This window comes from Sorex fumeus, unplaced genomic scaffold (assembly GCF_029834395.1).
Source record: "Sorex fumeus unplaced genomic scaffold, SorFum_2.1 ptg000098l, whole genome shotgun sequence".
In the NCBI taxonomy this organism is placed as follows: domain Eukaryota; kingdom Metazoa; phylum Chordata; class Mammalia; order Eulipotyphla; family Soricidae; genus Sorex; species Sorex fumeus.
In genome coordinates, this window is record NW_026606155.1 from 70,911,065 (window position 1) to 70,972,012 (window position 60,948).

At 43.5% G+C, this 60,948-nt stretch overlaps 1 protein-coding gene across 1 annotated transcript; it reads left to right on the forward strand.

The window, feature by feature from the left end:
* Positions 1-31,881: 31,881 nt before the first annotated feature.
* LOC130041643 (granzyme B(G,H)-like) lies at positions 31,882-48,928 on the forward strand. Its single transcript, XM_056133906.1, has 6 exons — positions 31,882-31,993; positions 43,759-43,912; positions 44,337-44,480; positions 44,618-44,781; positions 48,153-48,241; positions 48,785-48,928. The coding sequence occupies exons 1-6, from the start codon at positions 31,882-31,884 to the stop codon at positions 48,926-48,928; spliced, it is 807 nt and encodes a 268-aa protein (XP_055989881.1).
* Positions 48,929-60,948: the final 12,020 nt, after the last annotated feature.

The window sequence follows — 60,948 nt, forward strand, 5'->3', positions numbered from 1 at the left end:
TCACTTCTGTCCATCTCACTGCCACTATCCAGTACAAATTCCTCCTGCATTGCAATGACAGACAAAAGGAACACATACCTAATTCATATCATCTTAAAAAATATACCTTTCTTGCATTCTTTTACTTGAGCAGGTATTTCAGGTGCTAACCTACCAGTAAGACGAGACGGGGGAGTATATGTTGAAAGAACTGGGAAAAGGACTGAAGTAGTTCATTTTCATAGATGGCAAGATTGTCTACTTTTCCATAAAGAAGACTGAGGAAAATCTATAAATGAATTAACCTAATTAGACTCAATAAGGTAAATATGACAAAATAAATGAAAAAGTATTAATCAATGTTGTATGTATTTTAAAGATAATGCAATGGCAATAAGATTGTAGGAGCCCTAGTATCAAATCTGGTAAAGACATATAAAATACACTTACATGAAATAATAAAAATGTATGAGGAACATAAAGTTATAAGAACATAAATTATAAGAACATAAGTTACAAGAACATAAATTCAGGATATACACAATGTTGATGATCTATAATTTGTGTGTGGAACCCGTTCACCATTTGTTTATTGCCAATAAAAGCTCATGTTTGAAGTGATAATGATAGAAATGTGTATGATAAATTTTCTTGCAGATAGGCATCATTTTTTCTAGAGCTCTGGACAACAGAAGATAAGCAGATGCCTGGGAATGTTTCAGTTTTGTCTTTTGCTTCATTAGCTTTCACAAACCTAATCCTCTTGCTTCTTGTTTCTTTTCTGATAAAAATAAGACATGATACCTTGCATGGCTGCAACTATCTTCTGACAAAGAAACTCTAAGTGTAAGGATGAAAACTTAACATGCACAGACAAAAGTCAATGACACTGAAAACCAGTGTCTATGTCACATACCTATCAGTCCTGAGTGGCCACTTCCAGACTGCTTGTCAGAAGGGAAATAGGAACCTCTATTTTTTGCACTGTGATACTTGAGTTTTCTCTCATTACAAACACAAATACTGCTAAATTATTCCAACTGGAAACATACACACAATGGTTTAAAGATGACAGTTCTCCTCAAATTAAGTCACAAATTCAAAGGTTTAGCAGTTTTCATTAGTTATTTTCTGGAGAGGTGTGTGAAATGCTGAACAGGAAGTTATTACATCTGGTTCTAGACTGTGTGTGTGTGTGTGTGTGTGAGAGAGAGAGAGAGAGAGAGAGAGAGAGAGCAACTCAGACACCTGATACGATTTGCTATACCCACTGCACTTCCATCTACTTCCTTCAACCCTAAAAGTTCAAAAGTTCTTTAGCAATTACTGCCTCAACAATAGTTTGGGCCCCAGGTACCCTCCCCGTCACATTCACATCCTGTTTCACTTGAGGAGGATGTCGATAGCCTTCATGAGGTCTGATTCAAAACCAGGGCCAAGAATTCACTATCAGTGCTCTGAGGTTGGGTAGCAGGGGGAGTGGGGGTGGAGGGGGAACTCACTTCAAAATAAGAAACTCTCATTCTCTTCAATATAAGAAACCAAGCCATTTTCTTTGAAATAATTTCCAAAGTCTGGCCGGGGGCGGGGTGTGGGGGGCAGGTGGGGAGCTTCTGATAACCGATTCAGGGTGTCCTCTTTCCCACCCACTCCTGTGATCACACTCACCACAACTGAGGTGAGTCATCCTTTCCAGGCCCTTCCTACACTCCACCACCTGGGAGCTCTGTCCTCGCCTCTGGTCCATGAGTTCCCTGTGTCTTCATTCCTAACACTAAGTTCTGCAGTTCTAGGTACCTCACTCACCCCCTCACCACCTCACATCACCCTGCTGCCACATCATCCCTCACCCTCCTGCCTCATCATGCCCTAGAAGACCCCTAGAGAAAAAGTCTCACCAGTACTCACATACAGTCCTTTGCCAAGTCTTGGGTGTTTGTTCGGAAAATTGGAAATAATGGTGATGAGATTGTTTAATGGTGGTGGGAACTGGTGTTGGGATATTGAATGTAATAAATCATCATGAACAACTTTATAAAAATTATACAAAAATTTTTAAATCATATGGATCATAGTCTAATAGCCAAAAGATTAGCTGAATTTTGATTAATATCTTTACAATGCCCCACTCTAAAAGACTATATAAGAAAATTCCCTCAGAAGTAACTGGCGAGCACTACCTCCATGATTCTTCACCACATCAGCTTATAGCATGAGATTCAAATTCAGGTATTAGTAAAAAGTTGGAAAATTAAAATCAGTCAAGCATGTGAATAAATATTTACCTAGAGAAGATATACAAATGGCAAACAACCACCAGAAAAGATGTTTCATGTCATTTGCCATTAGGAAAATGTAAATCAAAACCACAATGAGACACCACCTCACACCCAGTGGGATGACTTTCCATTTCAAGGGAAAAAAGTGTTGGCAAGAGTATGGAGAAATAAGAACCTTTTTTTATGACTGTGGGAATGGAAAAAGCCTAAAGTCAGTGGAAAGTATATAATGAAAAATGGTGCTACAAAGAGCGTGGCAATTGCTTAACAGGGAATTACTATATGGCCCCAAAAATTCTATTTATATATCACACCAAAACTTGAAAATGAGCAGAACAAGTAATTGTACACATAATATTCATAACAGCACCAGAGACAAGTGTCAAAAAGTATAAACAGGGAAATATTCATCAACCAATGGATGGATAAACAAAATATAGTATATCCATACAATGGAACATTTTCAGTCATAAAAATTAAAGTACTGATGTTACAATATTTGATGACCTTGAAAACGTCACATAGAATTAAAAAAAGCAAAACACAAGATGTCACAGATTGCTTGAGTTCATTTACTTTGAAATTCAAAGTAGACAATTCTGTAGAGGTAGGAAGTTGACTACTATTTCCTGGAGGCTCGGAAGAGGGGGAATTGCCAGTGACTCCTTAATAGGTATGAGGTGTTTTATGAGGTGAAAACACACCTTGGAACTAATTGCATAATTAGAAATGACAATTGCATAACTGTGAATGTACTAAATACCATTGACTATGTAGTCTTAAATGGTTAATGTTTAATTTTTTCTTCTGAAAACTTTAATTCAATCAATATAAATCAAGGCAATAGAACTGCAGGGCAGGAGAATTATCCTTAGTACGAAGCTTGCCACTGTTGGGCATGGTAGAGTAGGACAGGGAAGGGATCACTATGACAAAGATAAGGGGAAATGATCACCTTGGAAAAGAACTTGGTTCTTTTCTGGAAAAGAAACTGGTACATTGGCAGAGGGAAGGAAACACTGGTGAAGGGATTGGTGCACAAACGTTATACACCAGAAACTCAGTCATGAATATCTTTGCAACTTTGTAGTTCATGGTGACTCAATTTAAAAAATTATTTTAAAAACTTTAAAACAGTTAGATTAGGGGCTTTCATCATCATTTAGGATTCTTTGGTGAAAGTTAAATTCACTAACTTGTGTTTTCAGGTAAAGAACAGGAAACAGTTCGTTTTTGGACCATTGAGTTTGATATGTTCTTGGGACATCCAGGAGAATGAACTAGAAGTCAAATTAAATTATTAGTCTAGTGTAGGGAGAAGTCTGGAAAGGAATATTTAAGTGACTGGACATGAAAGTTTAGCCACTAAGTGGGTTCTCTTAGAGCACCAAGTGGAGTGGAACCAAGAACAATCCAGCTGAAGAAAATTCACCTGGATTGTTCTTCTTGATGGGTTTCCTTGTGGGAATGGGTTTTATATTCATTCACTAGTGAAATGATTGTGGAGTAAGGTACTTAAATGCTTGTTGTTTCATAAAAACCTTTGTTCTTATTATCTGTTGGACTCCTTTGGGAGTTCAGAGTACTAAACAGTGTGGCTTGATGTTTTACACATCACCTGCAGCCACAGCCAAGTCCTTTGCAGTTTTCATGGCTCTATGCTATTGAGGGCAAATGGGGTACCTCTCTCTCTTTCATTTTACTTGATCCTAGGTGTTTGTGGTAGGCTGACTAGAAAACCCACCATTGTATCATAAGAAGAGCTGTGATTTGTCACTGACAAGGATGCTTCTTTTTTTTTAATTTTATTGAGTCACCATGAGATAGTTATAAGCTTTCATGTTTGGGTTACAATCACACAATGATCAAACACCCATCCCTCCACCAGTGCATGTTTCCCACCACCAAAATCCCCAGTATAACCCCCTTTCCCACCTTCCCTCTGACTCCATGGCAGACATGATTCCCCATAATCTGTGTCTACTTTGGGGCATTATGATTTGCAATACAGACCCTGAGAGGTTATCATGTTTGGTCCTTTATCTTGTTTCTGCATACATCTCCCATCCCAACCGATTCCTCCAGCCAACTTTTTCTTAGTGATTCCTTCTCTATTCCAGCTGCCTTCTCCCCTTTGCTCATTAAGTAAGCTTCCAGCTATGGAGCAATCTATCTGTCCCGTGTATCTACTATCTTTAGGTGACAAGGATGTTTCTGCAAATCTCTGTTGGTCTAATTACAACAAATTTCAGGGCCTGAATAATATGTATAGTTGCGTATTTTAAAGAAAAGATTTAAGTAAACCTCGATATCTGTTGCATCTGGATGAGGCTTGTATAGACATTTATTATGAGGTATTTATTATAAATTATTCAATTTACTAAAAACTATGAAGGGATTGGTGCACAAACATTATACACGAGAAACTCAGTCATGAATATCTTTGCAACTTTGTAGTTCATGGTGACTCAATTTAAAAAATTATTTTAAAAACTTATATTTAAAAAATTATATTTAAAAACTATGTAGTAATTTCTAAAGAATCTTTAATATTTGAGCGATTTAGATTTAATACAAGTTTGCAACATATGATTTGTCCCAGGTACTACTAAGTTAGGCAGCTTCGCACAGGATCAGTATGAAGAGGATCAGTAGGACCTCAGTGGGATGTAGCTCTGGGGCAGATACTGCTAGCAGTGCTGTGTATACTGCCATGGAAGCAGTGGAAGAAAACACGACTGCTGTATATGTGGTGGCCACAGGCCTGCCAGGTTTATTCTCCATCTGTATCAGCCTGTAGGTTTGGAAAACATTCCCCAAAAAAGGTGATAAAAAAAGTTTCACTAATCTCTTGCCTAGATTTGAACAGAAGAACAAGCATTTGAACACTTGAAGTCATTATTCTGAACTGCACCACATCAAAGGTTTAGTTTCTCCTTATGAGTAATTATGACCATCAAGCCAGGGGAAAGGAGGCTGAGAAGAGCTTAATGTCTATGTTTAAGGTTGTGCTATAATAGGACTCTAACCCCAGGACTGGACAGACAAGTAACACACTTGTCCTGTGTGTGGCTGCAGAAGCCTTGATCCTGATTCAAATCCCCAGCACCACAAATAGTCCTCTGAGCATGACCATAGGTTACTCCTAGAGCTAGAGCAAGAAATAGGCCCTGAGCACTGCCAGGTATGACCCCAAGCCCCTCAACCTACAAAACAAAAGACTCTAGCCCCAATTTCTCCTTAGAGATCAATCTTGGTATTATAAAAGGGAAATTTTGTTTACCTTCCTATTTTGTTTCTTTGAGATATTACCAACATTATTATTTTCAAATAAATAATGATGATATACTATATATAATGATTCAACATACGTATATATTGTAAAATAATCACCACAGTAAGTCTAGTTAGCATCCAACACAAGGAATTATAATTCTTTTTCTTGTGATGAGAACTTTTAAGATCTTTTTTCTTAGCAACATTCAAATACATAACACAGTATTATTAACCATAGTCACCATACTGAACATTATATTGCCAGAATTTAAGTTTGCACCTTTTGACCACCTTCATCCAAGTTTTACCCACTTCCACATTCCTCCCTTCTCTGGCAATTACAATCAGTTGTCTGTATCTAAGAGTTTGATTTTGTTTTGTTTTGTTTCTGTATTTCATATACAACTGAGATGATAGCATATAAATCTTTCTCAAACTGATTTGCATCATTTAATGTAAGTCCTTGAACACCATCCATGTTTGTCCAAATGACAAGATTTTCTTCTTTAAGATGAAGAGCATTCCACTGTATATATAAGTCACATCTCCTGTCATTGATCCCTCAATGGACACTTAGGTTGATTCCCTGCTCTATTGTAAATGATGCTGCAATAAACATGGAAGTTGTAGATGGAATTTTGAAATTGGTATTTTCTTTTCTTTCAATAAGTGCTTGAAGAGGAATGGATGGATCATCTGATAGCCGTCTAATTTTTGAGAAATTTCCATACTGTTTTCCATAGTGAGAGAACTAATTTATAGTCCCCAAACAGTTCTCAAAGGTTTTCTTTCCTCTACAGCCTCATCATCATAGTTCTCCTTTGTGTTTTTCTAAGTCATTCTAACAAGTGTGAGGTGCAATTTCATTGCCGTTTGGATCTTGTTTTTCCTGATTTTAAGCATCAAGATAAATATTACAATATATGCCCTGAAGGGGGAAAGATTAAGGAGAAATGAAAGTTGCCTAAAACTTTCTGAAGGACTGATATATGGAGGGAAAATGAAAGGATTCACATCAGCAAAATAAGCTAACTCTATTTATTCAGTTCACAATAAATATACCACCAACATCTATCTGCCAGGTGGGACCATTTCATTAAATTAGTCCACAATATCATTAAGTTAGTCCATGGATGATACAATTAATTATCTTGGAAAAATCATAGATGTCACTATCATCTATGAAGTATAAATGATATAACATTTCTGAAACTTCTACTTCTTCCAGTGTCCTTTATTTTTAATTTATTATTTAATAGTCTTTTAATTTATCATTTATTAATAATCCTGTTTAAATGTTCAGTCTTCTTAATAAGGTTAACTTTTCTTTTTTATTAATTTTATTGAGTAACCATGAGATAGTTATAAGCTTTCATGTTTGGGTTATAATCGCACAGTGATCAAACACCCATCCCTCCACCAAGCGCATATTTCCCACCACCAATATCTCCAGTATAATCCCCCTTTCCCACCCTCCCTCTGCCTCCATGGCAGACATGATTCCCCATAATCTGTCTCTACTTTTGGGCATTATGGTTTGCAATGGGGTATTTTTATTCAGATTTCTTTCTAGCTGGTACCCTTCAGGCCTCCTAACATGATCGCATTTTTTCTTCAGCTCTGGGAACGTCGTAGCAATGATGTCTTTGACTATTTCTTCATCAGGGTTTTCTTCCTGCCCCTCTGGGACTCCAATAATTCTTATGTTACTCCTCTTGGCTTCATCATGGTCTTTTCTTGCCATCTGTTCCCGGATTGTGAGTCTCTTTTCCATTTTCTGCTCTTTTCTGGAGAGTCTCTGGACTTCATCTTCAAGCTCACTGATTCTGTCCTCAGTAGCTATTACTCTGCTGCTGAGGCCTTCCACTGAGTTTTTCAATTCGCCTACCAGGTTTTTCAGGTCTGACGTTTCCATTTGTAATTTTATTTGCATTTTCCTCATTTCTACCTTTAAATTCTCTTGTCTTTTATTGGCATTGCTTTCCATTGTTTCTTTTAGCTCCCTAAGCATCCTTAGTAGCTCCCTTCTAAATTCTTTGTCAGAGAGGTTGTCTAGCCCTTCAGTACTGTTGGTGTCTTCTGGGTTAGCCTCTTCAATTAGTAAGCTTGGTGAGCTTCTGTGTTGCTTTACCAATTGTGACCTGTGTGGTATAGACCTTCATGCTCACTGTTACTATTCTGCTTAAGATGCAGAATTAATTGAGATGGGCTTAATGAATTATTGGCTAATGTGTTTCTGGTGGTTAAGCTAACCTAGTGAAAGTTCCATCTAAGAGGCTAACTTATGGTTCCTATGGGATACATAGGGGGAGAATAACTCACATGCCGCTGGGCGAGTACCTGGATGAGTGAGCAGAGGGTGCTAGAACAGCTCAGCTTTGGGTTCGCATGGTGTGCCTCAATTTCCATCTCCCACAGACCAAGGATGAAAACCAGCTGTTTTCAGGGCATCTAGTAAGACGCGCAGCACCGGGAAGGGGCCCTGCCGTCTGGCAGGTACCTGGATGAGTGAGCCAAGTTCAACTTTTCAACATGCATTGATATTCAGAATAAGCCACCACCTTCTTTTTTTTAATAATGTAGGAGCACTGCTATTTATTCAGCCATTGATTAAGCTGATTGAATTGGGCATGAACTCCACATTATATTTTTTTAATTTTTTAATTTTATAAGTAAGTTTATAATGTTTGATTACATTCAATATTCAAACACCAGCCCCACCACCATTACACTTTCCCTCCACCAAATTCAGGATGTTTCCATCCCAAACCCCAATCCCTGTCACAAAACGCAACCAAAGTAATAAATTTCATATTATCTGTTATGAAAAAATGCTGAACATGCTCACAAAAAGTGTTCATATAGGAAACAGTATGAAGATTGTTTTATTTTGGCAGGAACCATTAAGACATTCTATAGGCATCACTAACATGTTGTTAAAGTTTGGGTGGTGTGAGCTTTGGTATACATATCTGAAAATATGTATATATGCATATATATATTTTCCCTCTATGATTTGTTGCCTACTATCTGATCCCCATCAAATGTGGTGTGCTAATTATGGAGAATGGGTAGGGAGTGTTCTATGATGTGTTGCACAGCCGCTTTTGCAACCACGCAGTCCAGGAATATGTTTACTCGTATGTGAGGCTCAGCCCGAGCATGTGGGGAGCAGCCTTGAGCATGGCGGTGGTTGGGTTGTGGAGGTTTTTGGCTGCCAGAGCTGGGTCCACTGGGGCGGTGAGGGCTCTCGCCTACCCCACCCCAGGAAGTCCCGTGTGAAACAACCTGGTGCGGAGCCCGGTGGCATGGTTATGGGGGCCTCATGTTATGCTCCATTTCAGGAGAAGCAGCCATGTGATCTGGACTACTGTAACCCATGACGAGATTATCTGGGCCGGCAGTAGGTGGCTAATGGGCATGACCCCTGGGTCACCAGAGACTGGGGAAAGCGGGCAGAGGATCTCTGCTCCTGGTTCCATTGAGCCCAAAGTCCAAGGTCACAAAGTTGTGGATTACCTGGGTTCCACAGGACTTCACTCATGCGTGAGATTCAGCCTGAGCATGTGGGGACCAACCTTGAGCATGGCAGCGGTGGGTGTCAGGTTTTCGGCTGCTGGAGCTGAGTCCATTGGGGCAGGGAGGGCTCTCACTCGCCCCCCTCTGAGGCACCCCATGTGAAACAGCCTGGCGCGGAGTCCAGAGCCACCACCTTCTTAAACTCCAGTGTATTCTTAGTTTATAGGCATTTCAATTTTTATACTTATAATTTTAAAAATAATGTTGTTATGTGAAAAACTCATTGTAAACTATTCATGAGAAGAGTATTGCATCTGTAAGTTGATTTTGGATGAAATTGATATCTTGAGAAATATTGAATTGTGTCATTTAAGAAAATGTGTGTTTTACCATAATTTTTTCTTTAAAAATACAACATTCCAGGCTGGAGCAATAGTGCAGTGGATAGGATGCTTGCCTTGCATGCAGCCTATATGGGTTCAATCCCTAGCACCTCATATGGTAGCCTGGAGTGATCCCTGAGTAAGCCCTAAGTACCATCAAGTGTGATCAAAAAAAAAAGTTAATTTAATTAAAAAATAAAATTCAAAAACATATTCCCCATAAAAAGCCTCATGCTTCATATTAGGTCCTTTATCACTTAGAGACAGATATTATTTTAATAAAATAATTTTAATTATATTTTGATTGTTTATAGGGATTTATAAACAAATTATTTATGTGTGATTGTAAGTATATTAAATCTAACTGATTTTTCTTTTTGTTTTTTGCTTTTTATCTTTACTGGAGAAAGATAAAAAAATAATAAAGAGTGGGGAGAAAGGGCTGCAAAGTTTAAGAAGAGAACTCCCAGAACGACCATCAACTGGGAGCTCTTTGGCACTATTGTTGCAACATGGGAAGATGCCATCATTGACAACATTGACGAGGAATACGGTCGACTGGTTCAGCACCTCCATGATTGCACGAGGAAGGCCAAGAGAGAGATAGCCACAAAAAAAAGCCTGTCTTCAAAAACTCTTGAGCTTATTCGCCAACGTGGATTGGCGCAAGCCTCAGGCAACTGCAAGCAAATGTCCAAGCTCACAAAACAATGCAGAGAAGTGATAAAGGAAGAACTCAAAGAGAGAAGAGCAACAGTGCTCGTAGATGCAGCAGAAGCTGGGGAAAGCATTCGTAATGCCTGCCTGTCCTTCGCCAACTACAAGACCAAGATGACTGCCCTTCGACGTCCTGATGGATCTATCACCTCTTCCAGAAGGGCAATGGAGAAGATTATCCATGACTTCTACTCAGATTTCTTTGATAGCCACATCCACCTGCCCACATACCAAATTCCGCAGGATGGATATGTCGTTCCCAAAATTCTCCCTTTCAAAATCTGACACACCATTTTGTCGGTAAAGAAATGAACAGCACCTGGCCAAGACAAGGTCAGACCTGAACACCTGAAGAAACTGCCATAAGTACTCATCAATACACTGGCTCGGGTCTTCACACACTACCTGTCTGAATACAAGGTTCTGTCCCAATGGAAAACAAGCAGAACTGTACTACTGTACAAGAAGGGAGATATCCACGACTCTGGCAACTATTGCCCGATCTGCTTGTCTGTTGTCTACAAGCTGTTCACTCGAGTCATCCTGAATAGGATTGCAGAACACTAGATGAAGGACAACCATGCGAGCAAGCTAGTTCAGCACGATCGACCATATCCACATGATAACCAAGCTCATTGAGGTTTCTCGGGAGTTCAAGATGCCACTTTGTCTAACGTTCATTGATTTAAATGAGACCTTTGATTCTGTTGAGATGGAAGTAGTCATCGAAGCCCTAGCCAATCAGGGCATTCAAACTCAATACATCAGCATCCTCCATGAGCTGTATTACAGATTCACTACCAGGATCTCACCATTCTACAGAGAAGTGATCATCCATGTCAAGAGAGGGATTCGGCAGGGTAATACCATTTCACCGAAACTCTTCAGTGCCACCCTCGAGAACATCATGCGACAACTGGAATGGGAAGGAATGGGAGTGAAGAGAGACAGTTGGCAACTACTCCATCTCCGCTTTGCTGATGACATTGTTCTAATAACACCAAACATTAGCCAAGCGGCACAAATGCTGGCCGACTTTGACCATGAGTGTGGAAAGGTCGGACTACAGCTGAATCTCATGAAGACAATGTTTATGAGAAACATTGTCATCCCTGATGTTCCATTTGCTCTCAATGGAATGAACATCTCTGAATGCAACAGTTATGTGTACCTAGGTTGAGAAGTCAACATGATGAATGACCTGGCACTTGAGTTGTGCAGGAGGAAGAGAGCAGCTTGGAATGACTTCAAGAGCATCAAAAATTAGCTAAGAGGACGAAGAAACTCCAACTCTGGGCACATCTCTCTGATTCCACTGTTCTTCCTGAATTAACAAACGACTCAGAGACCTGGACCCTACGAAAATAGGATGAAAATGTTATTCGGGTCTCCCAAAGAGGAATCAAAAGACCTATGCTTGGAGTATCAGGCTTCACTCAAATGAGACAAAGAATCTGGAGTTCCGACCTCCGTCAACAATCAAGAATCAGGAACGCTGTCTCATTTGCCAAGGCATCGAAAATCAGATGGGCTGGACACGTAATGAGATTTGGAGATGACCGCTGGACTAGAGCCGTTACCAACTGGATTCCACGGGATGTTAAAAGACCACATGGCCGCCCACCTACTAGATGGTCAGACTTCTTCGTCAAGACCCTGACCGATCAGTTTGAGGTGCTTTGTGTTCCTAGAATGAGCAGACGCCATTGGGCTACACTAGCATGCGACAGGGGATGAATGGAGACGTTACTGGCACCCACTCGAGCATATCTATGAATAACAGGATATCAAGTGATCAAGTTTTTTATCTTTAGGCCACACCTGGCAATACTCTGCACTACTCCTTGTTCTGCACTCAGGATTTACTCCTGGAAGTGCTCAGGGACAATATGGGATGCTGGATATTGAATCTGGGTCAGTCACATGCAAGGCAAACACCCTACACACTGTAGTATAACTCCAGCCACCTCCAACTGATTTTTCTATATCCAACTATAGCAACTTTGTTAAACTCACTTACTGAATAGTTTGCAGATCCTATTAGATTTCCCAGTGGTTGTATTTTTTTAATTTGTCACTAAAATTTGCTCGAGTGGGCCCAGTAACGTCTCCATTGGAGACTTTGTTGTTACTGTGTTTGGCATATCGAATACGTCACGGGGAGCTTCTATTGAAAGTATGTCCAGGCACTCAAAATTATTAATAAACAAATTCATCTCATCCCTTATTTTCTATACATTTATTTAATTTTACCTAAGTCTACCATACATCTGAGCTGTCAGAATATTTTACCTTAGTTGACCTTTCTTAAGCCTAACTTCAAGCAAGGGTCATGTCATAATTTCAGCATCTTAAGTATCACCAGGTTTAGAGGGATTGGGATATCTCTCTCTGTCTCTCTGTCTCTCTTTCTCTCTTTCTTTACCCCCGCCTCTCTTTATATGTCATGAATGCAGTGGGTTTTCAACAGATGATCTGCTCTGGGCACTTGGCTCCCATCCCAGGGCTTGCTGCACAGTTCTTGCTCTGGATATGACTTCCTCTGGGGAGTCACACTGAGAGGGTGAATCTAATAAAGACTTACCTCAAAACATTAGGAGAACATTTCATGGGCAGAAAATGTCACAACACATTTTGATGAAAAGGAGAGAGAAGGCTAGTAAAAGGAAAACAGAGCAAGGGAGAAGTCCACATTCTAATCCTCTCATGATTCTATGTCAGAAATTGCAGAACATCCAGGCATGATGATCAAGTTCCAAGAAAAATGAGAAAGAAGGGACAAAGCACTAAAGAAAAGTGCCTTTGAAAATTTCTCCTACACATTACCAATAGATATGGAAGCATTAATTTAAAAGAACATTTGTTCATAGCAGCATTATTAAGAATAACCAGAACATGGAATCAACCAAAATGCAAATTCACAGATAACTGGACAAAGAAGTTGTACATGTAAACAATTGGAATTCTGCTCCACTATTACGATAACGAAGTCATGCCATGCATATATTAATAATGTAACTTGAAGTTATTGTGCCAGAAGTCACAAGAAGTCCAGAAGAAGTGAACAACAATTACTAGATGGTTTCACTCATATGTGAAACGTAAATTAGCAGGATTGAATAGAGGGATTATTTTTGACAGTGTGACAGCACAGGAACTTTGGAAGTGTGTATGGTGAGTCTAAATTATGCAGCTGTCTTTGAAGCTATACTCACTAATTGTAATCATACTTAAACTAATGCAAGTCAGTGAAATTGTATATTTTTAAATATTTCCAAGAAACTCTTCTCAATAATGTTCATCAGTTAGAATTATATCATATATAAACATTTTTTAAAACATGTAACTGCTCGGAGGACCATATTGGATGCCTGAGATCAAACCCAGATTGACTGCATGCAAGGCAAGCGATAGTCCATTGTACTATCACTCTCAGAGTGTTCACTGGTCTCTGTCTTGACACTGTGCAGCTCAGATATTCTGCTATCTATAGTGGGACCATAAAAGAACTCTGAGCTTGAAGATACATATTGATGTGGTTGCTTTTGACCAGAGAGGACTCATTAGACTAGACTTGAGGTTGTTCACAGAAGGAAGTCTGCTCAACCCAACCCTCCAAGTTCTTGGATGGCAGCAACTGAAGAAATGGTGCACAAAGTCACAAGCCTGTGTTCTGCTTCTCCACAAGAGTGTCCTACACATCTTTTGTCTTATGGTCTCACCTTAGCATAGGAAACACAAGATAGGGAACATGCGTCCAGACTTGAGGGGGGCTATTTTTATTGGGTTTCAGGTAGGACACAGATCTTCAGATGACTTGCTAGGCAGTTTTGGCTCTTCTCACTTGGACTGGAGGAGGGACGTTCTCCCTCAAAATCTTGGGAAGTATCTTTAAGCTTTAAGTATCTTTAAGCAAGTTTCTCTGGCCCTCAGACCTCAGTGCTTTCTCTTCTTTCTGTGACCAGTTTTCCCTCCTTTCTGGAATGATCTGACCTGTCCTGGACTCATACTGGGATCCAAATGAACCATAAAATCCTTACTGAGAATCTCTCTTCCCACCTTAACTCAGAAAATTCTTCAGGGTTTGGATGCAAGAAAATGACAGGAGAGGAAAAATAAAATTACTGAAGGAGATTCCCCTCATCAGTACCTCTGGAAGGTGCCAGAGAGTCCACTTTTCCTGCAGACCAGATATCACTCAGGGACCCTCGACAGTTGTTATGAGGTGGTGCTGGGGAGATTCAGGCAGTGATCCTTGAAATTCACATATACACAAGTCATATATTAAGTTTTCCTGGGAGGAGCTCTGACTTGCATAAACTTTTATTTGTAGTGATAAGTTTGCACACCCTGCAGACAAACTGCTAAACTGTGAATCCTGACTCCACTATTGTCTAATTAGATAACCTCTGAAAAGTTGATTGATAACACTACCACACTGTGGATCATAGGATTAAATTTATCCACTTCAAGCATTCAAAGTAGAACCTGATATCAAATCAGTACTTGATCAACATTTTCTGCTTCATGATTCCACTCAACAAATCACAGATCTCACCAGTTTGTTAATCCAGTAAGTTGAAGCTCTCGACTTCTAGAAGCTTCATTCATTCCTGCCACAAGTAGCCCTCAATCTTCACACCAGCAGCAGTAGGTCAAATCCTTCTTATACTTAGGATTTGTATAATTTTGTCTGCTTTCACCTGCTGAATAATATGATTTAAAAGGACCTGTGTGATTAAGTTATGCACCCAGGTTCCTTTTATCACAAAGAAATATAATCTTAGAAGTGATGTGGCAACAAATTCATATACCTCAACTATACTCAAAGGTGAGGTCACCTCTGCGTTATTTTAAGTTTCTATCAATCTAAAGTACCATGAACTCCAAGAGTGATAATAACATAGTTTTTATATGGAATGAGGTGCAAGATATGAAGACTGGTGATGCGGAGAAGGTGAAACACCAAGAGGAGAAGGAAAAGAAGTAATATCTAAATTGAGTGAGAAGTGTGGAGCAGGATATTTCAGATTTTCCTTAAAGAGTTACTGTGTCTGGCATATCGAATACTCTCGGTAGCTTGCCGGGCTCTCCGAGAGGGGCGGAGGAATCGAACTCGGGTCGGCCATGTTGGCTGCGTGCAAGGCAGACGCCCTACCCGCTGTGCTAGGGCTGGAGCGATAGCACAGCGGGTAGGGCGTTCGCCTTACACACGGCCAACATGGCCGACCCGAGTTCGATTCCTCCGCCCCTCTCGGAGAGCCCGGCAAGCTACCGAGAGTATTCGATATGCCAGACACAGTAACAACAAAGTCTCCAATGGAGACGTTACTGGGCCCGCTCGAGCAAATCGACGATCAACGGGAGGGCCTTAAAGAGTTGAATTTATTATCTCTCTCCTGGGACATTAGACCTTCTTTGTATCAGTTTCAAGATCATCTCAAGAGTTCAGTTACTCAGGAGTTACTCATTAAGAAGTCTCAATAAAAATAAGAGTGGGAAGAACCAGAAATAGAACAAGGAGTACATCAGGCAATGAGGCAATGATAACCTGGTTCTGACCCAGAAGATAATGACAGAGCAATCTCAGGCTTTAAGGATAGCTGAATATCATCATAAGACAATGATATTCCATAAACATATAGTGGATTCAGAAAGGAAATATTTTCTTCTCTTGTGACTATCTATATGTCACTCTTCCTCAAGTGAAATCAGAGTGTGAATATAGAGGAAAGAGAACCTGGGGTCCAGGAAGTAATTGCTAAAGGAACTATTTGAGTTACGTTTAGGGATGAAGGAAGTGGATGGAAATGAAGCAGTTAAAGCAAACAACAAAACAGTATCATGTGTCTGAATTGCTCTCACTTCCTCTCTCCTCTCCCTCTCTCTCTCTCACACACACACACACTCACACAATCTGAGAGCATAAAACAATACGCAATAACTTCCTGTTCAATATTTCATGCACCTCTCCAGATAATAACTGTATTATCTAGATGAAAACTGCTACGCCTTTCAAATTTGTGACTTAATTTAAGAACTGTCATCTTCAAATCATCGTGTGTATGTTCCCAGCTGGAACATTTTAGCAATATTTGGATTTTTAATGAGAGAAAATTCAAGTATCACACTACAAACAATAGGGCTTTCTCTTTCCCATCTAACAAGCAATCTGGAGGTGGCAGCTACTCAGGGCTGATACAGTTGCAAAGACACTAGTTTTCTTTATATTCCTAGATGAGTGCAGTCTTTCTATGTCTGTCCCTCTCTTTCTGGCTCATTTCACTTAGCATGACACTTTCCATGGAAAACCACTTGTATGTAAATTTCATGACTTCATCTTTTCTAACAGTTGCGTAGTACTCTATTGTGTAGATGTACCAAAGTTTCTTTAACCAGTCATCTGTTCTCAAAATTTTTCCAAATTTTGACTATTGTGAACAGTGCAGCAATGAACACAGAAGTGCAGATGCATTCCCTTTTGCTCATCCTTTCCTTTAGGGTGTTGTAGTTTGCAATAGAGGTTTTGAGTAACCATCGTGTTCTGTCTATAGTCTACTTTCAGCACGCATCTCGTATCCCAAGCGAGTCCTTTGCTTGGTATTCCCTTCTCTGTCCGAGCTGCCTTTTCCCCCAGCATGTGAGGCCGGCTTCCAAGTCCTGGAGCAGATCTCCTGGAACACCCTAAAGGAAAGAGTGAGCAAAAGGGAATGCCCTGCCACAGAAGCGGGGTGGAGTGGGGGAGTGGGATGTGGGAGTGGGAGGGCTACTAGGATCATTGGTGGTGGAGAATGGGCATTGGTGGAGGGATGGGTACTCAATCATTGTATAACTGAAACCCAAGCACGAAAGTCTGTAAGTGTACTACTGTACCTCATGGTGTTTCAGTAATAAAAAAAAAGACACTAGTTTTCAGTGTCTTTGACTTTTGTCTGTGCATGTTAAATTTTCATTCTTACACATAGTTTCTTTTTCATAAGATGGTTGACTGCAGCCATGCACAGTATGACATCTTATTTTTTATCAGAAAAGAAATAAGCAAGAAGACTAAGACTGTGAAAGTTAATCAAGCAAAAACCAAAACTGAAACTATCCCAGACATCTGCTTATCTCTGTTATCTAGAATTTAAGAAAAAAATGATGCCTATATGCACGTTGAAGAGACATCTCCAGCCCCGCACCAGGCTGTCTTATCTGGGGCAACCCGGAGGGGTCAGGTGAGTTCTTCCACCAGCCGCAACAGAGCTCGGGCAGCCAAAAACTTCCAAAACTCAATTGCTGCCTTGCTTATGGCCGATTTCCACAGGCTTAGAAGAACCTCATCCATGAGTGAATCTGCTGAAAAACTCAGGTATGCAGGTTTTTTAAGAGAATTCTCCAGGCTTGCATGGAGTCAGGAATGGGCAACCTCCCATCATCTCCCTGTTCTTCAGGAAGACTATTAGTCATGCCTATGAATTGCCTTTAGCACCATATAAACTCATTAATGCCATGATCCAGAGATTCACAGATAAATCTCAAAAGAGAGCAACACACTACAGAGATGTCTCCGGACCCCAAAGTCACCATCCAGTTAAAAAAGTAACTCCAGGGGCTGGAGTGATAGCACAGCGGGCAGGGCAGGGTGTTTGCCTTTCATGCGGCTGACCCAGGGTTTGATTCCCAGCATCCCATATGGTCCCCCGAGCACCACCAGGAGTAATTCCTGAGTGAAGAGCCAGGAGTAACACCTGTGCATTGCCAGGTGTGACCCAAAAAGCAAAAAAAAAAAAAAAGTACCTTCAGCTGTATCACCCTATTTAAAATTTTAGAATTCCTGGAACAACAGAACATCTCATACTCTACACCACTGATGTACCAAGAGTATCACACCACATTTGATGAGGTGTAAAGTCACGATCACGATCACCATCATCCTGTTGTTCGTCGATTTCCTCGAGCAGGCACCAGTAACGTCTCCTTCTTCCTAGCCCTGAGATTTTAGAAGAAAGAGTCATTTCAATGCTCTTTCAGGATTAGGAGAATGAGACCCATCATTGTTACTGATATTTGGCATATTGAATACAACACGGGAAGTTTGCCAGACTCTGCCGTGTGGGCAGGATACTTTTGGTAGCCTGCCAGGTTCTCCAAAGGAAAATAAGATAATAAGATGTCTCATGGTCGCGAATGCAGCCACGCGCTTCCGGGAGCTGGGTTTTATAGTCTCTGCGTCTTGGCCGTTGATGGGACCAACCTGGCACTGGCAGCAGCTGCTGGGTGTGACACCTACCTACTGGAAGATGGAGGGTCTAGGTGGAGGTGTAAAGTAAAAGGGAATAAATCCCAAGACTCAACCTTTAACAACATGCTAGTAATCTCTTAAACATGGGTTTCATGGCTCCAGGGTGAGATACAACAATCTTCATACTCTTTCCACCAAGGAAACTTTTTTTGATCATTTTTAATAGATTATTCATAACATAATCTTAATCATAACATGGGCTGGAGCGATAGCACAGCGGGTAGGGCGTTCGCCTTACAAGCGGCCAACATGGCCGACCCGAGTTCGATTCCTCCGCCCCTCTCGGAGAGCCCGGCAAGCTACCGAGAGTATTGGATATGCCAGACACAGTAACAACAAAGTCTCCAATGGAGACGTTACTGGGCCCGCTCGAGCAAATCGACGATCAACGGGAGGGCCTTTACTTTACTATTCATAACAAGCAATATAAAATAAATTTTTTAGGTCCTTCTTTGGGGACAGGCTTTGGGGGTCAGGGTGGAAAAATTCAAAATCTGGTTGTGGGAATGTGTAATGGTAGTGGGATTGGTGTTGGAATATTGAATGTAATTAAATTATTGTGAACAACTTTATAAAAATAAAATAAAAATTTTTAAAAATTAATGATCCCTATCTGCAAGAAAAATTTTTTTAATTTTTATTAGTGAAACGCCATGAGGTACAGTTGTAGACTTACAAATTTTTGTGCTTGGGTTTCGATTATACAATGATCAAATATCCATCCCTCCACCAGTGCCCATTTTCCACCACCATGGATCCCAGTATCCCTCCCACACCCATCCCCCCATCCCACCCAACCTCTGTGGCAGGGCATTCCCTTTTGTTCTCTCTCTCCTTTTGGGTGTTGTGGTCTAAATAAGAGGCATTGAGTGGCAATCATGTTCAGTCCATAGTCTACTTTCAACATCTGCAAAAAAATTTATCATCCACATTCCTATCACTATCACTTCAAATGTGAGCTTTGATTGGCAAAAAAATATGGTGAACAGGTTCCTCACACATAAATTATAGATCCATCAACATTGTATATATTCTGAATTTCTGTTCTTATGACTTTTTGTGTTTCTCATAACATTTTATTATTTTACTGAATACATATTTTACAGGTCTTTACAAGATTTGATCCTAGGGATCCTGCAATCTTATTGCCATTACATTATCTTTAAAATACATACTAAATTAATTAAGCCGTCTGCATTTATTTAGCATATTGACCTTATTAAGTCTAGTTACCTTTATTCCTTTATAGATATCCCCCAGTCGTCTCTCTATAAAAGTAGACAATCATGTCATCTATGAAAATGAGTTATTTCAGTTCTTTTCGCAGTGTTTGCAACATATACTCCCCCTTCTTGTCCTACCGATAGGTTAGCACCTGAAATACCTGGTTGAGTAAAAGAATGCAGGAAAAGTGCATTTTCTAAGATGATTTGAATAAGGTATGTGTTCCTTCTGTTTGTCATTGCAATGCATGAAGAGTGGTTTGTACTGGGATAGTGGCAATGGGGTGGAAAGAAGTGACTAGAAAACAGGCTGAGTTATTTAGAAAATAGAATCCTAGGGACTTGGTGATTGCATTTGTTAGGTGAGGAAAAATGAAGAACCCAACTTTAAGGAGAAATATTTTATATTGACATAATTTTAGGATTATAGAAAATTTTCAAGAACAATGAGAATACTATCTTTCCCCAGATTTCATAAGTTAACATTTTAATTTTATTTGCTTTCTTTGTATTCTTCCTTTAAAAGCAGTTCAAAGGCATGTCGTGTTTTACCCGTAATTCCTTAGTTTTCCTCCCAAGCATGAAATTCTCTTTTAAAAACACACAAAAAAACACACAGCACTGCTAGCTATTTAAATAAGATATACCACTAAATACTTTTACATAATCAACAAAATTTATTTATATTTCTTTCTCTTTTTTTTTTGGTCGGAGGGTCTTTAGTTCTTCGTTGCTACCTTGCTGTGTATCTTTTGGTACCACATATGAATGAGACTATACCATATCTGTGCTTTTCCTTCATGCAGGATGATAACCTCAGTTCCAACCATGTTGTGGTAAATTGCATGATTTTATTCTTTCTTACAGCTACATAGTATTCCATTGTTTATATTTATATATATATATATATTCCATTGTTTATATATACCACAATTTCTTTGTGCTAAGATGCCAAGATACATTTCATTTATTTATTTATTGTCATTGATTCAACATGTTTTTATTTCCATATTAATTTTTTATTTTATTGAATCACCATGAGATAGAGCATTACAAAGCTGTTCATAATTGAGTTTCAGTATACAATGTTTCAACATCCATCCCTCCACCAGTTTAATTTCCAATGTTCCCAGTTTCCCTCCCACCACCCCAAACCACACCTCACCCTAGCCTGCCTCTATAGTAAGCACCTCTCTACCTCTCTTTTCTCTCTCTTATTTTAGGTATTATGTTTTGCAACACAGATGCTAAAAGGTTATAAAGTATATCCTTTTACCTACTTTCAACACAGTTCTTGTCTATTTCCAACTAATGTTGTCATAATGGACCCTCCTCTATCTTAACTACCCTCCACCGCCCACACGCTTGAGGTTATTTCCAACCATTGACCAGTCCTCTTGGCCCATTCTCCCTGGCCTTGGATATTAGTTTCATACTATTTTTATATCCCACAAATGAATGTACTTATTCTATATCTGACCTTCTCTTTCTGATTCATTTCACTCAACATAATACTCCCTAAGTCCGTCCATTTATAGTCAAATTTCATGACCTCATTTTCCTAAAAGCTGTAACATATTTTAAAATATGACAGCAACAGTGGGTTGTGGGTGTGACTGCCAGTGCTTCTCCTGTACTATCATCTCTCGGGCCTACAATTAATTTGTATAGAAAAAAATGTTTGCTTTCCTTTAATAGTTTCTGGCCAGTAGACAAAGTTCTCTTTCAGTTTTATACTCTCATAAATTCTTCTGATAACTTCTTTTATAAATAACATACTTTTATATTATCTTCAATATAAACAAACCAATTTGGCATTTTTATTTTGGGAGTTCTCTCTCATTCTTTATCAAATATGCTATGTCAATCCTGTCCCCTGGTGACTTTTTAAATTTGAATGACACTGTGCAGGTAACTTCAAAAATCCCAGGCAGACATTGGCTAATGCAGCAGTTACCTCTGCTGGCTCTCCTTGAATGAGAGTCCCCTTTTCTTGGATGCCTTGGTATTCAGATTATGTGCAGCTTGTTACTTTTTAAAAGGATTTTTATGTGTGTAGAGGGAAGGTTGGCAAAGAGCCTCAAGATTCTCAAGGTCTAGAATAAAGTTTCTTCCTTATGTCTGGTACACAGCTGCATTTTACCTTTTCTAAAAAAATAATAATAATAATGAATTATTTAGACACCTTGATTTAGAGCTGTTGTTAATAGAATTTAGAGCATACAATGTTTCTAACCTCCAATTCCACTGCATCCTTTTACTAATGAGACTAGATCATCTCCTGCCCCTTAACCATTCTCCTTGACAGACACAGTTTTTAATTTAGTAGTGTTGGTTCTAGTGGTTCATACATATACAGATACTTCACCTCTACACCACAAATGTATCAGTTTACCCTCTAAAGCACCTGAAATTCCCTGGCCATGGCCTGGGGGCCCACTGAAAACCTGATGTAAACTCAGAGAGGCTGCCCGGGGCCACAGCTTCTCAGAGCCCCATTTTTCCCTCTTTCCCTCTTTTTTTTCCCATTTTGTTCAGTCTCAAGTGTTTCTTCTCTCTACAGATAGATCTCCTTTGGCTTCCTCTTTATGTCAAGGGAGGAATTGGTGAGGATAGCCCAAATGGGAAAAGAATGTCTCCACTCTGCATTGGTCAAACCAGAATCTTGATTTTGATTCTCAGATCACTGATCACTGTCCTCCTGTTGTTCATCTATTTGCTCGAGCGGGCCCAGTAACGTCTCCATTGTGACCATTGTTACTGTGTTTGGCATATAGAATACGTCACGGGTAGCTTGCCAGGCTTTGTCGTGCGGGCGAGATACTCTCAGTAGCTTGCCGGGCTCTCTGAGAGGGGCGGAGGAATTGAACTCAGGTCGGCCATGTTGGCCACTTGCAAGGAAAACGCCCTACCGCTGTGCTATTGATTCTCAGAGAAATTCCAAATCAGAGTTGGACCGGGAGGATGAGGAGTTGGGAGAGGGGAGTTTTTTGAAGGGATTTCAGGGCTGAAGAACAGGTGAGGCCTGCAGTTGGATCCTGGCGTCCACCCTACAAATCCCTGTGGGATTCCACTGGTTTTACTTTTTGGGCTCCACAGCAGCACAGCCAAGTATGAGACTTCCATAATCACGTGGTTCCAGCACTGTGTAATCTCCAGGTGGCTAGGAAAAGCCCCAGTGGCTCTCCCTCTCAAAGCCCGCATTTAGAAGACTCAGGCCACTTGCCCACCCAAGACGGCCAATGCCATGGGCAGACAAAGGAGGAAACGAGGCCACCAGGCTGGTTGGTGATCAGTTGCCATTTATTCCATTCTCCCCACGTGCCTGTTCCAGTCCCACTAAGCTCCCCATTCTAGTCTCACACTAACCCTCATTCCCGTCTTCTCCTGTCTCTCCCTCTTTCCCCCTTGATAGTCTCTCTGCACTCCATCTTGCTGTCCTGGTCACTCCCTAGTCTCCCACCAAACCCTCCCCGCCACCCTGCCCCATTGCAGGTAGACACCACATGCCTTCCAGTAGCAAAATCAACATAACCAAAGCCATTCCTGATCAGACATCAGGCTCAAGGACAGAAATACCACCTAGGGGTGTTTCTCCTCTCCTTAGTACAATAACTTAATTAACATATTAATTAGCATCTTAATTATACTTCTTAATATTAGTTATTTTGGATGGACACAGTAAGAGATGTATTGAGCTTATAGGATGGCTCTCCTGGGCACATCTCGCCATAGATCTCAGACTAGAGTGCTCAGGCCAGATTAATCTTTCTTAACCCTAGCAAGGTCCAAATCTAATTATTTTTTGGATCATGACAGAATTTGTCCATGACCATGTTCTTAACTTATAGTTAATCATTATGGCACTTTGACCAGGCCCACTTTAATGCTAGAGTAGCTCGTCACTTGCCCTGGATCCATCCAGTCCCTCATTGAGAACCTGCTTTGGGGGATCTAGGAAGTAAGGGCAACTGAGGCTTAAGAGCAGATGTCCAGGAGGTAATATTATTCAGAGTCAATTAACTCCCAGGCTACAAAAGCATAGCATTAACTGTCTTCCTGTGTCTATACAAAAAGGACAATTGCTCTGAATTCACTATGCAAAGGACTTAAGGAGAAGAGAAAACAATATTTACAAGTTAACAGAGCACAAAGAAAGAGGTTACAAATAAGCACAGAGGAATGAGAACACTGTGTTTGGAGTAACCCAATAAAACTAAGCTCCCAATGGCAAGGCAGAAAGGACAAACCAATGTTATCCTACACAGCATCACTACTAAAGCACCACAACTAGAGCACACAACCATGTATGTAGCCCGGCATGCATGACTCGCCATCTGAGAATCACTAAACACAAAAGCCAAATTGCTTAGGCAGCAGATTTGTTCAGGATGGAAAAAAAAAATAATAATCTGGGGCTTATAGGATGTTTACATCCCGGGCTTCTATCTGCCAGATCCAGCTGCATCTGCCCAGCAATGACAGGCCCCTTGGTACCAGACATTGCCAAGAAAAAAAAAATGGAATCCACCCCATGCAGGGAGTGTGGGTATAGAGAGCCAAGCACATTTGCTTCCGCTTACTGAAGAAGGTATGGGAGCTCTCTGTGCCAATTGCTTCATTATTCGGTGATGATAGCTCTTACGTGGCAGAGCTGTGATGATTCAGTGACTTTATTACCAAATGGCAGATGCAGTGCAGCTCCTGGTCCCGAGGGGAACTCAACCAGAGTGGCATGCTGGAGTTGTCTGAACTTCTGCATTCATTCCTCTCTGGGTTTCAGAATTTAATACAAAGATTTACCCAACGATTTTCCCAACTGCCCTTTCAGTTCATTCATGATTTTAAAAGGTTTCCCCCTGATTTTTTAAATCCAAGTAATCTGGCCTACTATAACTTAAAAACCAAACCAAAAAATTTTATTTCTTTTACATTTATTCAATGTATCTTGATGTAATTCCTCTTGCAAGGGATATAATTAGAACCACCAAAACTATTTTCCCTAGTTCCTATAACTGTATTTAACCTTTACCTCGCAGAATCACAGAAAACTATTTTGTGATTGCATTTTGATGGACTCTTCTATGATTCCTATTTAAAAAAAAAAAAAGGTTAATTTGTCTTAATGACCAATCTTGAAGTTCATCACAATTTGCCTTTCTTTACAGGTGGAATCCTTTAAAAGAATTTAATCTGGTGTGTAAACTTCATACTTAAGGATTCTAACCTCTTTCTGAATTCTTTAATATTCACTACTCTATATTTAAAAGAATTTGTTTCAGCTAGAAAACTAGGGATGGGAGCAGAAGATGACAACATAGTTAAGCCACATGCTAGATATGTGCCCAATCCAGGTTTAGTTCCCTGCACCTCATGCGCCCCTAACATTCCCAGCTGCATCCCTGGAGTCTCCTAAGTATGTGAAGTGTGGTCTCCAGCACCACCAGGGTGACCTCAGTACCCTTGGCATCACCGAATGAACAGCACAACATCCTCAGGGCCCTTAATTGAACCATTGTCTGGTTGACCAAAAATTACTGGTGGGTTCCCAGATATCAGGTGCACTACTTTGAAGTCCTCCCCCAAAAAAGAAAAGAAATAAGTGAGATGGAAGCAGGCTATTTAGCTACAGATAGTCAGGTTGGGAGAAAGGGGAGGGAAACACTGGCAAAGGGAACAGGAAAGGCCTGAAGAACACCTTCTAAGGGAGGTGTTCAGCTCCATCAGAATTGATACCAAGGCTGCCACAGGAGAGGGACTGAAAATATTCCTGTTCCCCTTGATCTTGTGCAAGAGTTTAGCCTCTTGCTCCTGAGATTGCTTACCTCAGATGAGAACTCTAGGATAAAGGTATGATGACAAAATGGAACTGCTCTGTTACAAAGACCATGTCAGGAGAAGAATCAAACATGTGTGATGCACCAGGATCCCAGATAACTTATTTTCCAGCAGCAAAGAGAAATAGATCCCCAAATCTTCTAATCTTGTTTGAATGAAAATTATATGGCGCAACAGCTCTGTTACTAGAAAATATATCCTAAATACAAAACACAAAATGCATACTAGCATACACATACACACATGCACACACATACACATACACAGACTTTCTGTAGTAAACTTTGATTATAAAAATTTTCACCTGAAGGCCAGAAATATAGTACACCAGGTAAGGTGTACTTGAAGCCAACTGGAAGGCCAGAAATATAGTACACCAGGTAAGGTGTACTTGCAGCCAACTGGAATTCAATTTCTAGCATCCCATACGGCCCCCTGAGCACTGCCATACTCCTGAATGTAGAGCCAGGAGTGAACATTAAGCACTACCCGTTGTAGCCTGAAAAAAAATTCAACTGAATGTTATTTAAAATTAACAAAATTGGTTACAAAATAAGCATCAATGATAATTCTGGATAATAAAAAGTGATGTTAACATAAAATACGATTTTAGGAACCTTATTAAAAAACAGGTTAAGATGGATCCCTAACCTCAGAGATCACTCCTGGATGGAATTTAGGGGATTACATGGGGTTCTGAGGATCAAATCCGGGTTGGCCTATGCAAAATAAAGGGCCTACCCTCTGCATTAATTGCCTCCGCCCTAAACTCTCATTTTCATCTTCTCAATCACTCAAAAGCAAATCCTTGAAATATTAAGATGATATTTAGCTTATTTGACAGTCGATGATTTTTTAATGACCATATTCAGTATGCACTTAGGTGTGGAGAAACTACCGTACATCTGTTTTAATACAAACCTAAGTTGATATCATCTTTTTGGATAACAACAATAATAACCTTAATTGACCAAGTTGAATTTTCCTGGTGAGTTCTAAAGATTAAAAACAACTGGTGTCAGGGGGTATGGTGCTGCCAGCAGGTCAATCTGTACCTGTGAGGCAAGTGCATCAGCAGCCTCATGGCGCCTTCAGACTTCCAGATACCCGAAAATTGCTGCTGTGCCTTTGGCCAGACCCCAAAAACTTGGGGCAAAGTTTACCAAGAAAGTAAACGGCCAAAAGTTAGGTATGTGGGAAACACACCCACAAACCACCTCCGGCTCAGCTATATAATAGGAGGCAAGGCCTCTTTGGTTCCTGATTGAACTGCTTAATGGACATGATCCCAGAGACTCAGAAACGAATCTCAGAACCCAGTGGCTTTAGGTAGAAATGCGTCTGGTCTCTGCAGTAGGCTACCAGTGCTGGGCCAACCCAGGTGGGAATAGGTTTCGTGCCTTGGCCTACTCCCCCTGGCGGCCCAGTGGCCGCCATCCGTCTGAGGCCACTGTATAGTCACATTTGGGCCCCCAGTGACGAGACACACAGAGCCTCACGGGATGAGGGTGGAGCCGGGCTTGTCCTCCCCACCCCAACGAGACCCCAAGTTATCGCCCACAAACAGCCTCTCTGGCTCCTCATCAAGCTGCTTAATGGCCATGATCCCAGAGACTCAGAAACAAATCTCAAAACCCAGTGGCGTTTGGCAGAAATGCATCTGGACTCCACAGTACGTTACTGTCGCCTGGCCACCCCAGGGAGGAAAGGGTGTTGTCCCTCTGCCTGCTCCCTCTTGGCGACTTGGTGGCTGTCATCCTCCAGAGGCCATTGGACAGTCAGGCTTGGGCCCGCAGTGACGAAACTTGTTGGGTCTCACGGGATGTGGGGGGAAGGGGGAACCGGGCCTGTCCTCCCCACCCTAACGAGACCCCCAAGTCATCGCCCACAAACGGCCTCTCTGGCTCCTCATCAAGCTGATCAACGGCCTTGATCCCAGAGACCCAGAAACAGATCTTGAAACCCAGTGGCTTTTGTCAGAAATGTGTCCAGACCCCGCAGTAGGTTACTGTCACCGGGCCACCCCAGGGAGGAAAGGGTTCTGTCCCTCCGCCTGCTCCCTCTTGGCGACTTGGTGGCTGTCATCCTCCAGAGGCCATTGGACAGTCAGGCTTGGGCCCGCAGTGACGAAACTTGTTGGGTCTCACGGGATGGGGGGGGGGGGGGGGAGGTGGAACCGGGCCTGTCCTCCCCACAATAACGAGACCCCAAGTCATCGCCCACAAACGGCCTCTCTGGCTCCTCATCAAGCTGATCAACGGCCTTGATCCCAGAGACTCAGAAACAAATCTCGAAGCCCAGCAGCTTTTGTCAGAAATGTGTCCGGACCCCGCAGTAGGTTACTGTCACCGGGCCACCCCAGGGAGGAAAGGGTTCTGTCCCTCCGCCTGCTCCCTCTTGGCGACTTGGTGGCTGTCATCCTCCAGAGGCCATTGGACAGTCAGGCTTGGGCCCGCAGTGACGAAACTTGTTGGGTCTCACGGGATGGGGGGGGAGGTAGAGCCAGGCCTGTCTTCCCCACCCCAATGAGACCCAAAGTCATCACCCACGAATGGCCTCTTTGGCTCCTCATCAAGCTGCTCAACGGCCATGATCCCAGAGACTCAGGAGCAGATCTCTAAACCCAGTGGCTTTTGGCAGAAATCCCTCCAGATTTAAGTGTTAAAATTTCAGAACTTCAAAACCACATGGCCCTACTGCAGCCACACAACATCATATGTTATTCATAACCAGCAATAGAACACAAATTGTCTATTGTTGCCTTTTCAGCAGATCTGAGTGTTGGGGTAAAATCTTAAATAATGGTGGGTCTGGTGTCGAAATAGTGAATGTGATCAAAGTAGAGAGAGAGTAATGTGGAAATCATCTGCCCCACAGGCAGGGGGAGGGTGTGGGATGGGGGTATACTGGGATTTTTGGTGGTGGAGAATGGGCACTGGTGAAGGTACGGATGTTTCATTGTATGATTGAGACTTAGACCCAAAAGCTTTGTAACTGCTCTCACGGTGATTCAATAAACAAAATTATAAAAAAATAGAAAAAGAAAAAAAAAGTAAGGTGGAGTTCATGCACAATTCAATCAGCTAATCAGTGGCTGAATAAATAGCAGTACTCCTACAAAAAAAAAAAAAAAACAACTGGTGTCAGAACACAGGGCCCACGATAAAGGAAAGCTGGAGGTGCATGTGGGGAGCTTAAGGGAATCGGAGCTGGGCAGAAAGTGAGATGGCGGAAGCAGTTGTGAAGATGGATGGATACTGGCTTCAAATTGGGATTTATTTTCTCATTTTCTGTCCTTAGAAGAAGAATGCGGCCATCCGCCTTTAGTTCTGGCATGGGATTGGGAATGGCCTACTCCAACTGTCAGCACAATTTTCAGTCTAGGTATCTTGTAAATGGGAAATATGTCAAAGAAAAGGAGGAGTGACTACAATGGAGGCATCCCAGTAGGAGGAGAGTGAAATCCTCAGGAATTTACTCCTCAGGAAGTGCCCTGGAGTACACTGACATTCTTCCAGCATAGTTTTACTGGTGAGGCTTTAAATTCCCCTCCCCCCCTCAATGTTTATATATTTGAAACCTAGTCTGTTTCTTGTTTTGTATTTTCTCTCTGGAAATGGCAAGGAGGTGGTCTTAAAAGAAATAAATTTTAAAAAGGCAACAAAACCATTTTAAAAAATCAGTTTGCAAAGTCATATGCACAGCATAATCCCATTTTTATTTTTCTAAGTCATATTAAAACCCAAACTGTTGGTGGTTAAAACAAGATAATGAATATCAAATAATGCAGTTTTGCTCTTTTAGCCTAGTTCTTCTGTGCTTCTTTAAATAATATTTTTATATTTCTAAGATGGAGGAAAGAGCTATGATCCAAGATATGTAATTCCTGAGGCTGGAAAAGATAAGAGACTGATTACAATTCAGGAATGTAGTCCCACTAACAGCTTGATTTGAGCTCAGTGACACTGATAGTGGTTTTCTGGACCCCAAAATTGTGAAAGAATATATTTCTGTTGATTGATTCAAAGAGGCATAGAAAACTAATATAGCTCCTATGTTAAAGTTTGCATTTGGAAATGGTGTCTCCTGAGGTGAATAAGTTACTAGAGATAAGTCACTGGAGAAGTTACCTATTGTGAGATGAGTAATTAAAAAGAAAAACTCTTTTAGAACCAATACTCATGCGGCCACTAGTTACTGATGTTTCCATGTGGGAAGCAAACAGTGGTTATCCCTCCAGGGCTCTGTTGAACAGGCACAGAAAAAGCCACATTTAACAATGTATCTCCAATAGTGCAGTCAAGGTGAAAGGACACTCAGGGCCAGAATTGGGCCCCAGGAATGCCCCTGATTTCTCTCTTCCTAATGAACAATCCAGAGACTATAAAACCAAGCTCCTGGAAGCGTGAGGCCACAAATGCGGCCGTGCGGCCTCTTATTCTCTAGTTCTCACTCTTGGAGAACCCGGCAGGCTACTGAGAGAGTCCTGCCTGCATATATGCCTGACTGGGAACACCTGTAAAGGGATTAGAGGCTGCCCCAAAGCCTCCATCCTTCTCGGAGAGCCTGGCAAGCTACCGAGAGTGTCCCGCCCACACGGCAGAGTCTGGCAGGCTACTCATGGCATACTCGATATGCCAAAAACAGTAACAATGATGGTCCTCATTTCCCTGACCCTGAAAGAGCTTCCAGTATGCCATTGGGCTACACTAGCACGTAACAGGGACGAATGGAGATGTTACTGGTGCCCACTCGAGCAAATCGATGAACAACGGGGTGATAGTGATAGTGATAGTGAATGAACAACTTACCCAGCATGTGGGGAGAGCAAGATATAGGGATGCCAGCTCATTCTGTCCCTACTCCAACCTCAGGATGCTCTGGGGACCTTCATGCATACAACACAGTTCAACACATTTTCTGCTTGAAGTAAATAGTGGAAGACAGACAGGTCTTCACCTACATCCTAAATTTCCTAGAATAAGAGAACCTCCAAAGAAGACAAGTCAGATAAGCCCCTCTGTGACTGAACATTTTTCTTTGGTGAAGATTCCAGAATTAATGAAAGCTACCATTAGCTTTAAAAAATTACTTCTAGAATGAAAAACTAGTTTCCCCTTTATTCTTTTAACAACAGTTTGTCTCAGTGGTTGAGCCAAATCCACCTCTGTTCTACTCTGCTCACATTTCTTCATATGGATTTTCCATTTCCTCTTCTTTCCCACTTTCTACTCCCTCTTCCTAAGCCCTCATCATCAAGAGACATAAAAAGAGACTGTCCCTTTTTCCTTATCTTCTCTGTGACTTAACCCTCTCAAATGAGGTCCGTGTGCTTTAGGGGCTGATCTACTCAAAGGCTAAGCAGACAGGATTCCTTTCAGCTGGCCTATTGCTCATCATGCTAACCAAGATTTCAGTCTAAGACCCTTGATGCCCACCCCCAAGTAATACCTACCTGTTGAGTAAGGGAGAGAGTTTCAGCTGCAGAACCAGAGAATACTGCCTTTGCTAGCAATCAGTGAGTAGCAAACAAATATTGGGCACCCAGGGGCCAAAAGCAGGTTTAGAAGTAAACAGGCCAGTCACTCACTGTCCATGCCCTCTTAATGCTGACAGCCTAAAGGACTTTCATCACAATGGCCCAAGTTGCATTCCTTCCCAGGCTGGTCAGATTAGCCTGAAGCAGTGTGGTAAATGCATGCCAATGAAAAGCATCTTGTTCAGGAATAATGAGAGTTATTAGTCTGGCACTCTGCAGTTTCTGTGTGCATTGTCATGTCTGACACAAGGCAACAGTGTGTGGGGCTGGAGATGAAGTTTCCCATTCTGTAGAAGGCAGCATGCCACTCAAGATAAAGGAGATTTTCAGGGAGGGAAAACACAACCAAGTAAGCCATTTCATCAGTTTGCTCTAGAGGACTATGGGTATAATTCTGTATAATTCTGACCTGGAAGAAACACCACAATTCCTTATATTCCTTATGTCATTGTCAGTCAAGAGGCTCACACAGTGTGAGAAAACTGCAAGAAAGCCTCTCAACCCAAGGTCTTGGTGGTTCTTGCCACAGCTTTGGTTTCCAAATCACAGTGGCCTCATAGTCACCCCAGCTCTTTACTTGGAAGCCAAGTCTGGGGTATCAGATTCCTTGTAGATATTGTTTAGACTAATAAGACCTGTCCAGCCCTGTTTAGACATCAACCACTGTTGCTTTGACAGTTAAGTTTAGCCACAGCTGAATAGTCCCTAGCCAAAAACACACAGACATCATTTCCCATAAGGACATTATCTCTCCCTGGGTTCCTGGCCTTCAGAGACATGCCTTCTCACATCTTTTTGTCCACAAAAACAGACCTCTGCAGCCAATATCTTAAAGATTTTGACTATGCGTATAACAGAGGAAGAACAGTCGGCTTCATATTCTATTCATAACAGAGATAACAAAATCATACTCAAGGATTCCAATACCACGCTGCCCTCCTCCACTGCAGTGACTAGTAAATAAGTCACACCAAAAGAGGCCAACACACCAAGTGGGTGGCATGTTACCCGGGAGGTTTCTCTTCCCAAAGAGAGAAAGAACTATAAAACTCTTGATTATTGTATCCTAAGAAATTACCTCTTTGAAATTACAACCTGGAAGGGCAGGTATGCTGGTGGCAGGAAACTCTGGGCAGCAAGCTTAGCAGCCACAGTAAGCAGGAAAGTTCCTTTCAGCCAAACTTACCCAAACAGGTGCCCCAGTGAAAGAGACCCATGCGATTCTAGAGGATGACTGGAAGTGGAACTTGGAACTGTATCTCAGAATCTGTGCCAGCACAGAGTACCTCCCTCCATAGGTACACTGGTGGCATAAGGTGTGGCCTCTGGGGGCAGCCACCAGTTGATTTCCCCTTTCATAGTGCATTGAACCCATACCTTAGTCTCCTATCCTGAAGTCTTAGGAGGGCAGTCTGGCTACATTAACCACATTAGGTCAACAATCCACTAGGGCACTCCAGTCAAAATACCCACAAAACTCACCAAAATAACAGTGAACACAAGAATCTGTACAAATCCAATCTAAAAGGACACATCACCCAAATCAGTGCTAGAGGTTCACATAAGTCACACAGAAGCACCAAAGAGGTAAGTATTATCCTTGAAAGGGAAAGAGGAGATCAAAGACTAAGCTCATCCAGAGACCTCCCTCGCAGTGAAAGGGGAGCACTGATAGTGAACTGGTAAACAAAGGAGCACCCTTAGATTTACAGCAGACTTATCAGATGAAACCATCTGGGCCAAAAGATAGTGGTGAGATATAGTAAAAAAAAAAAAAAAAAAAAAACCTTAATGAAATGAATGCCTCACCAAGAATACTTTATCCAGCAAGACTTTTTTTCCTCAGACTCAAAGGAATGATACACTACTTCATGGATAATCAAGAGCTCAGGAATTTCATAGACTCAAGACCAACATTAAAAGAAGGACTGACGGTTATGGAGAAGTCACAAGGAATGGAAGTATTATTCAGCTAACTGACGTAGTGACATCTGCACTTGTTTGTTCATTGCAACAGTCTTTACAATAGCCAGAATCTGGAAAAAACCTGAATGCCTGAGAACAGATGACTGGTTAAAGAAACTTTGGTACACCTACACAATAGAGTACTATGTAGCTGTTAGAAAAGACGAAGTTATGAAATTTACATACAAGTGGTACTACATGGAAAGTATCATGCTAAGTGAAATGAGTCAGAAAGAGAGGGACAGACATAGAAAGATTGCATTCATCTGAGGAACATAAAGTAACAAAATAGGAGACTAACACCCAAGAATAGCTGAGATAAGTACCAGGAGGTTCACTCCATGGCTTGGAGGCCAGCCGCAAACGCTAAGGGAAAAGGCAGCTCAGATAGAGAAAGGAGCACCAAATAAAGGGTGTTGGGAGGATCCTCCCAGGATGGGAGATACATGCTGAAAATAGACTATAGACCGAACCTGATTGCCACTCAATGCCACTTTTGCAAACCACAGCACCCAAAAGGAGAGAGAGAACAAAAGGGAATGTTCTGCCACAGAGGCAGGGTGGGATGGGTGAGATGGTGGATGGGAGGTATACTGGGATCCGTGGTGGTGGAAAATGGGCATGGTGGCGGGATGGGTATTTGATCATTGTATAACTGAAACCCAAGCACAAAAATTTGTAAGTCTACAACTGTACCTCATGCTGTCTCACTAATAAAAATTTTTAAAAAAATAATTTATAGGTTAAAAAATAATAAAAATAAATAAGTACAAGAAGGACTGAAGGGTCTCTTGTAAGACAAGACAAATCCCACAAACACAACAAACCTCTACAGAAAGATGGCACAAAACCCCATAACCTCTCTCTCAATGTCAGTGGTCCAAATGCACCAATTAAGAGACACAGAGTGGTGAAATTGATATAAAAATTCAACCCAACATTCTGCTGCCTACAAGAAACACATCTGAACAGTCAGACTCAAAGTCAAAGGATGGAAAACAATTCTTCAAGCAAACAATTCCTTCAAAAAAAATCCAGGCTGGCCATACTAGTATCCAAACAATATAGATTACAGGCTGAAAAAGATTAGAAGGGACAGCAAAGGGCATTTCTTAATAATCAAGGGATATGTACATCAGGAAGAAATTACATTCCTAAACATATGTGAATCCGATGGGGGACCAGCAAAATACTTAAAACAACTACTAATAGACTTCCAGGAGGACACTGGTAGCAACTGGTAGCAACACAATAGTAGCTGGTGACTTCAACACTGCCTTATCACCTCTTGATATATCAACAAGACTAAAACTCAGCAAGAAAGTACCAGCCCAGAAGGAAGAAATTGAAGAGAGAGGGCATATATATATTTTCATCCCCCAAAAGCTGGATACACATTTTCCTCCAATGCACAAGGAATATTTTCCAAGATAGACCACATGGTAGGCCACAGAACATACCTCAATAAAATCAAGATGATAGACATTGTTTCAACTGTATTTTCAGACCATGATGCACTGAAAGGTAAAGGTAAAGGTAAAGGCCCTCCCGTTGATCGTCGATTTGCTCCAGTGGGCCCAGTAACGTCTCCATTGGAGACTTTGTTGTTACTGTGTCTGGCATATCAAATTCTCTCGGTAGCTTGCCGGGCTCTCCGAGAGGGGCGGAGGAATCAAACTCAGGTCGGCCATGTTGGCCGCTTGTAAGGCGAACGCCCTACCTGCTGTCACACACAGAAATGAAGAATCAAATCAAACACCTGGAAATTGGGGGGTATGGTGCCACCAGAAGGTCAATCTGTACCTGTGAGACAAGTGCATCAGCAGCCTGATGGCGCCTTCAAACTTCCAGATACCCCAAAATTGCTGCTGTGCCTTTGGCCAGACCCCAAAAACTTGGGGTAAAGTTTACCAAGAAATTAAACAGCCAAAAGTTAGGTATGTGGGAGACACACCCACAAACCACCTCCGGCTCAGCTAAGTAATTGGAGGCATGGCTTCTCTGGTTCCTGATCGAACTGCTTAACGGCCATGATCCCAGAGACTCAGAAACAAATCTCAAATCCAACGGCTTTTGGCAGAAATGCGTCCAGTCCCTGCAGTAAGTTACAGGCTCTGTGCCACCCCAGGAGGGAACAGGTTTTGTGCTTTGGCCTGTTCCCCCTGGCGGCCAAAGGCCACCATACTCCAGAGGCCACTGGACAGTCAGGTTTGGACCCGAAGTGGTGAGACATGCGGGGCCTCATGGGATGGGGGTGGAGCCGGCCCTTTCCTCCCCATCCCAACATGACCCCAAATCGCTGCCCATGAACGACCTCTCTGGCTCCTGATCAAGCTGCTTAACGGCCATGATCCCAGAGACTCAGGAACAAATCACAGAACCCAGCGGCTTTTGGCAGAATTCCCTCCAGATTTAATTGTTAAAATTTCGGAATTTCAAAATCACGCAGTCACTACTGCAGCCCCGCAACATCAAATGTTATTCATAACCAGCCATAGAAAACAAATTGTCTACCATTGCCTTTTCAGCAGATCTGAGTGTTGGGGTAAAATCCCAAATAATAATGGTGGGTCTGGTGTCAAAATATTGAATGTAATCAAAGTAGAGAAAGAGTAAAGTGGAAATCATCTGCCCCACAGGTAGGGGGAGGGTGTGGGATGGGGATATACTGGGGTTTTGTGCGGTGGAGAATGGGCACTGGTGAAGGCACAGGTGTTTCATTGTATGACTGAGACTTAAACCTGAAAGCTTTATAACTGCTCTCACGGTGATTCAATAAATAAACTTATACAAAAATTTTTTTTAAAATGTAAGGTGGAGTTCATGCCCAATTCAACCAGCTAATCAGTGGCTGAATAAATAGCAGTATTCCTACTTTTAAAAAAAACCTGGAAATTAAACAGATCATCGCTGAACAACCCGTGGGTTAGAGAGGAAATCAAACAAGAAATCAAAAGAGATTCCTGGAAACAAATGAGAATGAGGACACGAGCTACCAAAACTTGTGGGACACAGCTAAAGCAATGTTAAGAGGAAAGTGCATAGCTCTGCAAGCGTTTATCAGGAAGAAAGGGCCCACATAATTAGCTTGACTTCATAGCTTAAGATCTTAAAAAATTACCAACAAAAGGAGCCCAAACCAGGCAGGAGGAAAGAAATAATAAAACTTAGAGCAGAAATTAACGACATGGAAACCCAAAAAACAATTTGAAGGATCAATGAAACCAAGAGCTGGTTCTTTGGTGGGGGGAGGGGGCAGGGAGGAGATTGATAAACCACTAGCAAGATGCACAAAGAAAGAAAGAGAGAACCCTAATAAACAAAATCAGAAATGAAAAGGAGAACATCACAACAGAAACCACAGAAATTCAAAAGATTATCAGAGATTACTTTGAGAAGTTGTATGCCATGAAACAAGAGAATCTAGAAGAAATGGATAAACTCTGGATTCCTGTAACTTCCCAACGCTGAACCAAGAAGATTTAAAATATCTAAATAGACCTATCACTATCAAGGAAATTTAAATGGTGATCAGAAATCTTCCCAGAAACAAAATCCTAGGTCCACATAGATTCATTAGTGAATTCTTCCAAACCTGTAAAGACAACCTATTGCCAGTCCTTTTCAAGATTTTTCAGGAAATCAAAGAAACAGAAACACTCCCAAACAGTTTCTATGAGGCACATATCACCCTGATACCAAAAGCATACAGAGACACCACAAAAAAAGAAAATTACATGTTGATATCCATTATAAACATGGATGCAAAGATCTTCAATAAAATATTAGCAAATAGAATCTAACATCTTAACCAAAAGATCATGCACTATGACCAAGTGGGATTCATCCTGGGGATGCAAGGATGGCTTAACATTTCCAAGTCAATCAACATAATTCATCAAATCAATAAAAGAAAATATAAAAACTACATCATCAAGTCAATAAATGCAGAGAAAACATTTGACAGGATCCAGTACCCATTTATGATGAAAACTCTCACCAAGATGGGAATTGAAGGAACTTTCCTCAATATAGTCAAAGCCATCTACCACAAGCTCATGGCAAGCATTATTCTCAATGGGGAAAAACAAAAAGCCTTCCCTCTAAGATTATAGACAAGACAAGGATGCCTGTTCTTGACATTTCTATTCAATATAGTACTGGAAGTACTTGCCATAACAGTTAGGGAAGAAAAAGACATTAAGGGAATGCAGATAGAAAAAGAAGATAAGCTCTCAAATTGCTGATGACATGACACTATACTAAGAGAATCCTAAAACTCCTAGCAAAAAACTTCTAGAAACATTAGATTTGGGTGGTTGTAAGATCAATACCCAAAAGTCCATGGCTTTCCTACATATGAATAATGAAAGAGAAGAAAGTGATATTTTTAAAAACAATCCCGTTCACAATCATGCCTCAGAAAATCAAGTACCTTGGAATCAATGTAACTAAAGAGGTAAAGGACCTGTACAAAGAAAACTACAAAACGTTGTTTCATGAAATAGAAGAAGATATAAGGAAATGGAGACACATGGATTGGGAAATTCCAAACAGGATCGAACCACCATCTCCTTCATGTAAGTGGAACCAGACCACCGTCTCCTACTTCACAGAGTGGGGGGAAAGGGATGCAAAGTTTAAAAAGAGAACTCCCAGAACGACCACAAACTGGGAGCTCTTTGACACTATTGCAGCAACATTGGAAGATGTCGTCATTGACAACACTGATGAGGAATACAATCGACTGGTTCAGCACCTCCAGGATTGTGCGAGGAATAGATTGTGTAGAGAGATAGCCACAAAAAGACACCAGTCTTCAAAAACTCTTGAGCTCACTCACCAATGTGGCTTGGCGCAAGCCTCAGGCAACTGCAAGTGAACATCCAAGCTCGCAAAGCAGTGCAGAGAAGCGATAAAGGAAGACCTCAAAGAGAGAAGAGCAGCAATGCTGGCAGATGCTGCAGAAGCTAGGAAAAGCATCCGCAACGCCTGCCTGTCCTTCACCAACTACAAGACCAAGTTGACTGCCCTCTGATATCCTGATGGATCTATCACATCTTCCAGAAGGGTAATGGAGAAGATTATCCATGACTTCTACTCAGATCTCTTTGATAGCCACATCCACCTGCCCACATACCAAATTCCACAGGATGGATATGTCGTTCCCAATGTTCTCCCTTCTGAAATCCGACACGCCATTTCATCGGTAAAGAAACAAACAGCACTTGGCCCAGACAAGGGAGACTTAGCATTGTGAAAATGGTAATACTACACAAAGCATTATACAGATTCAATGCAGTCCCTATAAGGATACCCATGACATTGTTCAAAGAAATAGACAAAACACTCCTGAAATTCATATGGAAAAATAAACCCCCACGAATAGCTAAAGCAATCACTGGAAAAAAGAAGATGGGAGGATGGGACTACATTAAACCAAAAAGCTTCTACACCTCAAAATAAACAGTGACCTAGATTTTTAAAAAAAGACAGCCTTCAGAATGGGAAAGGTTATTCACCCAAAACCCAACTAATAAGGGTTAATATCAAAGATATACAAGGCACTCACTGAACTCTACAAGAAAAAACATCCAAATCCATCAAAACATGAGAAGAAATGAACAGAAACTTTCTCAAAGAGATTTGAATCACCAAAAGGAACATGAAAAAATGTTCTTCATCACTAATCATCACAAAGATACAAATCAAAGCAATAATGAGATTTCATCTCACACCATAGAGACTGACACACATCCAAAAGAATAATTACAAACAGTACTGGTGTGGATGTGATGAGAAAGGGACTCTCCTTCATTGTTGGTGGGAACGCTGACTGGTTCAACCTTTCTAGAAAACAATATTGACATTCCTCAAAAAATTAGAAATTGAGCTCCCATTTGACCCAGCAATACCACTTCTAGGAATATATCCTGGAATCTCAAAACCACACAATAGAAACACCATCTGTACCCCTATGTTCATTGCAGCACTATTCACAATATCCAGAATCTGAAAACAACTTGAGTACCTGAGAACAGACTAATGGATAAAGAAACTATAGCGCACCTACACAATGGAATACCACTCAGCTATAAGGAAAAATTAAGTCATGAAATTTGCCTATAAATGGATGGACTTAGAGAGTATCATGCTTAGTGAAATGAGTCAGAAAGAAAAGGACAAATATAGAATGACTGCATTAATTTGTGGTACATAATATATATGTATGTATATATGTACATATATATTTTAAAGACATACCAACAGTCAGTGAAAATAGGGTCCAGGAGCTCTAGAAGGACTGGTCACTCGTTGGAATCAACCACAAGTGTGTGTGGGATGGAAGGTAGGTAATATAAAGAAGGGACCAAGACGACAATAATAGCCGAAAATGATCATGCTGTGCAAGTATTGAGTGTTAAAAGTAGGTAAAGGGATATACTGACTCACCTTTCAGTATCTGTTGCAGACCACAATGCCCAAAAGGAAAGAGTGAGAGAGGGAATTAAAGTGAAAGAGAGAGAAAAGAATGCCTGCCATAGAGGCAGGCTGGGGCAACGGAGGTGACAGGAGGGAAACTGAGGACACTGGTGCTGGTAAATGCACATTAGTGGAAGGATGGGTCTTGTGACACTGTATGACTGAAATCAAATTCTTAATATCTTTGTAATGAACTATCTCTCAGTGATTCAATAATAATATATTTTAAATTTTTAAATCATACTAAAACAGAGGAAATAGGGAGTAAAAGTATGTTATATAGAAATTAATATATGTATGAATATACATGTGTATTAATCATACTATAGATAAAAGAATTACATAAGCTTACACAAGTGTCTGCACACAAACATTGTTATGTGTGTAATCATGTATAAAATCTATATATCTAGCAAGGTAATTAAGATACTGGTAGCTACAAAAATATGTGTACATTCATAGGTATAAGCATACCTATAATTTCAAAATCCTACCTTGACAAGCATATATTCAACTTGAGAAATATTACTATATAAAGCCTCTGCTGTAGCCAGATCCACTTTTATACAATGAGGTCCAGAAAAAAGCAACTGAGTCGCATAACTAAACAAAAATGAACACATTCTTGGGACAAGTTTTTCCTTCTCTGTCTGTTAGATATTCTATGGGCTCAAGGAAAAAATCCTGATCTCCTGGCCCTGTGAGACTGAAATAAAGATGAAATTTCTGGAAAAGAGGGACAAATTCAAAGAACACAACTAAATCTTTTAATGTGGTGCCCATGATTTCCTCAAAAGTTATCGAGTATCATTTTGTAAGTAGATTTTTCTGTCAAAGTATTTAAGATGTTTGTAGTTTCACAGATAAACTTATAGCGAGTGACACTTAGGTGGTGAGGAGTTGGGGTGGGAACTGGGACGCTGTTCAGTGCCAAGATGAATTAGGCACAGTCCAATAACAGAAAATTGAGCATCAAAATTTTAGGGTTGTTGTTGTTGTTATTGTCATTTATAGAGCACATATAGTAGTATTGGGAGACCAGAGATAATTTCCAGTAATACTCTATCCTGCAATATGAGGAAAATGGCAGAGTGCTCTAAGCTTCACCCAGTAATTCTGGGATAAGGCGAGAAAAGGGATAAAATAGTGCCAAGGCATGATCCAGAGACTCACAAGTGAATTCTCGGAAAAGAACAGCATGCTGCAGAGATGTCTCCAAACCATGTGCCAGGCTGATTTCACCAGGGTACCTCAAAAGAAAGCAGGTATTGTCCTTCCACCTGCCCCAAATGAACCCCAGCAGCTGCAAACCTTCAGAACCCAATCTCCACTGTGCTCAAGGCCGATCTTCGCAGGCTCATCCTGAGTCTCCCACACATAAGAATGAATCCACTGAAAAATCCAGGTATGCTGGACTAGTGACTGAAAACCCCAGGCTTCACAGAGTCGGGGATGGGCCATCTCTTCCCATCTTCGCACTCTCCCGGTGTCCTGGCAGTCAAGCAGATGAACTGCCTCCAGGCGCCATTTAAGCACCTGAATGGCCATAATCCAGAGACTCACAAATGAATCTCAGAAGAGAGCAGCTCGCTGCAAAGATGTCTCTCAGCCACAATTATTTAAATTTTTAGAATTCCAGGAGAACTGGAGGCCACCAAGCGGCCGCATGATATCTTATACTATTCATAACAAGCAATACAGAATAAATTATTTAATATCTACCTGTAGGGCAGATGAGTGGTGGTGGTAAAAAATTAAATAATGATAATGGGAAGGTGTAATGGTGATAGGATTGGTGTTGAAATACTGAATGTAATCAATTACTGTGAACAACCTTATGAGAATAAAATTTTTAAAAAATTTTTAAATCATGCCGGGGTTAAATTCAGGGCCTCACACAAGCTAAGCATGAACTAAACCTCTTGACCTCTTTACCTGGTCCCAAAAATGTCTAGAGATGACATCACAAAATGAAGGTGCTGACAATGTATTGCATATAAAGAATACAGAAAAGATACAAAGTTATTGGTATCACAATACGATGTCCTGTCACAGTTCCATTAATAAAATGCTATTGATACTTTTTTACTACAATACCTGAATTTTCATGGGTAGACTTTAAAGTTCTGACTGCAAGGTTCTGATTTTTTTGCTTTTTTCCACTTTTGCCTCTGGTTTATGAACAGAAACAGGGGAATTTCATTAAGAATAGAGAATCTCACATTCACCCCCATGTCAACACACCCACTGGACTTATTGTTCAAATTCAAGAAATAAATCTCTCAGGACAGGCAATCCAAGCAGCTAAAACTCATGGGTACCCTGGTCACCTGGCTGAAAATTCTGGTTTCCCTATGAGGCAGGCAAACCAAGTTCCCTGCCAAAGCCCCAGCGGCTACACCCACACCCCACTGCTGCCACCCCACTAACAGCCCAGTGCAATCATTTCTGTCACTGTCTTCATTTATACTTTAGTAGAGTTGATAAAGTACTCAGAAAAAGAAGTCATGATGATAAATGAATTGTTGTCTGGGTTGAGTCCATGGAGCCGTGTTTGCTCATGTCTGCTACAAACCTCACCATGGTCCTTCCATTATATACTCTGGTCAATGAACTTTCTGCCTCATCCACCACACAATCAACTTTCAAATTTAAGAAGACATCCTCAATATGTTTAGACAAAGCACAGCAAAAGGATTAAATAGGAGGACCGGAGTGATAGAACAATGGGTAGGGCATTTGTATTGCATATGGCCAACCTGGGTTCAATCCACAATCCCATAGTTTCCCCAAGCACTGACAGGAGTAATTACTGAGTGCAGAGCCAAGAGTAACCCTGAGCACTGCCAAAAAAAATAAAAAGTGAAAGGGTTAAATATACACTTGCCAAGATATTGTCTTAGTGGACTTAGCAGGATGAAGATTAAGGTATGAATGTTCTATCTCTGGAGACTCAGGCTACTGAGACCCCATCATTCTTGGGATATTGTTCCATGCTATACTCTTCACCTCACCTTTGGGTTTCTGTTTCTGGGTGAAACAGTGGCGTGCTCTAAGTCATTAGCTGTGGACACTGATATGTTCACTGCATGATTTCCCACAATCACCAGAAAATGACATCAAGGAGAGGGAGGGAGTAGGGAATCTTTCACAGATAGACATCTAGGATGAAGCACCTGAACAGGAGAAGACTCAGGTCTCCTGGTCAAAGCAAAACTGCAATTCCCTCTCTTGATATTAAAGGAGACCACAGAGGAAACCTCAGAACCAGCCAATAGGCAACCTTCCTATAAAGATGCTCCTGCTCCTTCTCCTGCTGAGATTTGCGCTGTCCTCCAGGGCAAAGACAGATAAGTGACCCTCTCACCCTTTGAGCCTGAGCAGCTCACCAAGGGAGAACCTGACCCACTGTACTGGCTATCCACTCTCTACTGGTACATTCTGAAGCCACATCCCAGACAATATCTGGCCCCTGAGCCTGATGTTGGATAAGAGCCACAAGAAATGGTGGGAGGCTGATCTGAGAAGGGTCTGTAGACACTCCCTTCTGGCACCACTTCCGCCCGTGGAACAGAACTCAGGGTACTGGGAGGAGAGGAAATGCTTACTTTGGAAGGGGAAAAGAACAACTGCTCTCATGTGGGGATAAGTAGACCCTTTCAGGAACATTGAAACAGAGCAGACCCTGAGTAGTGCCATTGCTGGCCCCTGAGATATTCTGCCTTGCTCCCCCTCAAGGTCCCTCAATCCCTCTCCCCAACTCTGCTCTCCTGCCAGACAGTGAGCAGCACCCCCTTGTCAATGATGAACCACCTTCTGATGGCATCAACCCTCTCTGCTTCCTGAATCCCTTCTGCATTGGCATCTGCAATCTTCCTCACAGGCCCACTGGGAATTTTTCACAGGACCCCACTAACAGAGCACCCACTGTGGGTTACCTAGGGAATAGCACCAGCCCACACTCAAGCCCTGACATCAGTCTCCCTCTATAAATAGATTACTGCTGGACGTCACAGAATGGGGGTCTAGGAATCTCATCAGAAGAGCAATGTCATGAGTCCCCAGACCCGCTGTCCATAAGAGACTCATGTGTCCTCCCACTCCCTGTGGACATAGACTAACTGGCTGAGCTGCTGCTCTTCCCTTTGGGGATAGGAACATTGAAGCCCCCCGAAGCCTACCAACAGCAGGTCACACAGCAGCCCTGAGCCTTCAGTGAAGTCAGCAGGGGTACTGACTGAGGAAGTGCACACTCACAGCTGACACTCCTCAGGGGAGATCATTGGGGGACATGAGGCTGAGCCCCACTCCAGGCCCTACATGGCATATCTGGAGGCATTTGATGAGAATCCACCAAAAGTGCAAACGTGTGGTGGGTTCCTGATACGAGAGGATGTGGTGATGACGGCTGCTCACTGTCATGGCAGGTGAGGAGAAACAGCTCCTCGCTCCTGAAGGTCCTGGGTGGGAGCCGTGTTTCTGAAAACCTTATCGCAGTTCTAGACACAAGAACCATAGAAAACTTCAGAGGGGTGAAATGAACAGGCAACTGGGTTGGAAGGGACAGGGAAACTTGGAGCAAAACTGAGGAGAAGGACAATGAGTTTCCCTCTCTGCCTTTGGGTTGTGGGGTAGAGTCACAACAGTAGCTGTATGAAAATTGCAGTGTCACCTGTTTTCCTGGAAAATCACCATGAAGCACCACTGCAGGTAACATTAGCTCCAATGAGAACCCCTCAGCTATCAGAAGTAGAGGTCCCGTTCACTCAGGATGCTGCCCCTCCTGCCCCTGCCCTTCTGATCTGCTGGGTTCTGTCTCCTGGCACTATTCGCCCTGGGCTCTCTGTGCAGCACTATTGAGGTGACCCTGGGAGCCCACAACATCCAAAAGCAGGAGAAAAGCAAATGTAAGATCCCCGTGAGCAGAGCCATCCTACACCCGAACTTTGATTCTAGGATCTACACCAACGACATCATGTTGCTGAAGGTAAGGAAGCCCTGACAAGTGGCTGTTCTGAGTCCACATGTCAGACCTGCCCATCCTGGTGGCTCAGAGAGAGGACAACGGGCAGTCCATGTGGGGGCCTGGCCCAGGTGAGCTGGATCCTCTCTCTCTCCCCACACCTACAGAGAAATGCTAATTTGACTAAAGAAGTGGGACTCCTCAGCCTGCCAGACTCCCAAGTCCAACTGAAGCCAGGCCAGGTGTGCAGCGTGGCTGGCTGGGGGCTGCTGAGTCCACGATCAGACATGGCAGACACACTTCAAGAGGTGCAGCTGACCTTACAAATGGACCACTTAACTTAATCACTTAACTTCTCGTTAGTCGTCGATTTGCTCGAGCGGGCGCCAGTAACGTCTCCATTTGTCCCTGTCACATGCTAGTGTAGCCCAATGGCATCTGTTCACTCTGGGAACATGAAGAGCCTCAAACCAATCATTCATGATCTTGATGAAGAAGTCTGACCATCTGGTAGGTGGGCGGCCATGCGGTCTTTTGATATCCCATGGGATCCAGTCGTAACAGCTCTAGTCCAGCGGTCATCTTTAAATCTCATTACGTGACCAGCCCATCTGATTTTTGACACCTTGGCAAATGAGACAGCGTCCCTGATTCTTGATCATCAATGGATGTCGGAACTCCGGATTCTTTCTCTCATTTGAGTGAAACGTGATATTCCAAGCAAAGCTCTTTCAATTCCTCTTTGGGAGACCCGAATAGCATTCTCATCCTGTTTACGTAGGGTCCAGGTCTCTGAGGCATATGTTAATGCAGGGAGAACAGTGGAATCAAAGAGATGTGCCCGGAGCCGGAGGTTCTTCGTCCTCTTAGCTATTTCTTCGACGTTTTTGAAGGTGTTCCAAGCTGCTCTCTTCCTCCTGCGCAGCTCGGGTGCCAGGTCATTTGTCATGTTGACTTCTCGACCTAGGTACACATAGCTGTTGCATTCGGAGATGGTCGTTCTGTTGAGAGCGAATGGGGCATCAGGAACAAGGCTGTTTCTCATAAACATTGTCTTCGTAAGATTCAGCTGTAGTCCTACCTTTCCACATTCACGGTCAAAGTCGGCCAGCATTTGTGCTGCTTGGCTGATGTTTGGTGTTATTAAAACAATGTCATCAGCAAAGCAGAGGTGGTGTAGTTGCCGACCATCTATCTTCACTCCCATTCCTTCCAATTCCAGTCGTCACATGATGTTCTCGAGGGTGGCACTGAAGAGTTTCGGTGAAATGGTATCACCCTGCCGAACCCCTCTCTTGACATCAAGGATTATTTCTTTGTAGAATGGTGAGATCCTGGTAGTGAATCCACAATACAGCTCAAGGAGGATCTTGATGTATTGGGCTTGAATGCCCTGATTGGCTAGGGCTTCAATGACCGCTTCCATCTCAACAGAATCAAAGGCCTTCTTTAAATCAATGAACGTTAAACAGAGCGGCATCTTGAACTCCCGAGAAACCTCAATGAGCTTGGTTATTGTGTGGATATGGTCGATGGTGCTGAATCCTTTGCGGAACCCGGCTTGCTCGCATGGTTGTCCTTCATCTACTGTTCTGCCAATCCTATTTAGTTTGACTTGAGTGAACAACTTGTAGATGACAGACAATAGGCAGATAGGGCGATAGTTGCCAATGTCATGGATGTCTCCCTTCTTGAACAGTAGTACGGTCCTGCTGGTTTTCCATTGGGACGGAACCTTGCATTCAGACAGGTAGCGTGTGAAGAGCCGAGCCAGTGTATTGATGAGTACTGACGGCAGGTTCTTCAGGTGTTCAGGTCTGACCTTGTCTGGGCCGGGTGCTGTTTGTTTCTTTACTGACAAAATGATGTGTCGGATTTCAGAAGGGAGAACGTTGGGAACGACATATCCATCCTGTGGAATTTGGTATGTCGGCAAGTGGACATGGCTATCAAAGAGATTTGAGTAGAAGTCATGGATAATCTTCTCCATTGCCGTTCTGGAGGATGTGATGGATCCTTTAGGACGTCGGAGGGCAGTCATCTTGGTCTTGTAGTTGGCGAAGGACAGGCATGCATTACGAATACTTTTTCCCGCTTCTGCCGCATCTACCAGCACTTCTGCTCTTCTCTCTTTGAGGTCTTCCTTGATCGCATCTCTGCACTGCTTTGCGAGCTCGAATGTTAGCTTGTGGTTGCCTGAGGCATGCGCCAAACCACATTGGCGAATAAGCTCAAGAGTTTTCGAAGACAGGCGTTTTTTTGTGGCTATCTCTCTCTTTGCATTCCTCGCACAATCATGGAGGTGCTGTACCAGTCGATTGTATTCCTTGTCAATGTTGTCAACAATGGCATCTTCCCATGTTGCCACAATAGTGCCAAAGAGCTCCCAGTTGGTGGTCATTCTGGGAGTTCTCTTCTTAAACTTTGCAGCCCTTTCTCCCTGCTCTGTGAAATAGAATTTTGCACAAAGGAGACGGTGGTCCAATCCCTTCGGAATTTTGGGACAACAGCGACATCGGTCAGGCAAAACCGTCGATTGAATATGATGTGGTCTATTCCGTTGTGGAATCATACACCTGGAGACTCCCATGTCCAACGTTTAGATTCTGCCTTCTGGAACTGTGAGTTACCATGAATGGTCTTGGTCGACATGATGAACTCAGACAGTCTCTCACCCTGTTCGTTCCATTCTAGGCCATGGGTCCCGATGTGAAGTTCTTCAGCTGATCTTCTTGGTCCTACCTTGGCATTAAAATCACCCACAATGATCTTGTAGAAGGTGTGGTCTTCTTTATAGAATTTCTCCAGCTCCATGTAGAACTTCTCGATTTCTCTTTCATCATAATGAGATGTTGGTGCATAGACAATGAAGATAGAAACTGCAGGCAGTGAGCCACATCTATTCAAATGTAAACGTCCGATTCGGGTTGTTAGGCATTCGAATGAATCAATGCTCATGGCCAAGTTTGTGTTGACAAGGACACCGACGCCTCCAACACCTCTTTTATCGCATATTCCGAGGAACAATTCTTCTCCAGTGTCGAAAACGGCATGGTGAGATTCATGCCTTCTTGTCTCGGTCAGACCAATGATGTCGTACTTGATCATTCACGCTTGTACCATCAGGTCCTCGATGGATGCATCTGATGCTAGCGTATGTGTATTGAAAGTACAGACGATCATTTTTGTCTTCCTTCGTTGTGGCAGCCTAGTTTGGCCTTGAGATTTTATCAGCCTCTCCTTTCTCATCCTTCTCAGTGCTGCCATGTCGGTGAAGCCTTTAGAGTCAGGTGAATGAGACCAGTTGTAATTACTGGTTTTGGCATATCAAATACACAATGGATAGCTTGCCAGGCTCTTCCATGCGGGCGGAATACTCTCGGTAGCTTGCCAGTCTTTCCGAGAGGGATAGAGGCTTTTGGGGCGAACTCTAATCGCCCTCGTAGATGTTACTATATTTGAACCCTATCAAATATGGTACGGCAATTCTGAAAGATGGGTATTCAGTGTCTTATGATGTGTCACACGTCTGCTTCGCGGCCGCGCGGGTCCAAAAAGCGTCCTGGAGTGTGGCGGCGGCTGGGTAGTGGAGGTAGTGTCGGTACAAGTGAGGGACAAGTGGCGTTCAGTCACCCGAGATTGAGCAATAACAGGTCTGTGATGCCCTTAGATGTCCGGGGCTGCACGCGCACTACAAATGGATAAAGAATGCAAATTCCATTTTCCACGTAACTATAACCCTGCCATCCAGCTGTGCGCTGGGGACCCCAACAGGAGAAAGAGTACCTTTAAGGTAGCTACCATTACCCAACAGACCATGGGACAGGGATGTTTGGGAGAACTGATACAACATCACAAACCTGTAAAGCCCCCTCACAGGGCAATCTGTGGTGTTTCTCTCTGGAGGAGAAGGCTGAGTCAGCTGGGGAGAGGCAGGGCCTCTTGGAGCCACCAAGGCCTATTGTGACAGCACATGGGTTCTCCCAGGGAGGATTCCCATTCCAGGCACAGCCTGGGATGTCCATGTTAAGGCCCATGGCCCTCAGAGTTGGACTCACAATATTGTGGCAAATGCACCCCCTCCCTAAAGTGTCACCTACCCTTTCCCAGTCCAAACATGATACATCTTTTGTCCCTCTCTCCCTGCAGACAGAGACCCAATAGGGACAGGGTGCAGCCTCCTGTGTAGGCAAGACCTCAGTGATATCCAGTTTCAGCCCCTGGCAGTTGGGCACTGGCATATCTTGCCTCTGCCCAATGCAGCTCACCAGGCTTCCTCCTCCGAAAGGGGCCGGTGGCAGTAGAAAACCACCCAGTCCTTCCCTCATGTCCACAGGGAGACTCCGGGGGTCCTCTTGTCTGCAACAACTTGGCCCAGAGAATTGTCTCCTATGGAATGAGCAATGGATCACCACCCAGGGCCTACACGAGAATCTCCAGTTTCCTCTCCTGGATAAGGAACACCCTGAGAAGGATGTAACCGCAGCTTGCAAAACCTCCTCTGACCTCCAGAACCACCTAAGGAGGGGCCCCCACCCAATAAATGTCTTTAGTAACATCAACTGGGCTCATGTGCAACCCTCATTCTCAGGCACACCTCTGTGCTCAGAAGGCCAAAGTGGTCCCCAGCCACTGTCCTTCCACCTCTCTCTCCTTGATCCTCGGCCTGGGGCAGACTCACCCCTGCAGGTAGCCTGGACTCTGGCCTGGACTCTGAGGAACCTTCAACCCCACTGTTGTGGAGGAAGCTTACCCCATGGTCCTATACCTCAAGAAGACACAGCCTGGGCTGAAATCAAAATCAATCACCCCCCAACCTTTTTCATACTCATGGAAACAATCTTAGGTACTGGAGGTATGGGGAGAGGGAAGCCTGAGCACTTGTAATCTGAGCACTGCTCAGGAGTAATTCCTCAATGCAGAGCCAGAAGTAACCCCGGAGATTCACTGGGTATGGCCCAAAAACAAACAAACAAAAACACCAAGTGCCAACATCATCCTCTCACCTTATGTGGCCTCTTTCTACCTCCTTTGCTCTGACCCTCCACAGGACCACTTCTTCATGCTCACTCATTCACCTTAAAAGCTTTCCCTCACACAGGGCACCAGGGTGCCCAGTCTGGGGAGTGAGGTGGAGCTTAATCCTCATCTAAATCATAATGAAATCTACCAGGTCAGTTCCTTGTGTAGGAACAAACTCCTCACACTCTGGTTAAAATCCCAGAGAGGGGCTGGAGTGATAGTACAGCAGGTAGGGCGTTTGCCTTGCATGCGGCCAACCCAGGTTCAATTCCCAGCATCCCATATGGTCTCCTGAGCACCGCCAGGAGTAATTCCTGAGGTCAGAGGCAGAAGTAACCCCTGTGCACTGCCAGGTATGGCCCAAAATAAAATAAAATAAAACAAAATCCCAAATAAAGGAAGCCATAATGGATGACGAGTTGCTGTCTGGTTTGAGTCCATGGACCATGCTCTCTTCTGACCGCTATAACCTTCACCATGGACAATCCATTGCACAATGTAGTTACTAAGGTTTATGCCTGTCTACCAAACCATCAACTCTCAAAGAAAGAGATGTCTTTGTGAGCTTGGGCATTGCACAGACAAGGAATGAGGTTCACATCTGCCAGATTCTTTGTCCTGATGAACAGAGAGGGCTAAGGTGGCAGTGTACCTGATCCATCACTGGGGTCTCATGCTTCTGGGACCCAACACTTTTGCTTATCACTGCTACACCCACATTCTCCAACTGACACTTGGGTTTTTGTCTGGGTAGGACAGTTATCTTCTCTGAGTCATCACCTGTGGACACTGATATGGTTGATATATGATTCTCCCACAACTACCAGGAAACAGCATCAAGAAGAGGGAGGGAGTGGGGAAACTTTCACAGACAGACATCTAGGATGAAGCACCAGGAAGAGACTCAGGTCACGAATGAAAACCACATGTCTTGCCTCTCTAGAGATACAAAAGAGAACATAGAAGATGCCCTAGTAGATCCCACCTAGGCACCATCTGGGAAGATGCTCCTGCTCTTTCTCCTGCTGAGCTTTGCACTGTCCCCTAGGGCAGATGCAAGTGAGTGACCCTCCCACCCTCTGAATCTGACCCCACTCACTGAGCATTCATCTGCTCCTCTGTACCCTTCCTCTCCACTGTCCCCTGGAACATTCTGAACCCATATCCCAGCCAACTGTCACTCCCTGAGCCTTATATGGAATAAGAACCACAATAAATGTGAGAGGCAGATCTGAAAAAAGTCAGTGGGCGCTACCCTGCTGGCACCACCTCTGCCTCTATCTGACAGTGCCTGGGAGATGGAGGAGACCAGAGGGATTCCTGCTCAATGTTGGGGAGAAAGAACAGGAAGAGATCTTTCAGCAGTGCTTGGGACTGAGCAGACCCTGAGTGGGTGCCATTGCTATCACCAAAGATCAGCTCCAGCTGGCTCCCTCCCAAGGGCCCTCCATCCCTCTCCCCAACTCTATTCTCCTTCTGAGCACCAAACTATGACCCCTTGTAAAGGATGAGACACTGTTTGATGCTCCAAGCTTCTCTGTTTGCCAAATCCTAACTGTGTTGGCATCTGCAACCCTCTTCACTGGCCTACTGGGGTCATTCCCACAACTCCCCCAGACACCCTCACTAACAGAACACCACCAGTGGTCACCTTAGGAACAGGCTGGACCACACTCAACCTATGACCTCAGACCCCCTCCTTTCATAGATTCCTGCTGGACATCACAGAATGGGGCTCTCAGAATCTAGTCAGGACAGTAACATCAGGAGCCTCCAGACCCCGTTGTCCCTAGGAGACTTGTGTGTCCTCCAACTCAGTTCACAAGACAGCCCTGGTCCTTCAGTGAAGTCAGCAGGCGCACTGAGGGGGTTCACTCTCACAGCTGACATTCCTCAGGGAAGATCATCAGGGGACATGAGACCAGGTCCCACTCCCGACCCTACATGGTATATCTGAAGATATAGAATAAGAATCCTCTAAATTCCTGCCAGTGTGTGGGTTCCTGATCTGACGTGATGTGATGATGATGGCTGCTTACTGTCCTGGCAGATGAGGAGAGGCACAGCCACACTCCCCTGGGGGCCCTGATTTTGAGCCCTGCATTGCCCAGACCCTCCCCAACTCCAGAAACAAGGAGCCAGGAGAGTCTTCGAGTTGGAGAGATGTAAAAGTATACCTGGAAACAGGGACCAGCTGTAGCAGAGGCTGTAGGAGTCTTCCCCTGCCTGTATGCGTATTATAACCTAGTGGTACACAATGCCATTTCACCTTTATCCTGGGCCCTCTTATCCTTGGTGACTATCACAAAATCATTCACTGCAGAGAATTCCCTCAGCTATGAGCAGCAGGGATCCTAGATCATACCCGGCTCTTCCAGAGCCAAGGAACAGCCCTCAGTGAACCACCCTGCCCTGCAGCTGAGCTCATTCTGTCTCTTGTCACCCACCTGCATCTTGACCCCTCTGGACAGAAAGATCGATGTGATTCTGGGTGCACACAATGTCAGAGAGAAGGAGAGCTGCTGGCAAGTGACCCCTGTAAGAAATTTCTTCATCCACCACCAGTATAATTATAAAATCTTTTGCAAGAACATCATGCTGCTGAAAGTAAGGAAGCCCTAACTCTGGGCGGGTCTGCCTGTCTCCCACTCACTGACACCTGCACCCCTCCTTCCATCCAGCACCTGTGCATCCAAGTGGCTCATGGAGAGGACAATGTGCAGCCCAAGTGAGGGTGGAGGGATGTGAGCTGAACTGGACCCTCTCGCCTCTAACCATAGTTATCAAAACCAGCAACACTGAATTCAAAAAGTAGGACTCCTCCCCCTGGCAAGGACTGGGAACATTGTGAAGGCAGAAGATGTGTGCTCTGTGGCCAGCTGGAGCAGGCTGAGCCTAGAGAACAATGCCTTCACGCGCACACTGCAGGAGATGTATCTGACCGTGCAGAGTCCTCAGTTGTGCATTGTTCAATTTCCAAGGGCATACTCACCTTCCTCTCAGTTGTGTGTTGGTAACATCAGTACTGGAAGAAGTACCTTTAAGGTGAGTCTCAGTCACTGACCAGGTGACCATGAGGGCAGGGATAATTGGAATGGAGCGAAGGTCCTATCAGCAGGCTGTGGGGACCCCCTCACTTTCCAGTCTGGGGTATTTCAGTGAAGTCAGGCCTCTCCCAGCCTCCCAGGTATAGGAGTAGCACATGGGGTGTCTCAGTCTCCCACTTTGGGCACAAGCTGGAGATTCCAGCTTACTTGTATCTCAGATCTGGTTCCACTGTGTTGGCGTCTAAAGCTACACACAAAGATTTTGTTTTGGCAGTTTTGGGTTTTGAGTGACACCCAGCTGTGCTCAAGGCTTACTCCTGGATCTGTGCTCAGGGATCACTCATAGCAGGCTCAAGAGTCCATATGGGATAGCAGTGATCAAACTCAAGTTGGCCATGTTCAAGGCAAAAAGCCCTTCCCACTGTACTATCTGCCCAAGATGCTGCCAAACAATTGCTATCAACTGCCCGGGCCAAAAAGACATGGGTCATGTCACCATGTTGACAGAGCCCCCAAATGAGGGACAGAGAGAGTCCCTGCTGTGAGGGACCCCGATAGAGTCCAGAGTCAGCAACCAGCAGCTCAGCCCCAGCCTACCCAACTGTTAACCACATGAGGCTTGAAGGGTTTCCTCCTCTGAGGGGGCCAGAAGGCAGCAATAGAAGAGTCCAGTCCTTCCTCATGTACACAGGGAGACTCCGGAGGTCCACTCGTGTGCAACAATATGGCCCATGGCATTGTGCTCTATGGAGGTAAGGGTGGATCACTGCCCCGCATCTACACAAAAAATCTGTAGCTTCTGGTTCTGGATAAATCACAGCCTGGAAAAAAATCACACAAATCAAATCACAAATCATCCTGTTATTCGTCGATTGCCTCGAGCAGGCCCCAGTAACGTCTCCTTCATCCTAGCCCTGAGATTATATTCAAGGCTTTTTAGGAGAATGAGACCCATCATTGTTACTGGTGTTTGGCATATTGGGTACGCCATGGGGAGTTTGCCAGACTCTGCCGTGTGGGCAGGTGACATTCGGTAGCCTGCCAGTTTGTCCAAAGTAGGAATGAGATAATAAGATGTCATAATAAGATGTTGCGCGGCCGCAAATGTGGCCGTGCGGTTCCGGGATCTGGATTTTATAGTCTCTGAGTCTTGGCCGCTGATGGGATTACACGGCGCCAGGGGGCCAGGTGGTGGGTGTGACCCCCGCCTACTGGAATTTGGAGGATCTGGGTGGAAGATGCTCGACTCCAATTCGAGTAGGCTTGGAGGTCTCGGCCCCGGAACCCGCGTGGCTTTGTCCCTCTGCCAGTACCTTCAGGTGTGCGGAGAGTGGTCTCAGCATGGTGGTGGCTGGTCCTGGAGGTCTCCGGCTGCCGTAGCCCTGGCCGGGGCGGGGAGGAAAGCTCAACCCGCTCCCCTCCAAGGGACTCCGGGAAGGAACCCGAGGCGCGGGGGCAGAGACTGCACTGCTCTCGTCCGGGATCTGGATTTTATAGTCTCTGAGTCTTGGCCGCTGATGGGATTACACGGCGCCAGGGGGCCAGGTGGTGGGTGTGACCCCCGCCTACTGGAATTTGGAGGATCTGGGTGGAAGATGCTCGACTCCAATTCGAGTAGGCTTGGAGGTCTCGGCCCCGGAACCCGCGTGGCTTTGTCCCTCTGCCAGTACCTTCAGGTGTGCGGAGAGTGGTCTCAGCATGGTGGTGGCTGGTCCTGGAGGTCTTTGACTGCCGGAGCCCTGGTCGGGGCGGGGAAGAAAGCTCAACCCGCTCCCCTCCAAGGGGTCCCGGCGAGTGAGGACAGTCAGGCGCAGGGGCAGGAGACTGCACTGTTCTCTTCCAGGAGCTGGAAAAAATGTAATCAGAAAATCCGATGCCTCCTGAGAAGACCCAGCACCATCTGTGCAATGGCCCTCGACTCAATAAATCTTCAACAGCATAAATGTGGGACTCCTGTGTTGCCTCACTCAGGCACAAGCACAGCTCTATGCTCAGGGTGCCGGGACACAGTCCAGCCGTGTACTCCCTCCTCCCCCCCCACAACCCCCAGCTCTGCAGATGGTCCCCCAGCCCCTACCCACCCACCTGTCTCTCTCCTCTGTCCATCTTCCAGGGACAGACTGATCCCCAAGGAGGAAGGATGGACCCCAGCTTGGATCTCAGGGGAGCCGCTCCACAGTTGTCTGACACCGAGGAAGCTCACCCCCATTGTCTGCACCCCAAGCAAACATACCATAGGCTGAAACCAGATATCTAAACTTCTCTCCTTACACTGATCCAATTCTCCTTCCAAGTCAGGGAAGTAGCAGCCTTCTTGGGGGCTGCAGGAATAGGGTGACTAGAGGAAGCTCATGTGAACCCCTATTCCCACCTCTGGGAGCTGTACTAGTCCCAGGCCCTTCCCTTCCCCTCAGAGCTCAGGCCCAGCTCAGCCTCCAGTCTCTGAGCTGCTTCCCCGTCCCACTCCCTTGTAGATCTCAGTCCCCTCCTATTCCTGCATCCTGCTGCCCTGAGCTGCCCCGTCTCTGTCCCACATACAGGAACCCCCAGAACTTCGGACAGCCCAGCAGGGTTTCCCACTGAGAAGTATCTCCCCCAGGGCTCCCGGGTCTCACAGAGACCCACTGCCCTGGCCCAGCAGTGGCTCCCATGGGCAGTCACAGGTCAGAACAGGTCAGACTCACGTCTAGCTCCAGCTCCACAGCTGCTTAGGACTTTGTGATTGGGCCTCTTGACAACTGTCCCCTCTGCCTATCCTATGAACACTGGTCTTTAGGCTGAGTCCCCTGCTGGCCAGTCACTGAAGTGGAAGGTTTCTCTCTGCAGTGGGGCAGGACTCAGGATTGTCCATCAGCAGCAGCGCAGATGCCCTGTGGCCCCAGCAGTGCGGGAGGGACACAGGAGCCCAGCAAGTCTCAGAGGGGAAACCCGCCCAGTCTTAAGGTTCCTACTCCCTCCTGCACAGAGTCCTAGTGGGATGCGCCCAGGATCTGATCTGTGTCTCTGTTTGATGCTGGGAGAGTCTGTGTGTGTGATCACAGGGACCTAGAGCGATGGTGCAGCAGGAAAGTGGGGCCTTTAAAAGGGGTCCTGCAGGACAGGTCAATGGTTGGAACTAACCACAAGTGTGTGGGGGGCTGAGGGTAGGTAAGATAGAGAAGAGACCACTATAACAATAATAGCTGGGAATGATCACACTGGACAATATCTGAGGCTTAAAAGTAGGTAAGGGATGTTCTTGATAAACTTTCAGTATCAATATTGCAAACCACAATTCCCAAAAAGGGGGGAGGGGAGAGAGAGAGAGAGAGAGAGAGAGAGAGAGAGAGAGAGAGAGAAAGAGAGAGAAGAAAAGCGCCTGCCATAGAGGGAGGCAGATGGTGGGGGATGGGGGGTTGGGGGATGATGGGATGGAACCTGGGGATACTGATGCTGGGAAATGTACACTGGTGGAGGGATGGGTGTTGGAATGCTGTATGGCTGAAATCCAATCATGAACGGCTTTGTAATGCTCTAAAATAAATAAATATTGTGAGAAAATAAAAGGTGGAGGGGCCTGCAGTCAGTCTCTCAGCTCAGAGGAGAGCGAGGCAGGGGGCAGTTTCCTTCCTGCCCTGGAAGCAGCAGCAGGCATGTGCTGCCACAGGTCTGAGGGGCAGGAAACCCACCCTCTGTTTGTAGACGAGATCAGAGTCTGACTCTAATGGCCGCCACTGGCAGAAACAGGACCCCTCTTCCTGCTAGCTCGGCCTGAGCACAGTCAGACTCAGGGTGCTGCCCCAGTAGTGCAGGAATGACTCCTTAGAACACAGGGTTTTGCCGCTCTCAGGGTTCCAAGGCTACCCAGAACTGCCACATGATCAGGCCCTGCTTGGGGCTCACACACACTCCTGCATTCGTGGAAAAACAGCATTCTCTGTGTGAGGGACTCCTGGTTTCCTGGCCAGCCCCTCCTGCCCCCTTCCTGAGTGCTGTCACCACGTGTGTCTTTTCCTGCTCTGGTCTGCATCTCACCCCACTGCACCCTTTGGTGACATGCAGTAAATCCTGACCTGGATTCATTTCTTTCTTTTTTTTTTATCTTTAAAAGTTTTATTTGTCAAACCTTAACCTTTCAAATTCAACCATATTTTTGTTTCAAGTTTCTTTTTTTTCTTTCTTTCTTTTTTTTAATTAAATCACAGTGATACACAGTTACAAGCTTTCATGTTTGAGTTACATTCATACAATGATCAAACACACATCCCTCCACCAGTGCACATTCTCCACCACCAATCTCCCCAGTATACCCCTCCTTTCCCACCCTCCCCCTCCATGGCAGACAATTTCCCCCATACTCTCTCTCTACCTTTGGGCATTGGATTCATTTCTTAAGGTGGTTTTTTTTAACTTTTTTAATTGAGGAAACATTGGCTGACATTAGCAAATCTCTCAGAACTTTCACCTTGTTCTAAAGTTGGCACACCACACCAGCTCCAAGATGCCACATTCATATAACACCCTCTTCTGGATTTCCTCCACTCCTGTAGCCTTCATATCTTTCCCTTATGGGAGCCTCAGTTTGGAGGACCAAATCCAAGGTTTGGTTTGCATAGGTTTTGTCCATTCATTTGCTTACTTGCTTTATTTTCCACACATAAATAAGATATTGTGTATTTTGCTCTTTGAGACATAGTTCACTTGGCATCATACCTACCATTTCCATCCATCTTTTCCCAAAATATGATAGCAGAGAAATTTTTCATTGACTATATATACTGCAACTTTTTTATCCAGCCATGTGACCTTAGATGGAGTCCATGTTTTGGCTATTGTGCATAATGCTGCTATGAACAGAGAGAGCAAATATATTTTTTAATCAAAATTTCCATATTTCCCTACTCAAGTTCACAGACAAGATGCAGCATTGCTGGATCATGTGGAATTGCTGGGTGTTATGGAATTTCCTTTTTTTAATTATTGACCTCACCACTACTTTTCCATCTAGGATGTACCCTATTTCTGTTTTTTCCACATTCTCATCTACATGTGTTTCCAGTCTTTTGTATATAGCCCAATCTCATGATGTGAGGTGATATCTCTCTGTAGTTTTGATTTGCAGTTTCCCTAGTATAATGTTGATTTGTGTTTTCCCTATAGAAAATGTTGAACATTTTGTGACAAATCTGTAGGTCATCTGTGTGTCTCCTTTGCAGACTTATCTTCGTATTTTGCCATTTCTTTGCTTCTTTTGTTTTTGTTTGAGGCGATGAGGGGGGCATACCCAGTTGTGTTTAGGTCTGACTATGTGCTCAGGGATCACTCCTGGTGAGGCTCAGGGGGCCACATGGAGTGCTGGAGGTGGAATGTGGGTTGACTGCTCGAAAGGCTAGAGCCCTACCTGCTGTACTGTCGCATCAGGCCCCCTTTGCTGTTACTTTGGCTGGGTTATTGTGGGTTTTTCTGCTGTTGAACTAAATGGTTCCTTTTTTTAATATTTGCTCCTTGTTGGGAATATATTCTTTCTCAATTGTTAGGTGACTTTTTTGTATCTGTAATATACTTCTTTGCTACATAAAAGATTTTATGTGACCTTTATGTTCCTTCCTGTTTTTCTATTGTTTAGTCTCCAAATGCATCTCTTCTGGTTATGTCCTGGTGTGTACCACCTATGATTTGTATTTTGTGGTTTCAGATCTAGAATCTAATTTCTTAATCAAATTTGAGTTGATGTTTGTTTTTAGAGTTAATTAGTGAGCACATATCTTCATTACTTTTTCACATGTAGCATTTCAGTTTTCCCAATACCATTTGTTGAAGAGGTTTACTTTCTCCATTCTATTATGTTGCCTCCCTTATTATAAATTATATACCTTTATGTGTGTGCATCTATTTCTAGCAACTCGATTCTGTTTTATTCCATTAATCTTGGTGTCTGGTATTTTTTTTCTATACCATACAGTTTTAGTTACTATTGTTATGTAACTATAATTTGAAGGGAGGTGTTTCTCTTTTTCTGCTTTTCTGCCAGAATTTCTTTGACTATACTCCCCTGTAAATGTTTTAATGCAATCTTTGGGTCTGAAGTAATATTACAGTGGGTAGAGTGCTTGCCTTGCACACAGCTGATTGAGTTCAATCCTCAGTGCCCCATGTGATCCCCTGAACTCCTTCAGGAATGATTCCTGAGTGCAGATCCAGGAATAAGCCCTGAGAACTGCTGGGTAGGGCCAAACACAAAAACAAAAGCATTTTACTTAAATAAGTAAATGAATTAAAATGCACACTTAAGTGATAGAAAAACATTTAGGCCATACTTCAGGATATTAAAGATAGTTGTGAGTGAGTAATGAAAGATTAGGTCATTTTAATTGTTTAGTCTTTGTTTAGATTGTTTTTCAATTTTCCAATACTTTAGATACATATTTATTGAATTTCTGATGCCTGGGAAATAAATACTAAAGTGATATTGGTTCAAATTTTTAAGAACATGAAAGTGATGCTTAAGTTGTAGTGCTAAATGAGTATAAAAGATTACATTGCATGTACAGTGGTGTCCCATGTAAGAAATAAGTATGGTCCCAACCGTACAGAAGAACATAAATTAAGTGACACTTTTAATTTCCACTTTATAAAACTTTTAATGGAGGGCAAGGGGGGACATGATGCTGCCAGCAGGTCAGCCTGTACCTGCAGGGCAAGTGCATCAGCAGCCTGATGGTGCCTTCAGGCTTCCTGATACTCCAAAATTGCCGCTGTGCCTTTGGCCAGACCCCAACAACTTGGGGCCATGTTTACCAAGAAATTAAACAGCCAAAATTAGGTATGTGGGAGCCACACCCACAAACCATCTCTGGCTCAGCTATACAAGCTCATTTATTGGCCTTATTTTAGAGACCCATACATCTCGAAAGAGATCAAAAGCCACAGTTAGTGCCAGCAGCGCAGCACGCTATGGGTGAGTGGGTACTCCCTGCAGGGCATACGCCAATAGTTTATTTTTCTGGAAAAGATGGAGACAAGGGCCATGATCCAGAGACACACAAAAGAATCTCCAAACTGAACAGCTCACTGCAGAGATGCCTCTGGACTTTAAGCCAGGTCAACGTCACCAGGGTGCCTCAGATGGAGCCAGGCGTCACCATCCACCTGTCCCCTAAAAACCCCGATGGCTGCCAACTTCCAGAACCCAATGAGAAGTGCAGGTGCACAGGTTCAGTGACAACAAACTCCAGGTCTCAAGGGATAGGGGATAGGGCGGTCCCTCTCATCCCCTGTCCTAATGGGACCCTGGAGGTCACGCCCACAAACTGCGGCCAGCTGCTACTTAAGCTCCTTAATGGACATGATCCAGAGACGCACAAAAAAATCTCTGAACTGAACAGAGCTCACTGCAGAGATGCCTTCGGACTTCAAGTCAGGCAGACTTCACCCAGGTGCCTCAGACGGGAAAGCCATTGTCCTTCCACCAGTCTGCTAAAAACCCCAGTGGTCGCCAACTTCCAGAACCCAATGAGAAGTGCAAGTACATGGGTTCAGTGACGACAAACTCCAGGTTTCAAGAGCCAGGGGATGGGCCAATCCTTCTCATCCCACCCACCCACCCCACCCCCGCCTCCCCTCTGCTGTCCCCATGGGACCCTGGATGTCACACCCACAAACTGCCTTCAGCTGCTACTTAAGCTCCTTAACAGCCATGATCCAGAGACACACAAAAGAGTCTCCAAACCTTCCCACCACCAATATCCCCAGTATAATGAAAGCCTCAAAAAAAAAGAATCTCCAAACCAAGCAGCTCACTGTAGAGATTTCTCCAGACCCTGTCACTGTCACTGTCCTCCCGTGGTTCATCTATTTGTTTGAGCGGGCACCAGTAATGTCTCACAACAAATTGTGAGAACTTGTTGTTACTGTTTTTAGCATATCGAATACGTCACGGGTAGCTTGCCAGGCTTTGCTGTGCGGGTGAGATACTCTCAGTAGCTTGCCAGGCTCTCCGAGAGGGGCAGAAGAATCGAACTCGAGTCGGCCATGTTGGATGCTTGCAAGGCAAACGCCCTACCAGCTGTGCTATCGCTCCAGCCCAAAGACAATAAGAAAAGAGTTTTTATCTTTTTAAATACCTGTTACTGGGTAAGTTCAAATAGGTAGATATTTTGATAAATATGTTTTTTCTCATAAGGACATTTGTACTGGAATTCTGTATCTAGAACATGGTAGTCCTCCTAGAAATAAATTATTGTGAGTGTAAAGATATAAACATTAACCAGCCAAGTATACTTAGTTCTTAGAACAATATGGGGTTTGAACTACTTAGAAGCAGTTGTTCATTTACGTCTATAATAGCACATTGGGTTTAATAAATATGAGCCAGGCCAGAAAGATGGTACAGCAGGGAATGCACTTGACCTCCATAGGGCCAACCTGGTTCCACCTTTGCACTACCTATTGC

Bases quoted from the DNA above. Each gene is read 5' to 3' on its own strand.
- LOC130041643 (XM_056133906.1), top strand. From the start codon at position 31,882: ATGCGTATAACAGAGGAAGAACAGTCGGCTTCATATTCTATTCATAAC. The intron at 43,913-44,336 runs GTGAGGAGAAAC...CTCTCTGTGCAG, and splicing joins GCTGCTCACTGTCATGGCAG to CACTATTGAGGTGACCCTGG. The intron at 48,242-48,784 runs GTAGCTACCATT...TCATGTCCACAG, and splicing joins GGAGAAAGAGTACCTTTAAG to GGAGACTCCGGGGGTCCTCT.